This window comes from Mytilus trossulus, chromosome 14 (genome assembly GCF_036588685.1).
Source record: "Mytilus trossulus isolate FHL-02 chromosome 14, PNRI_Mtr1.1.1.hap1, whole genome shotgun sequence".
In the NCBI taxonomy this organism is placed as follows: Eukaryota; Metazoa; Mollusca; class Bivalvia; order Mytilida; family Mytilidae; genus Mytilus; species Mytilus trossulus.
The window spans coordinates 70859416-70931504 of NC_086386.1; the positions used below are offsets into that span (position 1 = coordinate 70859416).

The window sequence follows — 72089 nt, forward strand, 5'->3', positions numbered from 1 at the left end:
AGAGTTTCACAGCAGTAGCTAATCTCTTGTTTGCAAACTTGCTACACAGATACTCTTGAAATGAACATTATCTACAAATTGTTATGGTAATTTCATCTAGGATCAAAGATTGACCTCCTGAGGTAAAGTAACAAGATTATCGATGTCCTCCCGTGGACATTGGTCACTCTTCGGCCATGGTCTGATCAAAGCATGGCCACCTAAGGACCCGTAACAAGATTTACTTCTTTCGATGCAAATGCATCAGTATCATCATCTAAAATGGCCACCTAAGGTCCTGAATTTAGTGGACACTGGTCAGTCTTTAAAGAATATCGGCACTGACCAGCGGGATGCACTCGCTACCTCTGCGGATAACGTTAGAAATGCAACGATGCTGAAAAATTGTTAAGTATTCTGAACCTTTGAACAGTTTGTTCATCATTGAAATATGAAAACGTTTTGTATTAAGTTATCTTTCATGTTCTTTGGGGTAAAAATGACAGCTTTATAATAAACTCCTCACAGAAATCATGATAATGTCGAAACTTTTGAAATACGGCTTTCAAATACTTAAACTTCTTAGATTTTAATATTGATTTGTATATATCATAATTGAAATATGGTGAAATATTCGAAAGAACTGTATTATGATAAAGACCAGTCTCCATCGCTCAAAATGAATAGTTATTGCTGAAAATTAATATCCTCTCCTTCTCAAGTCTTTTCTCTTTGAGGTTTCAAATATTATATTTACTACAATTTGTGATGAATTTTCATTTTATAAGCACAATCTTCACTCAAAAAGAAATCAACTCATGGCTACTATTTTTAACTAATATAAATATGAATCAAAATAAGAAATACTCTTTTCAACAACAAAAAAGTTGGAATCAAGACCTTCTTCGACCATTTAATTTATCTTGTTGGTTGCAAATTTTTTTCCTGTGATATTTGGTAAAGTTTGTTAATACATCGAAAAGTTTGTATTATTTTATCTGCTACCAATCATTTTACCTAATAAAAAGAAATGAGATTCGTCATCAATAACGTAATATATATCGTTTAGGTATATACAATTTCAAGTTTCTAAGGACATTTATTTTACCTATAACCTATTTCAAATTTAGATAATAATTTTCTTATATTAAAACCAACAGTTTTATCGAAATTCGAATATTAAACAACAATATTTTGATATTGAGATATTGATTCCTTAAGACTAGGAACTTTTTTAAAAGTTAATTCCTTTGTCACAATTATTGTTTTTAAAGCTCCTCTGAATAATTCTATCATATTTAAGCCAAACTTAAATTGTCACGATGCTGAAAATATCATTTCTTAGAAGAAAATAAGCTCTAACACAAAATCCTAGATATTTTTTTCAATATCGTTCATTTCTTTTTTTTCATACTCATTTATTTTCTTTCTCTCAGATTTTAATTCCAAATCCAAGACCATTCCTTGGCCACAAACGCGCCTTTTGTCGAAATGAAGAAAAATAGAAATTTGTCAAAATTGACCACTTTGCACGTGTTCGTTTTCAAAATAAACAATTAAGCGTGTCATATATACTAATCTGTAATTATTAGTTGTCCCTGGAGAAACTTACATTTATTATTCACGAAAAGTACAAATTAATGACGCGTATAACGAGAAAATTACGAAAGTTGACATCTCAAATTTTTACTGCCTCTGTTTCACTGGGAGCTATGGACTCTATCGAAATCAACGTAGCATGTAGATTTGTTGAAATAATTTCCCAGAAGAGTATTCGTTATGAAGATTTATTGTAAAGTTACTAACGAGTAAAGAAAAACTTAGATATCGCAAAAATGGTTATGAAGATAAGGTTTTATATATTGTTTCATAATAAAAAGTTTTAAATATTGAAAATATAATTTTTAAACACATTTATTGTTGATAGAATTTTACCAAGGATTTGTATAGTAAATATAAAAGGAAGATGTGGTATGAATGCCAATGAGACAACTCTCAACAAGAGACCAAAATGACTCAGAAATTAACAACTATGGGTCACCGTACGGCCTTCAACAATGAATGAAGCCCAAACCGCATAGTAAGCTATAAAAGGACCCGAAATGACAATGTTCAACAGTTCATCGCGAAAACTAACGGCTTAATTTTTGTAATACACGTAACATGTATACATATTTTTTTTATATAAATCTTAGTTTTCTTTTTTTTCATCGTGATTCCTTTTCGCGTTCATTTCAAATTCTTGATCCCAAGACAATATTTTGCATAAATGATTATGTGTAATATATATCATTCTATATACACTGGCAATTAATACACATTAGAAGAAAAAATACACAGAAAATCGCTATATATGAAATTGAAATGATTTAATTATATTTGACAAGTTGATGGCAGGATATATTACACTGAAACTGACAAATAAACAACAGTAGCCATTTTACACGTGCCAGAACAATTTCCGGTGCTACTAATGACACGAGTGTTAATTGAATTATTCATTGCAATACACAACAATATTCTTATCGTCAAAACGATAGTGTCATATATTTGAATTTAGCCTCGTTCCTGTTTGTCTACCTAGATCTACCTAGGTCGGGTTTAACTTTTTGCGGAATATGATGTTCTAAAATATAAAACTATATGTTTAAAGGATATATAGAATAACGCATAGTCCTGTCATATCTATATCATATTTGATTTAATTTTGCATCTTATTCTAAATCATTTATTCAATTATACTGGTCAATTTAATATCAAAAAAGATTTTAAAAAGAGCTTTAATAGGAAAATAGTGGATGGCAAACCAAATATATACTTTATTAAATGAAAAGGGAAAATTACGAGCAAAAATTAAAATTGAAAATTGAATATGAAAGACTTTGTTCTGTATTAGATATAAGAATCATACTGCACGTGGATTTTTGTTGTTGTTGAAAAGTTTAAAAGGAGTAGAATTTGTTGATTTTTGCATGTAACTTTTGAATAGAGTTTTTCTGAACTATTTGAGGCTTTGAAAAATTCTACTAGAGTTCGACATTAGTATAATTGTTTACCTATGTTTGTTTATTCTTTCTCGTTATCTTTGAAAATGAGCACTTGTTACAATGATGTGTACCGCCTGCTTTTTTATTATCTGATTGATCGCTGGAATAGTGGAATTTTCTAAATATTGAAATTAAAATTGGATTTGGCGGGAAGACATTTTTTATATTTAACAAAAAAAGATATCAACAATATGCGGTCATTATAAATTACACTTGAGAACCTTGTTGTTATTATTTTTTTTAGAAAAAAAAAGTCTAATGATTGCTCTTTTTTACGCATTTGATTCTAAACATTGATGACAATTTGGCATTAAATATTTTGCGTTTATTTGGTAAAGGCATCCCTAAATGTTCAAATTGTACCGTAAAAAAATAAGACAGAGATTTTCATTCTCTTACTTAACTTTCATCCCCCTTTTTGTGCTCAGTCCGGAGACAACTGCCCTCTTTTGTATATTAATTAATTATCTTTTCATACACAATTACTTTTACTTTAATATGAAAATTTCCATTGTTTTATATTTTTCCATATTTACTTTCGGAGATGTTTTTTTTTTCGTAAGGCTTGATGAAACTAAAATATTAAAAGTGTGTGTATTTGTTGTTTTTATATATGAGCTTATATTCGTTTGATACATTTATTCATATTTTAGAGAAAACTTAAAATCTCCTTTATTGTAATTTATTGCACTCGGTAAAAGCAGAACAGAGAAATAAAAAAAGAAGCATAAAATGAAGCAGTAAATTTGTCATAATTATCAAAAGTGATTATCTCAACATGCGATCATTATGTAGGCGTGGCTAACGGTGCAACTAGGCGGAGCTTTACAACTGCCTGGAGCGATAACGGAATCTGATTGGTTTTGATTAGTTTTGCGTAAACTTAAGAAAAACGTGTAAATAAAAGATGCTTTGGCATTCTGTGATTATACGTTGTACCTTAACTGATATTAGAGAATCGAAAAAAGACATCTGTTAATATTTGACAAACTCAAGATCACACAATTAGCAACCAGCCTCTGTCGATTGTTTCTGTAAATTAAGACTGAACAGTGACAGTTGGGAGAAAATTTGTATACTTGCAACTATTGTGGATTATTTGACACGAAACAGGATGAGTTTGGGTGTGGCCGGGTATCACCATCAAGGATACCACCACCCGGGACCAATGACACACGATTTTTACCAAGCATACCAGCACATGCCACGATACTCAGACCATTGCACGGATGCCGCTTATTTTCAGAACTGGGTTTTGAATGGCCACCATACAGATATTCCTATGCCGCCCGATATTTACGCAATGGGTGGCACTCCGTCGTCGCCCGAGACGTACACCTTAGGTGGGGTACAGTACGAACACTACATTGATAAAAATGGGGACAGAATTGTGAAACGAAGGGTGACCGCTAACAAAAAAGAAAGAAGAAGGACACAAAGTATTAACACGGCTTTTGCTCAGCTTAGGGGATGTATACCAAACGTTCCATCCGATACTAAATTATCCAAAATTAAAACATTAAGACTTGCTACAAGTTATATTACTTATCTCATGGATGTACTAGCCAAAGACGATCCCACGTTGACGGAAAATGGTTTTAAAGCGGAGTTAACGAAGCCGAAAAGTGACAAAAAGGAAGAGAAAAAGACAGCCATCAAATCCGAACCAGTAAGTAGGTTACTTTATTAATTATTTTGGAAATATTGAAATTGCTTATATTGTACTCATCAATATATATACTTACATGCGAGATGGTTATAAGTATAAGGTTCTAATAGACATTTGCTTTTGTCAGAAATCTTATAATCTCTCGGACGGGTAAATTCAAAATTTCTGCTTGAGAAAATTCCGTGCATGGTATATACAAAACTTTTGAAATAAAATATTTCGAAAAATATGCGCTTTATATTTTCCTGTCATACAAGTCCAATTTTTTTTTTTTTTTTGCATAGTCATGTGTTAAATTTAAGTAGCATTTTTCTACACTTAATTTACAATATATACAATTATATAAGAAAATCTAACGATTGGAAATTTAATTTTCGACTAACAGTCCAACAATAAACTTTCAGAATTAAAGAATGTTTTTGATTTATATGATTGAAAAGCAGTACTCTTGGACAATACCATCTTTATGCTTATAGATAGTACAAAATTTTTCCAAACAAATTTGTTTGATAAAAAAAAGTATATATACTTATGATTGCCAATAAGACAATTCTCCACAAGAGACCAAATGTCGTAAAAATTGCGTTCTCTCTTAATTGGTAAAGACATCCAAACATTCAACAGACTTTTAGATTTTTACGATAAACATTATCAAAAAATGTTAAAGACAACATTTTGAAATAGATATTTTAACCAAGACAGGAAACTAATAGACCCACTTCAGAAGCACTGTGTTTTTATCATGCAATACATTTTAGCGAGGTACCAATTTATCAAAAATTTCATAATCTCAAATTATCTTATAATGCATAAGAAACTCCTACTTAACGTAATGAATTCCACTTATCTTTTATGACATTTTAAATTAATATCCATATTTATTAATCGTCCATTTTAAATGGAAATAAAATTTAGGGAGTATGATTCAAATACAAAATTGATTATCAAAAGTAGTTCACGAAGTGCTCATGGACGAAGAAAATTTTAGGGAGAATGATATTTATGATTAAATTGGTTCACGAAGTGTTCATGGACGAAGAAAGTTTTAGGGAGATTCTCAGAATGATATTTATGATAAAATTGGTTTACGAAGTGCAAACGGTACATTTCAATACCTACTAGTTTCTTTTCAATTATTTTTTCTCATCTTTATTTACTTCTGACCGGGTTCAGATCTAAATAGATTGTTAAGGCATCAGTCCTGTCTATATTTGAAAACCTCTTTCGGTTTTGTATGTCTAAGATTGCTGTCTCATTAGAATTCACCCATATTAGTTCTATTACTCATATGTGGATGCAGTATCATTTTGTACTTGAACTTTTATTGTCATCTTTCAATATTATATATCTGATTAAATTTCAAATATACATACACTGGTCGTGCAAATGTAGTACCGTATGTCCGTAAAATAAACCCATACAAACCTAAAAGGTTATTTGCAGAAAAGTATAATAAAACATTTGTTTTCGCATTTTTCATTGATCTTCAAGTTCATTTTGAAAATCACATTGAAAGTATTTATAACCGTTAGAAAAATGAATTTGTAAAAAATCACAACTATATAATTCGTTTGCAAATTAAACTTTCATTTATGAATTAAATTCTTGAAAAATCCTCAAGTATGTTTGAAATTTGTTTACACTCCTAAACGCAAAACTTTTGAAATGCCTGGTGCGACCCCTCACGTATATTTGCCCTGACCCCTTTTAACCGAAGTAAGATTTTATAAGTAGTTAATAACAGGGGCTTATCAGACATTCGTATGCATGATGTAGCAAGATTAGCGATGTAGATAGTTGTATTTACTACAACCCGAGGTGTTTACTTACAAATATTTCTTATTAATGTGTAAATAGATACAAATAATCACCAAAAACAAAGAATTTACAATGGTATGATATAACGGACTATAAATGCTGTTCTTGCACTTTTACTTCGTATTGTTTTTCGCTTTGAAGAGAAATGTTTTTCTGAGATCACTTGAAAACCAACACAAAAAATTGATATAAAAAAAAAGTTTGACTGTTATTCGGACATAAGGTTCACGGATTCTATGATTTTATAGATTGATAATAAATATAAACAGAAACAAACAAACAAACACACATTTATTTCTCTATCTATCTAAAGAAGTAGAACACAAAACAAGTTGTTCTCGTATCTGATTTAGACTATAATATATAACAGAAATTAAATTCAAAACATTCATACAAGTTATACATGTATCGACAATATTATAGTTATTGATAATATAAACAGTATTATAAAAGAAATGTAGTGACAACAAAAGCAAGTGTAGTTCAGAATTGTTCAATGGTATCAAAATTATCTTTAATGCAACATTTTATAATTGCTTTCTGTGGAATGCACCAGAGACCAAAGAGCCGTTCAATTTTATTTCTTATTTATTTGTGACATACTTAAAAGATTAAACAAAAGTAATAAAAATAAAAACGAATTGAGATATTCTTTTAAATTCTCTCACATTATTTACTCTTCCGTTTTAATGTGAACTGTCATCGTTTTATAAGAGCATTTTAACATTCCAATGCCCAGTAATGGCCGTCAAAAACCAGCTTCGAATCGCTCGTCCTGCTGAGGTTAAACCAACAACCGGCGACAGAAATTAGATGTATAATCGACAAATCCATTCAGTTATTTGTTTCTGAATATCTTTTATCAAAATGTTTTCATTAAGAAAAATACTTCTGAGCTCGTTAAACTCTATGTGGCCATGTTAACCCTATGATCCCGCGAGTTTTGAAATGAAGCACCGTGATTAAAAACATAAAAATGATATCAATCATAAACTCTGAATTCGTTATATCAAAAACATTACAAAGCTTAAAAACTCCGTTGTTTTAAATAACAGCACCAGCATTGTTTCAATTATTTTATTTTAATAAACGTAAGAATGGATAGGAATGAAAACTTATACATTTGATCTCAGGTTAATGACGACTGCTTTCTGTATAAATTTATAATACATTCTAATTTATAATACATTATATTCTGTTTTTACTGATTGTTCTCTTTGGGTTCTGTTTTAAAATAATTTCGAATATTGTTCGTATACCCTTCTGACTCTATAAATGGAAATAAAAATCTTTGAATATTCACATTGCATTTTCTGAAAATTCAAATATTGTTAATTAGACAGACTTTCAAAAGTACACCATTATAGTTTGATTTAAATAAAATAAAACATTATTAATATAAATACATTATGAGAAAACAAATTGAAAACTATTATATCACTTCTTGTGAAAAGGAAAATGAGTATACTTGAAGAGCAACATATTCTCTAAATTTTATAATCTCTAAACAGACAAACTCGGAAGCATTTCTCAGGAATACTAATATGCAAATGAGAAAAGAGACATACGATACAAATTTGAAGATGAAGACAATTGACTAGCTTTCATAATGAGAGGTTAATCTATTATATAAACACTATGAAAATAAGTGTACTTTAAGAACTAAATATTCTCTAAATTTTATAATCTCTAAACTGCAACAAACAAACTCGGAAGCATTTCGTCGGAATCTGCAGCAGAAAAGAGACATAAGGTACACATTTAAAGATGAAGACACTTGACTAGCTTTCATACCGAGAGGTTAATCGTCTAAATGACAAGTGATGTCTTATTTCATTTCAAAAATTAGGTGTAGATTTCACCATTTGAAATCAATTTGCTGTTTTTATGTGTAGACGGCTCCACTTTACATGTTCTGCTATATGAATGTGCTTAGCTGCTGTGAAAAATCTATAACTTCACAAATAAAATTAACGGAGGGCATTTCGTATATATTTCATTCTAAAGCAGATGTATTTCTGAGTGAAATATACAATGAAATAGACATCGTTAATAATTTGAAATAGACAACGAAAAAGCTCATACATTGAAAAGCTAACCGAGACAACGAAACTTATTTGAAAACAATTCAACTAATTTAAACTAAAAAGTGAAATCATATTCGAAAATAAGTTAAAATAGACAATAAAAATAAGCTTAAATAGATGATGAAATTCAGTTATATTGCAATGAAGCTAACCCATACTATAGACAGTATAATAAGTCAAAATAGTTTATGGAAATAAGCCGAAATATCCATCGGTAATCATTTGAAAAAGACAACGAAAATAAGCTGAAATATACATCGATAAGAAATTGAAATAGACAGTAGAAAAGGCTGAACTAGCCATCGAAAAATATATTCAAAAACTGAAATACACAACGGAACTTGTTTGAAAGGCAATGCAACTAATTTTTAACAAGAAAGTGAAATTATTTGAAAATAAGCTAAAATAGATTACAAAAATAAGATTAATAAAGTCAATGAAATTAAGTTGAAATAGACAAAGGAAATGGGCAAAGAAAACTCAATAAACATGATTAAAAATAATAAAATTTGGTTGAAACGATTGAATATAAAATATAAAAAATCGTCCAATAATGTACAGTTTACTGGTGTTTAATCTAGAATAACATATATAATTTCATTTCATGCTGACTTCAATGTTTTCATAAGTGACTGAAAAACATTCTAGTGTACCTGATACGCCACCTATGACTTTCCAGATTACAACTCATGACAAACATGTACTTTTTGAAATCATCGTTTTGTAATGAGAGAAAGTATAACTGCGCCATAATTTGGCATTCAAGTATACAAGTATAACTGCAGATACTATCCATTGATGTTGACATTTTAGAGAGAAATTTTAAAAAATATACAAAAAATCATCACTATTAAAAATTACGATTTTTTTTATCCCTATTAACATTCACACGTTTAGCAAAAATAACTAAAAAAGTACTACATCTTTTGCCGTGTTTTTTAATAGCATCTCAAATTACAAAATATATACGATCAAAACAAAATGCAAATTATATTATATATACTTTTGACCCAACTGAAGCTCACAACAATATTATATTTACAATAATTCGCAAAAGTGCTTTTATAATAGGAAGATAATTTATAAGATCTGATACACAAGTAGTAGCTTACACGTTTTCCTCTTTAACATCCTCAAGGAAATTATGTCCCACTTAACACCGTTTTAACTGCATTTACCTCTTCTTCAGCAGTGTTGTTGAGTGTTATCATTTGGAGTGCATATTTTATTTCATTCAGACATGCAAGGAAGTTTATGGTTTTATAAGGCCAGTTTTGCCACGGTTTATATTTCGTAGTAGAACTCATCTAGAAAAATAAAACTTTAGAGGGAGAAATAAATTTCAAGTTATGATGAGGCTTCATGTTTCTCAGTTTTAAATTATCTGTGAAGCGGTTTTTTTTTAGGACGAACTTGTTTTTCTTTTTGGCTTTAGGTCATGCTGGTTGCCTGTCAGATTTATTTGTCTGAAGAAATCTGTTTGGGTCATCAATATTTATTTAGCAAATCAAAGCCAAAAAAAAGTAGTTTAGAATCTTTTTAATCTGGCTGTTTGTCCAGTGTTTGCATGATCAAAAACAACAAATATTCTACTAAAAGCAATTTATTCCCTTTTCTCAATATACCCCCCCCCCCCCCCCCGAAAAAAACCAACCCCAACCCCAACCTGTAACTGTATGAAAGAAACATGTTTACAGAGAAGACTTCAAGTACTCGTTTCATTCATCCGAATAATCCAGTCGCTACAGTCCTACATGTACTGGGCGTAAGAGGACGCAGAATCATTTGAATAACGCTTTATCTGATATGTCAACGTTTGAAAATTTTACAGTTACCGGGTCAATATTTCCCGCCAAAAATATAGCGATTGAGAAATTAAGAAAATACAAAAGGCAAAATATATTTTAAGTGTGTTTACATTTCGTTAAAAAAAATATATAAAAGTTTTAGTTGTAACGTTTTAGAGACCGGTAATTTTTGCTTTGTATAATTAAAAGAACATTATGCAGTAAATGTCCGACGGGCAAAAAAATAAGACCGCGTCATAGATAAAGTTTACATAAGGCGCGTGGATAATTTGTTTACTAAACATTTGATTGGTATCTTCATCATCAAAGACATTTGTAACGGGGACTTGGGATATGCATCTGTAAAGCCGTAAAAATGTCAGTACATATTTTTCATAACCGGAATATTTCAGGTCTTCTCCGTAATCGAACTATTCTATTTGTGAGTATGCAGCCATCCAAGATCGAAAGAAACGAAACATTCTGACTGCAACTTTTATGAAAAAGATTAAAATGAGTTCTGTATGAATTTTAAATTATTTACATGTTTTTTCCTATTTTTTATTACAATAACAAAATTTCCGTTCATCGTAAATTTCTATAAAAAAAAATTATTGAAGGAAAAAAACCGGCACGATTTTAATTATGCAAAATCGTTAGGACCTAGTGGACATCTCAGACTCATAAGTATATATGATGCTTACTAAATACTGAAAATATTCGACAAAATAGGAATGTTATATATTTCGTATGTTAACGAACTTTGCTAAAATACTGTCTATCATGAAACTTATTTTGCCAGTTATAGTATATCTTCGATTTGATAAAAGTAACATCAATTAAGATTTGTAAAGAAGTCAATAAATATTTACAGAGGCGACAAATTGCTCTGTTATAATATATTATCATAATAACGAATTAGAGTTTGTTGTTTTCTAAAGAAAACTTGAAATTGTGTAAGAAAATACAAATAATGTGCTATTGAAACTGTAAAATATAGCACCAAATTTAGAAATTAAAACAAATAACAATCATGTTTTCTCCAGAACAGGTGCGAAGGGACGACTCTCGGTTTTTATAAACACTTCTTTTACACATATTGTGGAAACTAGATACTACATCTTGTCGCGGAAAGTTCGCCGAGGGAGTTAACATCACGTCCATGTAAACGATCGGCGGAATTATTCATAATTACAATCCAACGCCCATCAAATTAAAATGGCTATACATCATTGAATGATATCGGAATAATCTCCGAGGCTATAATTCCCTAATTCGATTTGTGTTTGATTCTTCATCTTGTTCAATTTTTGATCAATTTTCTTTCATGTTACGAAAACCTCCGCAGGAATTAAGCCGGTTTAATTTAATATAGCTAATTGATGAAGTACCCATAAAAAGGCAGTTGGGTATTCTATTCAATATAGTAAAATTAACATTGATACGGTAATTATCGGTGGTTGATCATCATTTGACGTGCACAAACTTAAAATGGTTTCTTTATTAGTCCCTTGTGCGCAAGGTTAGTTTGTTGTGATACACAGCACTCCATCTGTTTACAGAAGAAATGAACCACAGAAAAATGTAAGAAAAACAAATTGGTTAAACCAGTTTGTGGCAAGAAAAATTAAACATTAATTAACTCTTTTTCGTAAATGGGCACATTTATACAGCGTTTGATTCCAAACTATATATATTAGGGTAGGACTGGGGTACCAAACTACATGACGAATACCGGTAAAATATTCAGCTACAAAAGGAGATTTGACAAATGACGACAAAAATAAGGGTTTGATTTGACGCTAACGGTAGCGAAAACCGACGTTTGACGCTTGACAATAAAAGGCATTTCTATACCGTTGTATAAAGTTGTCGACTGTAGGCTCCGCTTCAAGGGGCAAGGGATTTTGACAGGAGCGGTCGAAAAACTTTCTTTTTGTAATTAGAAACGTTACTTTTTACGTTAAAGAAATACTTATTTCGTGTTATTGTTTGAATAACATTCGGTAAAAAAATCCATCAAAAAAGATAAATTACACAGATACTTTAAGCAAATGTTGAAGGGTTACACATGAAACCTAAATACGAAACTAAATGTGACCAACTGTCTGAGAAATGATATTATAATATATTCCATTCTTTATCATGCCTACATACAAAAATAGTTTGTATATACATGTAGATAACAAAGTTAATCACGCTTAAATGTTTTGTTTGTAAATTATACATATACAAACTATAAATATTTACAGATAAATAATTGTCTCTATGAATGAAGTCTTTGAGATGAGAAAAACTACATGCTATCTCAATTATTACGTTCATGCGCTATCTGTCGTCTGCCCAAACTTTTTTAATTTTCATTTCTACATTTCACGTGCACGTGCCTTGTAAAAGATAAGTGCAAACGATGCTTCTGATTGTCGTTAAGTTTATTTCTGAATGTAAATCATTTTTTAAATGATTTTTCTTGAATCTGGCATGGCAGTTCTTTACGACGAAAACGATAAGAACATGCCAAAACTGCACTTAAATGAACTCTGAAAAAATTCCACTAATTATGTACATGTTGATAACTTTTTATGTTGAAAATAAGACATAATTAATGGTTATATTACTAAAAGCTGATAAGAGTATCTTTCTTAATTTTGTTAAGGGTTTCTGTGGATTTCTGTTTTTAAGGCGGATTCAAAGTTGGAACAAATCGGTCAGTTTGGATACGCGAATCTGATTAGCCGCAATATGTCTAAAATGATTTAAAACACGTACAGAAGTAAGATTTTTAAAGGGAAAATCAAGTAAACGCAAACTACTGAAAACAAAAATGGGTGCAATATATGTTCACTGCATGTGTTTGTATCTTGGTTAGAATAACTCATCAGCTATGGTATTTCTATTCCGAAAATAATGCAAATAGTTTCATTTGTTCCTACGGAAACTCAATGTGGAAAAAGTAGTTCACATTGACTTTGAATTAAGAATTTGGACGGGTTTCGGTGAATACCCTCTGACTAAATTCTATATAATTCTTGAGAAGAAATATCAATGTCAAATTAAAACAAATCGAACCCTGAAACATTCAAAGTAAAACGTTTATTCGAATCAAATATTAAGAAAACGGGAAATCGATTCCTACACTTGTCGTCTGCGGAGAAATTTTCGAAGGCAGAAGGTCCGTAATAATCATCAGATCAAACTCAATTGAATTTGAAATAATTGTGTTATTGTAAACGATTGGTTGTTGTTAATTATCAAATAAAATGATTATCCCAACAATGAAAAAGATGTATCAATGGCAATTTAATTTCATTACAAAATACCATAACGAAGAGCTATGGAAAGATCGGGACTAGATTACTGATAAAATTTATCGCATTTTGTTTATTTATAGTCAATATTTCCTGTTTGTTTTTATTAAAACACGTTGCTTAAATATATTCTGTATGTTTAAAACACGTTGTTAAAAAAAAATCTTAACTGTTTTTGAAACACGTTTCTTATGAAATTCCGATTGTTTTTAAAACTCTTTTGTTGAAATATCCTCGAAGAAGGTCCCGAATGTATCAAGTACTATGTCACTGTTCGCAGAGTGCCACGCTCACGACACTCGGCATCAAACACATTTTTTAAAGTAGGTTCACATGTATAAGAGGGGACCTGGAGGATTAATTAAGAAATTTTGCTCAATTTTCATGTATTTCCATCTTCCGGGTCTCATCTCATTTCATGTTGAATACTGAAAAATTGCTGCGAAAAAGGTTTCGAAATGTGACATACTTATTGGTTTGTTAACCCAGCAAACTAATAAAAAGAAAAATCCGGATTGTATAGTATTCTTTTGCGTCAGCAGAATCGGCTTCCTGTCGTAGCTCGAACTGTTTCCCAAGTCAGATGTTGCATTCAACAACATTTTGACATTTTCAGTAAAGATTTGTGTTTAAAAAAATGAACTTAAGCATTTTATGCAAAAAAGTGAGAGGAAAAAACTCAATTTATTTGCAAAGATTTTAAAGTCATGTATTTTTTTTATATTATTTACGAGAATGAAAACTGACGTTTGATATGAATACGTTATGTAATTTATTTTCATAATTTTTATGAATGGAATAATTTTAAAACATTTTTTGCTGAAGATATCAATGTAATCGAAACCCCTGCGGCGAACCACTAGTTACCCGCCATGTCTTATGCAAACTTATCAAATATTTGATTATATGTTCGCTTATCTTATGCAAAAAATATTTAAAAACTACAAGATGTAAATGTATTTACCAAAAAAATTAAACCGGAGAGGAAATGATATATGTACGTTATTTTGACGTAGTTTTGACTGATACGACTTTAAACAACGGAAACGCATTTTTCACGCTTTATAATTTATTTTATTGTTTTGAATTAAAGAAGCTAAGTTACACATTAAAGCCATTATATTTCTTGTTTTTTAAAACATTTTAAGAGAGGAAATAATTAAATCCGTAGTTGTGTAAGTTGATTTAATCACGATTTGTAGAACTGAATGTTGGCGTCTTCTAGTCGAAGAATCATTTTAAGCAAGCCCACCCATAATCCGCTGTCTAAAATTTGAAATCTCAAACGTCGGAAATGGGTTTCGAATTCTACTATTTTATGTGAGAACTGACCATGCCAGTTAAAGTATATGTGCACTTTACTGTATCTGGAATATGGGTATAATTTAAGTTAAGTCAATTCTTTTAACTTAAGTTGAAATTGATGTGTTAAGGGGCAAATTCTTTATTTAACTCTAACATCTCTTTAATACAAATTATGAGGCGAGAATAAGTCATTTCATTACTACATCTTTTTCTGTCTGTTTGCAGATTATTGTGAAAGATACCCTAACTTTAATTTAAATTAAAAAGGGGTCAGTTCATTGAATTTCGTAATTTAAACAATTCCATTATAGCTATGCTTACTCTTTGACTGACCGGAAATACCTGAAGGAGTCACATCTTGACCATTGGTTAGTTTGTATTATTTTCAAGTTCAAGTCGCGATAATTGATGCCCTCTTAGAAGAATTAAGCAAGACTGAGACACTGTGTCCTTACACGACATATAAAGACGTTGAAAATTTAGGACAATGATACTACTATTTTTATTGTATGAAAACTGAGACACGATTTGAAGTCGGAGATAGCATTTTATGTTTACGTTCGGTGGTCGCTTTCTTTACTTTTATTATCAACAAATTTGTCTCCGTATACCATTTATTCTGCTGAAAGATATTTTAATTAGCGAAGATTAAATGGACGTATGACAGACACTTGATAAAGCTGCGGTTACAAGGTCAAAAGGTTGCATGGGATCACCCAAGTGTTTTACGGTTTATTCGGAACTCCCCTATCTTGATCTATGCTTTCTTAGATATCATGACATGTTTTACCAACCTGTAAATGACATCATTTGTAAACAAAATATTTTCTTAAGTAAACATATCTTAAATTTTCTTCTTAAGTATTTCGGGTCAAAGAGAACACAGTATATAAAAAACAAGGAGATGTGGGATGGTAGTCAATGAGACAGATCTACTGCACGAACCTAATAACGAGTATGGTTGTCGTTTGTTGCTGTGTTACATATTTGTTTTTCGTTCATTATTTTGTACATAAATTAGGCCATTTGTTTTCTCACTTGAGGTGTTTCACATTTATCATTCGGGGTCTTAAATAGCTGATTCTGTGGTATGGGCTTTGCTCATTGCTGAAGGCTGTACTGTGAACTATTGTTGTTAATTTCACTTAAATCAATGTACAGGGTCTAACCAGGGTTTGACAATGCACAAAAGCCATACCGTATAATAACATATAGAATTTCAAACATGACAAATAGTGTACTATATTAATGATGTTATATTTGATCGTTGATATTGTATAAAAAGATTTATTAAATTTCTTTTCATTTTTTTCAGATGGACATTCTGGAGAGTGACTCAGGTAGTGACAAAAGTGACAAAAGTAAGGGACGAGGACGAACTGGCTGGCCTCAACATGTCTGGGCCTCCGAGTTAAAACCGTGAATTATCATTAGATTTAGTGACAATCAATAGCAATTGAATTCCAATGAGGATACGTGAATTCCACAGGACATCCGGGTCTTATGACATGAAATTCCGAAAAACCAAATTAGACAGACAGGAAGTACTGCAAACGGAACTATACGAATGCTTTCGCTGGACAAAACAGGATATCCGGTTGAATTGAAAGACATTTCCGGTAACCATTTACTTTCCAATTTGTGTTTTGCAGCATTTCTTTAATTTTATGAATGATTGTAGAACGAACTATTTATCTGAATATATGTGTGTGTGTGAGAATTTGAGCAATTATCTAATAGACTTTTGTGATACGGAATTTATTGCAATACTTGAGGTTATCGAATTTTTACGATAAATCAAGTGGCAGTCGTCCAAGGTCAACTATGACACGATACCGAAATCCGAACACAACTTTATATTCGTGCCAAATTAATGATTGTTATGTTGTTTTTTCTTAATTATTCAGAGATGTTATAATTAAATATGAGATACTCAAATACATGTTTTATTGAAATTATTTGTTTTGTTTCAATGCATAACTTATTTTTGAAAGTTTATATTGGAGACCATTAAACAAATTAATGAAATCTGACTGAAATACACATTTTGCTTTGATGATCGGAAAATGCTTAGTTTTACTTATTGTCACGTCTGGTATCTATTATACTAGCCAATGGAATGTCAGCCTTCAGATAAACCAGACAAAACCAGAGGATCCGTAAAAGGGATTTGAAATGGAAGGTAAAACGTACAAAGCTTAGACATGCATAATCTGTATTTTAGAGAGATTGATCTAAAAATTAACTAAACTAGAAGACTAAACACGAAACAGGGACAAACACTTGAAAACTTTGAAAAGATGCAAGGTGTTGGGCATACATCAACGGAACCGCAACAGAACAATACAAACATGACTTAAAAAATTCCAATTGTACATTTCACACTCTTATCGGCATGATTTGATTGAAGAAAAATCATGAAATAGAATAAATAAGGCCTATGAGATATCTGCTCGGATTTCAACAAAATTCAAAACACGAAGAAAACCATACACAGTCACAAAAAATCAAACTGATAGATAAAACCATCGACATGAGTGATAAACAAATCAAAACATGATAAAAAAAACACCTGAAACAAACAAAAAGAAACCCTAAAACTTAAAACTAAAAAAAACACACACACAACAGATGCATTGGGATAAAGGACCTGACTCGGTTAATGCATTTGATAATACGAAGGAGTTAAAACTAATTTATTTATGATACTCACAAATCTACCTTTACCCTACCATTGTTACAGACTAAACAAAAACATGAATGTGTCCTTTTACCTGAACTATAGTATATTATATTTTTGTTGTGGGGTCAGTTGAAACCTGACTCCGGGTGCATGGTTGTTTCGCTACTTTTAATATATCCATTAGGGGGCGTCGGCTGTGTTCTGCTCTTTTGTCGGGTTGTTGTCTCTTTGACACATACCAAGTTTCCATAATTTACTCTATAATATCAAAAACAATATGTGGTGTGATAGCCAATGAGACAAGAGACCAAATAACAAAAAAATTAACAACTATATATATATATATATAGGTCACCGTACGGTCTTCAGCAAAGAGCAAGGTCCATATTGCATAGTCAGCTATAAAAGGTCCCGGCCGAAATGACAAATGTAAAACAATGTAAGCGAGAAAACTTACAGACTGATTAATGTAGGAAAATATGAACGAAAAACAAACGCAACCGCTATCTTACAGACTCTAGACTTGGGTCAGACACAAACATACAGTATGTAGCGGAGAAGAACTTGATGGCGGGAGAGATCCTAACCCTCCTCTAACAATACAACTTAAGAACGAACTATAGAAATCAGTTGAAAAAGGCTTAAGTCTGCCAAAGACCAAAATGGCGTAGAAGTTAACAACTATAGAGAATGAACTGCTACTGGAAAAAAATATATACAGAAAAGGGCCAGATAATTTGCCCATCAACAGACCAACAATTGACCCTCGAATAAACAAAAGGGGACCGACACGAGTATGCGTGTATTTGGAGAAAACTTTCTTTTAAATTTAATACAGGCATATCTCTGAGTCTCGTTTGGTCTATTTTTCCTTCGATTTATCTGACTGTCTCGCCACAAATAGTTTATTGCATCTTTCGGCAGATACCACAGTGCTTTGCACTTATATTTTCCACATAGCCATAGGTAGCATGCTGTCATTTATTACCCCTTTGTACGACCCATCTATCCAATAAACTATCATGCAATTCCCTTGTTTCTCGATGAATTCAGTCATTATATTGATTTGTCAATTCTGATATTAAATTAATACGCATATGGTTATCGTTAGACGCCAGTATAAGCAAATTAGCATTGACGTTTGCTAAAGTGCTGATCAATTGGCGGAGCAAGTTAACCCTTTTCTCAGTGATATAATGGGCATTTGCAGACCGCTTAAGATACTGTTGTTATGTCAAGAACAGAAGAACAATGCAAAGTACTTTTCTACAAACAGTATAAGCACACCGTTGAAAGTTATGAACGACTTCTTATATAATGATAGTCTCGGTGACGCAGACTAATATTATGGAAGTTTCATAAACCGTCTGCGATTCTCATACTATATACTAGTATGTTATGAAATGCTTTTTGTCGCTATTAAACAAAATTGTTTAAAGACCGCATGAGTGCAGGGGGCAAAGTTTTTTTGGGTAAATTTGAAGATGATACACATGAGAAAATGTGTTTCTTACTCAGCTCCTCCTGGTTCGTTTATCAAAAATATTTTACATGGTTTTTTTTACACAATTATCAAAAACATTCGCTTGAAAAATACGGACAACATCCAAAATTTGAAGTGAAAACATCGCTCTAGTATTGCTTCATTTTTTAGGCGACAAAATTTCAAGGGCATATTTAAACTCAATGTAAATATTATAATTTTCAGTAAAACGTATAAAGGATTTACTCCAAAAGTATCGGACATGTTCATGCCAATGACATATAAGCGTATGGTAACTTAAATATTTGTCAACATAAAATGATGTTCAACACTTCTCTTCACCGTTTTTTTTGGAGTCTAGAGCCTACTTTTTCTTTCTTAAACCTGGACCACTTCATTATTTCTATTATCAAAACCCAAATTCAATCTACCTAAACGCGCAAATATTTGTGGAATCACCATTTTTCACTGCAAAGTTTTCAAATATACAATGTAAGTAAAAAAAAAATCGGTAAATAGGATATTTTTTTCTCCAGTTGTATGCAAGATGTTATAAACTTTTGTAAAATTCACACTTAACTGCCAGACCGTAAAAGCAGATAACGCAATGAAAAATAAATCAAATATTGATTACTGATGACATAGGACAATTGCATGCAAATGCAGCAGATTTGAACGTTAAAACAGGCGCCAACCTTCACCCTAACACGAAACAGTGGTGTAACAATACAACATAAAATACACACTATATGTTTATAACAGCAAGGTCTTTGATCGAAAATCATTCAACATCAGTTTTATAAGAGTTATGCCAGTATAAGCATCTATAGTATAAAAAAAACGTCATATTTCACGAATACTAAAATCAGTGTATGGGATTATTGTTTTATTTCAATTTTCGGTTGGAGTTTAACATGTCAAAAGCTGTATGTAAAATGTTATAAACTTCTGTAAAATTCCTTTTTAAGCTGCAGTTTAAATAAATCTCAATGTGGTACCAAACACCAGAACTAAAATTGACACTTTAGCGGAAAGTTTGTCACAGTGACTTTAGCAGAAATTTGTTGTGGACTTTAGCGGTGCTGTGGACATTAGAGGAATTATGGACTTTAGCGGTGACACAAACAGAACTCTTAAAATTTCATAAAAATTGAACCACACACTTGATCAGAAAAAAAATCATTGAATATATCACTAATTATGATCATTAAGAAGCTAAATATTTTCTTAAAACGTTCAGCTGATTTTACAGAGTTATCTCCCTGCAGTGTTGGCAATATTTTTTACACCTTTTTCTCTGTAAAAAAGTTTTTTACCCAGTAAAGAAAAAAATAACTAGATGTCAATATTACATATCTATATTTGATAAGTGTAATTGACAGGCGCAAAATATTCCATCATATTTTTGTAGATTTAATTCACAAACCAGCATGTCGGCGCCAATCGAAGTCTGATAACGGCCGAAACTTGACGAAACTGTCATTTCTACACTGGTTTTGTTGTATATTCATAGTTTTTGCGAGTATATCTAAAAGTGCTAACTGTTTTATAATGAAATAATGGACTATGATAATTTTTAATGCGGTAAGTACGTACTAATAAAAGTAAAAAAACATATTCAGGAGTTTCTTTATTTGATTAAAAATCGGCGTGGACTTTGGATAGCCTTTCATTGTCGGAAAGTAAAACAGAAAAGACGTCGTACAGAAATTGGCCATGAAGTTATTTATGTTGAAAGTTGCTGTCTCATTGACGTTTCACAGTTTATTCAATTCATACAGAAAAGAGAAGCCAATATGAAAAAAAGTATTTTCGCATTTGTTTGTTTTCTTTGCAACCTTATATTTTCCAGAATGCCGAGCCTTATAATTGAGTTCAAATTATCATAATATATCGTAAATGTTTTATGATGCGTAATTTTAACCATATCGTTCCATTTTCTCCTGTTTCGGACCGTTTGTCATAAGGTTGGGACTAACGCTCTTCATTATTGGAGGAAATAAAGAAATATATATAAAGATATATAATAGCTGAAATGAAACAAATAGATAAGTTTGCGGGGTTAAAAAAATATTTATTTTAGAACAAAATTGAACAGAGCATTTTTTTTTTATAAAAATGAACAACTTTTCAGGAAACTTCTCAGAGATCAATCTTGTATATGAACATTCAGGTATCCTGAAATACATTGCTAACCAAAATTTCTCGACTTTATATTCAACGATTTGTACTTTAAAAGTACCACTTTATTCCAAAATAATGCGAATTATACAGTACATTTATATCCCCTCAGGCTGACGTCCTAACTGGGTTTTCTTTTCCTTCTTTTCTTTTGTTTATAACCTTTTTCAAGTCGTACTACAATTGCAATTGGTACAGACAAATGCTATATTTTCATCTTGAAAACGATATTTCATGATAACAATCTTAACATTTCATCATGCAGATTTGTAAATATTTTATAGCATATTTTTAACCTTGCAAAACTTTTCATATACATTCTTCTTCGTGACATTTATATATATTTACTTTTTTATGGGGTAACAGCGGTGTTCCAGTTATGATCGAGATGATATGCAATCAACGTTGATTCTACACGCAGTAGTTTAATAATCGCCCGCTGCTCGTTCGTACATCAAATCTTAATTCAAAAATACTTTACTTACGTTGAATTGGCAGTGTGTAATTCGGATACCGCCTCCTCTGTTGATAACGGTCTGCTCGATTAAGTGTACGCGGGTTAATGCGCTTTTCCCCATTAGCGCCGTTGGTCTTTTCTGATGACGTACCATAAGACATTAATCAACGTCAAGTCTTGGAAATTAGTTTTTGATAAGGGATAGTATGGGGCAATACTCGAAATAAAATAGCAGCATATATGATACTGAGCGTAACAAGCACTCGTATATCTGCCACTCCCCGTCATAGTATCTGTTTCCAACGGCGTTTGTAGCAGATACTATGAGTTGGAATAATAGACAAAGACTTAGAGTGATTTGGAAGAAGATATTGGTACTATGCTAAGGAGTGGTAGGCATACGGGACCTTTAGAAGAAGGTAATATGACTGTGAGTGGTAGGCATACGGGACCTTTAGAAGAATATACTATGACTGTGAGTGGTAGAGATACGAGTGCTGTCCCCTGGCTTGACATCTGTGCTCAAATATCTACTAGTATTAATCAGTCTATAGAAAGCAGTCTAGCGAATATGGTAACATTAGGAAGGGGTTCAACGGGTTATTTTACCTTGGTAAAATGTTTCAGTCTTATTTTAGCTTACTCTTGTCTGATTAAAGATGGAGAAAGAGTTTTAAGTGAAGATATATCTACGGTAATATTCAAAGGTTGCGGGTTGGTTATTCTAAATCTCAGACTCTAACAATTTTCAAACTTGATGCTATTTATATAAAACAACGAGATGAGTTATGATTTCCAAACCGACCGTACAAGACCCTCTTGGGTAGTCAAGGTCGTCAAGTGGAAACCATTTCGTCGTGATTTTTTAATCCACCACATTAAGTGGATATATATTATAGATATATGCCTTTGTTATTCCCGTTTGAATGGTTTGACAATAGTAATCTTTGGGGCCCTTTATAGCTTGCTGTTCGGTGTGAGCCAATGCTCCGTGTTGAAGGCCGTCCCTTGATCTATAATAGTTTACTTTTATAAATGGTTAATTAGATGGAGAGTTGTCTCATTGGCACTCATACCACATCTTCCTGTATCTATATAGCCTTTTACGGGGGGGGGGGGGGGGGGGGGCGTAAAGAAACCACAAAAAATACTTTAAAAAAGTACTGACCAACTGCATGCTAAAAAGAGAAAAGTGTCAGTACAACCCATAAGAGGTACAATAGCACAACCTTCCTCAAACCAAATAACCCTAAATTTATATAAACACACACACACACACACACATACACATCCCTTCCCCCAAAATGTATAAGAAACAGAAAATAATTACAACACAACGGAAGTACTCTAACAGAAAAAGAAAACAAAGGTTTGATATACACATTCGTACAGCGATAATGCGGCGAAACTTATGCCCTAAACAATTAAATTTTAATGTTAAGGATTATTATCAAAAAGTGACAAAATCATCACCTGAAGTAAAGTAAATGGTAGTAAGTAATAAACATGAGATTGGATTACACGATAGGGGAAATATATTCTGTAATCAGCTGATCAAGGAAATTAGTTAAATACTTTTGATCTTAATTTCAAGATAGTATACACCTAAGGTTATATATACAAAAACCCATTACAAAAAATCAAAAGGATAGAAATCTGTGATTTACAAAACAAACGAATAAATGTTTTCATTTTAAGCTTCTTTTAAATTGAGTTTTACTGTTCGTATTGCTACATATATGTGTTTGTTTATTTTACATTGGCGAGAGGTGTAGGGGGAGGGTTGGGATATCACAAAACACATTTAACCCCGCCACATTTTTGCGAACCTCTGGAATTTGTTTGTTTTATATTTTCTTTTTTGGGTCATCTTTATGTTTCGGAGTTTTAATAGTGTGAAGTGTGACTTCAATTTTCTCTGAACTAGTACACTTTTTTTGATTTGGGGACAGTTAAGAGTCCGCCATCTGGGTGCGAAATTTTCGCGATGGACTGAAGACCCATTGACGGCCTTGGGTTGTGTTCTGCTCTTTGGTAAGTTTGTTACCTCTTTGACATATTTCATGCTTCCATTCTGGTGTCAAAAGGTTGCATTGTTTTAGTTATAAAGATATGTAATTATATAGTTATTTCAAGGATTTTTATAGTCTTACTACACAAATCCTTGGTTATTTTAAAGACACAAGAAATTCATTTATCATCTTTATTCTTTGGTTGTTGATTTTTTTTTGGGAGGGAGGGGCATGGGTGTTTCTGAGATCCCGCCATGTGTTATTTTCCTTAGCTTCTTTAAACAAATAAAACTGTAAGAAAAGTGAAATACAAAATCATGAACTTTTTTTAAAAAGTAAAGTCATTTACATTTAAGCATGACAGTGTTGACGAGGTCTGCCTATTAAACTTTCTACTGAATACCACCATCAGTTTAACTGGTTCAGCAGCGGAGAACGATGTCTGTCAAATGTATTACACATGCGCCTTGATTGTATAATTTCATTATCAAATTGCAGCATGTAAGAACACTGAAATATTTTAATGACGAGATTACCATTTTTACGAAGTTAATAAATAATTGATTAAGGGCCATGTTTTGTAACTACCAGACTAACCCTCCCTGTGAAAGTTATGAATTTTTATTACCAAGCATATACAGATAATTATCTTTAAATAACAATAATTTAAGCGGACATTGGTAACTGTAGGAGCGAGAGCACATAATTATTAACCATGCTTCCGCATATCTCCAAGTTCATTCTATTTAGGCAAACAACAGGTTTGGCGTCAGATATTCCACAATTGCTGTTGGCTAATAAGATAATGAATTTCATACCACAGAAAATGCAAGACATATATTATCCAGACTGTCTTTATACTATAACAAAGGCAAACGAAAGGTTCTCATTCCGAAATCAATAAAAAAAAAGTTCAATTATAACAACGAACTTCGACTTGTTGCGATTCACAGTTTATGACTTTTAAAACTCAACTTAAATACCGGTCGAAATTGCATCTAATTGATAAATTCAACAATACTTACCGTTATCTTGATGATATTTTCCCGTTAAATAATAAAAAAAAATCTCAATATATTGCTGAAATTTACCCTAAGGAACTTACTTCAAATAAATCAAATTTATTCGTTAAACTGTCCTTTCCTGAATTTAGATATTTCGGTTTTAAACGGGAAACTCCACTGACACTAAAATTTACGACAAAAGAGACGATTTTTGTTCCCTATTGTTAATTTTCCATTTTTAGATGGTGATGTTTCTTATCTTTAATACGGTGTTTATATTATTTCACAGCTCGTTCGCTATGCCCGTGTCTGTTGTGACGTTTTTGATTTTAACGAACGCAATCTATGTATTACTGGTACATTAATAAACCAGAGATATCGTTACCATAAATTACTTAAAACCTTTACTAAATTTTTCCATAGATATACATATTTGGTTTTTGAAGTTTGGTTGTTCCTGCATAAAACTTATTTCAAACGGGATAGCACATCTTCATTTTTACGTAGATGTTGTTAACCGTGCCCGGAAATTTAGAAATGATCCATGTAAATTTGTCGCTCCTTTAAATAAACTTAAAGGTTACCTTTTCAACACTGTATTACGATCATTGAATATTGTTTTAATTTTGAACTTGTTGCCTTTTGTTGGCTGTTGTTCGTGTGATTCTTTGTCAATTGTGTTCTCCAATTTATTTATATTGTAGTCCTGTGGTGTTGTGTTGTCATTTTGATGTTATATTTCACATGGCCATAAAAGTGCGAGGTTTGGCATGCCACAAAACCAGGTTCAACCCACCATTTTTTCTTTTAAAAATGCCCTGTACCAAGTCAGGAATATGGCAATTGTTATATTATAGTTCGTTTCTGTGTGTATTACTTTTTAACGTTGTGTCGTTTGTTTTCTCTTATTTTTGAGTGTAAATTCATTGCGATAAGACGTGGCACGGTACTTGTCTATCCCAAATTCATGTATTTGGTTTTGATGTTATATTTGTTATTCTCGTGTGATTTTGTCTGATGTTCGGTCCGTTTCTGTGTGTGTTACATTTTAGTGTTATGTCGTTGTTCTCCTCTTATATTTAATGCGTTTCCCTCGATTTTAGTTTGTTACCCCGATTTTGTTTTTTGTCCATGGATTTATGAGTTTTGAACAGCGGTATACTACTGTTGCCTTTATTTATTGGTATACATATTGATTTTATTATCAGTAAATTAAAAGCTAACTAAATATTACTAGTATTTTATATACATATACACATTCATGGATCTACAATCGGTCGATACCTGTAACTTGGCATTGCAAAAGGTCATGTTTTCTCTGGGTGTTTATGACATCTTAACACTAAATCCATTGGATGTTGGATGTGTACGGATTGATAATTTAGTCTTAGATGCATGATTTTTTAATTAGTTTGTTAGTGGCTTTGAACTAGCTGTCAGATAACTGCGAGTACTCTCAGATCTGTTCATTTTGTCTTTTGTGTCGGGATGTTTAAGTACCCGGCCACGTCCACTTGTATTTTTTGTCCATCTGATGAGTTAAAGAAGCCTTTTTCAACTGACTTTTATAGTTCGTTCTTATGTTGTACTGTTATACCACTGTCCCAGGTTAAGAAAGGGATCCCACTAACATGTTTAACCCCGCCACATTATTTATGAATGTGCTTGTCCCAAGTCAGGAGCCTGTAATTCAGTGGTTGTCGTTTGTTTATGTGTTACATATTTGTTTTTCGTTCATTTTTTTATGTAAATAAGGCCGTTAGTTTTCTCGTTTGAATTGTTTTACATTGTCTTATCGGGTTCTTTTATAGCTGACTATAAGGTATGGGCTTTGTTCATTGTTGAAGGCCGTACGGTGACCTATAGTTGTTAATGTCTGTGTCATTTTGGTCTCTTGTGGACAGTTACCTCATTGGCAAGCATACCAAATCTTCTTTTTTATATTCGAGGAAAGTTCTAGAAGGAAAGTCCCTAATCAAAAGCTCAAACACATAAGATGAATGGATAACAACTGTCATATTCATAACTTGGTATGCAGGCATTTTCTTGTGTAAAAAATCATCGGTGGATTAAACCTGGTTTTATAGTTAGCTAAACCTCACACTTGCATGACAGTCGCATAACATTCCATTATATTGACAAACATACATAATAGGTAAACATGTCAAAAATAGGGATATAGTAGTTAACTTTTTGGTACAAAACATTTTTAATCCCGAAATCCCAGTCTGTCACAATAAAATACAGATTACCGAATATAAAAATGTCCATGTCATTAAGAGAAGAATTTCAACAAAGATTGTTTTAAAGAACACTTGCGTTTCGTCTACATAAAACTTGCCAGTGGCGCTCGAATCTAAACACGTGAAACCTCAAATTAATAACGTATAGCGGGTTATTTTCGCTTATTTTCGCGGATAGAACAAAATCGCCAATTAAAAAGTGTACATGCAAAGGTTTTGATAAACGTTTTTAATCCGCCAAAATAATAACCGCCAAAATATTTCGAGTATACCTTTTTCTATGAAAATCGCGAAATTTTACACACGCGAAAATAACCCGTTAGAACACATATAACTTCCTAATGTTGGTCTCGATCTGGCATTGGCAATATATAACTTGATTAGAAAAACCTTGCTGTTTCAAATTATATTATCAATTTTGCAAAATTAATTTACAGAAAATTAATGAATCAATGATATTTTAACTATACTGGACTGGTCATGCTGCGATAGACAAAATTTCCACCAAAAGTAGCATGGACCCAGTGTAGTCCTATAATACATGACTTTGGAGTTTGATATTCCAAAGTAATATATTTTAGGACTAGTGTATCGCTTGAAAATTAAAATCCAAACCCGTCCCTGAAAATAATTGCGTCTTAGTTTCAATTAGACATATAGTTACGAGTTGTTGAAAGAATATAATGACTGATGCATCCGGTTGTTTCTAAAACGATCCGCAGAGTTACGTCATATAAAATACACGATCAATTGGCATCCCCGCTTTCGTGACGTAATGAATGGCAGGTTACAACAGTCTAAAACCGTACGTTACCGTCTAGGATAGAATGATATAAACATGTTTAAATTAGAAATGACATTTACGCTCGTTTTACAGTTTTTAATCTTAAGTTTTGAGATAAGTAAATATACGTAATAATAAACGATGTAGATGTCAAAATTGTGTAATATCTATTTTTTTACGTCTAGATAATTGTTCAATGAGACTGCAACATTGTCGCTTGGATGATAACGTCTAAAAAAAAAAAGATTTACAAGCATAGACAAATCGTGCATATAATTAGATATTTATGAAGATGTGGTATACGTATATGAGTGCCCCATCCAAGTCACAAGAAAAAAACATTTTAGGTCCAATAGATATAGGAAGATGTGGTGTGAGTGCCAATGAGACAACTCTCCATCCAAATAACAATTTAAAAATTAAACCATTATAGGTTAAAGTACGGCCTTCAACACGGAGCCTTGGCTCACACCGAACAAGCTATAAAGGGCCCCAAAATTACTAGTGTAAAACCATTCAAACGGGAAAACCAACGGTCTAATCTATATAAACAAAACGAGAAACGAGAAACACGTATATATTACATAAACAAACGACAACTACTGTACATCAGATTCCTGACTTAGGACAGGTGCAAACATTTGCAGCGGGATTAAACGTTTTAATGGGCCCAAACCTTCTCCCTTTTTCTGAAACAATAGCATAACATCACAACATAGAAAAACATACGATAAAATATCAATTTGCAGACTTAACTCAATCAAAAAACGTATGATTACACAATGAACGAATAAATTTGATCTGCGATATCTGAATACAAATGCACAGTTAATTAAATATTAGAGACAAACATTCATGACCAAAAGGCTAACAAACAAATTCAAACACACTGAGAAATATTTAACCAATCAATGTTCACTTTAGAAAAAAAACCGTTTTTTTATTATCTTGAAGTTTATACAAATGTTGTAAGAATAAGTGAAAAATTGAAGATATTACAAATAATCCAAGCTGGTATACAGACAAGATCCATATAAATAAAAAATGACAAAAAAGCATTATAAACAGTATCAACAGGTCGAATTAACAAGAAAATAAGATTTGAGGGTACTCGCAGTTACTGCCAGCTAGTTAAAAGCCAAAACCAATTAATAGTAAAAAATCATGCATCAGAGACTAAAATCGACTAAAACACATCACAGGGATTTAGTATTTTAACGTCATTAATAGTCAAAGAAGACATGACTTGTGCAATGCCAAAAATAAATGTATCGACAGGTAGTAGTATAGTGAAGAGCGACTTCTAAAGAAATAAAAGTTAACGTGGCTGTGTCCCCTGTACATCTCGCCTTAAAAGATATTGAAATTTAGTTGTTTTAATTTGCTAATGACAAAATCAATATTAGTGCCAATGTGAACTATATTCAGAGATCTAATTACAATATTGGTACGATAACCCTTACTTATAAGTTTGTTTAAAGGTTCGATGAGTTTACAAGGATCACAAAGTAATTTCCTCGCTTTAAGTACAATATTACCATAAAATTTAGGATGAGAAATACCATTTTTAATAAGCTTTCTACAGGTATAGCCAAATTTACTAATCAAATCTTTGTATCTATGAAAGAATTTAGTAAAAGTTTTAAGTAATTTATGGTATCGAAATCCCTGACACAACAATTTACCAGTGATGCATTGATTACGTTCGTTAAAATCTATGACATCAGAACACACACGGGCAAACCGAACGAGTTGCGATATATAAACACCGTATGATGGAGCCAAAGGCACATCGCCGTCTAAAAAAGGAAAATTAACAATAGGAAATGAAAAATCGTCTCTTTTGTCGTAAATTTTAGTGTGAAGTTTCCCGTTTGAAATTGAAATGTCTAAATCTAGAAAAGGACAACTGCTGCTGTTTATGTTAGATTTAGTTAAAGTAAGTTCGTTTGGGTAAATTTCTGAAGTATATTTAGAGAACTCTGGATTATTCAACGAAAAAATATCATCCAGATAACGGTAGGTATTTTTGAATGTATCAACCAAATGTAACAATAATGCAGTCTTCATCACGGAGACTTCTTAAGATGGTTATTTTTCTCGTTTGAAGTGTCATTTCATGGCCTTTTATAGCTGACTATGTGGTATGGGGTATGTTCATTGTTGAACGCCGTACTGACTTATATAGTTGGTTTAAATTTCTGTGTCATTTAGACTCTCGAGGAGAGTTGTCGCATTGACAATCAAAAAACATTTTCTTTTTATATATATATAAGAATTTGTTGAAATCGAAGTCTTTTCTAAACCTTGATTAAAGATTTTTGAATGTCCTTTCACATGTTTTTCTTGATAAAGAGTAAAATTATAAGGACGGAAAATATGGACTGCAACCCTAAGGGTTAAAGTCTAACATGTTAACATAAAGAAAAAGGTTACATAACTATAAAAAGTAACTAAAAACTGACTAACACCAATATTTGTCGGAGTGGAGATAAGCTTTACTCAAATTGTATCTTATTCCAGTCTGGAATATAATTGAAATTTATACAAGATAAAATATGAAAAAGTGTTCTTTTGCATGATAGAAAACATTGGTATTCTATTTTTAGCTAAATTAGTGAATTTACTCATTTTGGGTAGCAGTCCAGTACCTCCCCTGCATTGTTCATATGTTGCGTAATCACATGGATGCTCATGGATATGTGAGCTTAGTTTAGAATAGCGAGAAATACATTGGTTATTAACATTTTACTTAAATCTCAACTCTATAAGAAACCGCAGTAAATCGTAAGAGGGTGAATTATGCAAAAGGCGGGAATGTTGAAATGAGAACTTCTAATCCTTATCTTTTTACAAGAACTGTAATCTTCTTAAATTTTACCACTGATTAAACGTAAATTTACCAATTTAGATCTACAAGCAAGAAATCCTCAGGGATTGGTAACTTACTTACTTTTATCTAAAGCTATTATCAGAAATAAATTAACAATCAGTACCAAAACGATAATCCTCTCTATGAAAGCTTAATCAAATTGTTAGGGGTGACAAGAAGTGCCAAAAACATTACATACACAAACGGAAGGGACCATGAGACTGTTAGAATTTCAGTGGTTTTTTAAATTCAAGCTTCGAACTACCGATAAAACAGACATCGAATTTTCGATCTCATATTTACTCATTGGACGCATTATCCCCTACTTCCAATTTGCTCAAGCATTACATTTAAAATACAAGAGAGTGTACAACGTCCGGGTACTCCCTCTCCTCACCTCCTCTACATGTCACTAATACATCCAAATTGTCTGTGGGAAGGTTAACGCGAAAAATCCATTTCGTTTGTGTATTGCTTTAATTTCCTGCAGACACGTGACACAAATGCCATTTTTCGTGGAATGTCAACGGGCACACTTGAGTAAATGCTTGATATATACAACTTTTATTAAAGAAGTATTAAACGTAGTACGTAAATCAATGAATTACTTATATACATCTGAATGAAATAAAAACCAGACCGCCCAAGTGATCATCTTTCTCGTAGTTAGAAATTCGATCATGGCAGACTGACGGTCGCCGAAAAACGTTTAATGCATTCAGATTCTCACTGAAAATAAAACCAAAAAGAATCAATGTTTTTTTCTTCAGACAACATGTTTATAGATATATCATTCATTAATGGGGTAATATAGGAAATTACCGATTGATAAAAGAAGATAAACAAATGGAAGGTTATGATTCAATTGGGCGAAAGCATAATTTTGCATGGCACTTGAAGATAAGTTAACAATATTGCAATTTATTTACTGCTGAACTGCACTGAAATCTCGTCCACTCTCGTGTCATCTCGTCACGATTGAATGTAATCTATGAACTTGAATAGATGTAATGTTTAAAATACAAATAACTATATACACTTGTTTCTATCTAACTTTTAAAATTCAATGTGGCATGTATTTCATGATTAAGTCAAGACGTCAATTTTGAATTATAGTATGATAAGCATCATACCACATGATGTCATCTCTTTTATATAAAAAAAAATCGTCTCAAATTGTCATGAAAACTTCAATATGTAGCAGGAACATTTACCTTAAGCGCATTCATAAGATACTAAATTGCGCATAGTAAAAAAATCTCTAAGAAACAAAAATGAAATCTAGTGAGAAGGAACAACTATATATACGTTGACAATTCGACAGGCAGCTTTAATAACAATATCATGGTGAAAAAGGTTAAAATCATTCCTCACAACTCGGTCGATTCCGTACCTTCATGTAGAAGGACCGGATTCGACCGAGGATTGCCGATTGGACAAGTAAGTTCTCAATTCTCCGACAACTTGTATTCGTCATCACTCAATCGATTCCGTACCTTCGTGTAGAAGGACCGGATTAGACCGAAGATTGCCGATTGGACAAGTTAGTTCTCAAGTCTCCGACAACTTGTATTCGTCACAACTCGGCCGATTCCGTACATTCATCTAGAAGGAGAGTGGCAGATTCACCCGAGGATTAATGATTGAGGTTTAAACAATATTATTACCCAACTTTAGAAAGAAAAACAAATCCCTTTTTAGACACGCATTCTGAGAACATTGCATGGCAATACAAAGTCCCTTTCCAGTAAAAAAATCACTGTACTGGAACAAAATACTTCTTTGATATAAATCTTATCATGGTTTCAATACCTTCAAGTATGATGAAAACAGTTTGGAGAACTGGTTATTTGAGTGTATCAAAGACAATAACTTTGCGCAAAATCATCAGAATGGAACAAGATAAAACGTTAATACACTAAATAGCAAATCAATATCTTCAAGCAGTAAGAAAAGTGTGGAAAACTGACTTGCCAGACTGACTGACTGACGAACGGACCGAATGCAAACCAAAAGCCACCTCCGTTTCGTTGGAAGGGAACTATTAGGCCTATATTCTCTCTGGTAAAAATTTGAAAATTGATATTCATCTGTTCCTTTAAACAAAATTACGAAGACCATCCTGTCAAAATAAAAAGGTCGATCCTTTAAAAAGATATTTACAAAACAAAAAGAAGAAAAAAAAAGAAAAAAAAAGGATTATACAGTTATCAGTGTTTTGGAAAGATTTGTTTACGTCTTACGATAATTTGTATCTAATCTGATAATGATAATCCCAATTAAAAAATTAAACCAAGATTAAAAGTACTTTTTTTACAATCCTGCATAAAACACATGGCCATCTTTTATTTCTTTGAGGGCGAAAGGGGACGCTTCCTTGATATATTAAATTGTGTTGAACGTCAATCATAATATACCTCCCTCAAAGAGTATATAGGATTAGGTGAAAAACGTCACTGGAAAATGATAAGAATTGTCATTTATCTGTATAAAACATGTTAATTTCTGAATGCATATTTTAATAACCTCTTATTTGAACATTTGGAAAACTATGCAAAAAGTTCGCAGACTACAATTTGAATTCGAAAATAGGATTTATATCTAGATTCGCTTGGAGTGCCAAAGTTCTGTGTTAAATCTTAGAAGACTTTAAATAAAACAAAACTCAAAAAACATTTTTTTCAATAACATAAAAGAATAAGAAATATATTTAAAGGAGCAAGTTTGACCCCCCCCCCCCCCCCCCAAACCTAATTCTTATTTGAAACATTTTTTTTTATCACTTTCCTTCTGATTTTCTCTCTCAAAAGTTCTGAATCAAACCATGCCCCCTCCCCCTCACAAAGAATGAGTTGTGGTAGATAACTAGTATGTAGTTATCAATGACAAAAACACAAATACAAGTAAATTGATAATAAATGATACCGCTTAAAAACACACCCAAAGTTTGTTGAATATGCTACATCTGTTGATATATGACTCATGCGCTCTTAAACTCTAATATCTGCCGCTGTATTTAAAAAAATAATGATAAACTCACACTCTATTTGGTGAAGATACATTATGGTGAGATTTTTTAGTTGCTGTTATTTTACCGCTTTAACCATACCCTCGAACAAAAAAGCAAGTGATTTGATATCAACGAGATTTTTGCTGATTGGCTTAAAAATATTTTTTGTAGTAAAATATATGTGACTTAAATTATTCTTTAAGGTGGCGGAAGGGGGCGAGGGGTAGGGTAACTACATATGGTCCTTTGGGCATTGTTTCTTATCATCTTTTTTTGATGGAGAATTACAATTATAGATTCATGTGTGAGTTCAAAGTTTAATTGCAATCGAAGGCAGATAAAGGGGGGGGGGGGTGGGGGGCTATAGTCACTTTTTATCTTTTTTTGTAAGGTAGGTTTTAGTGGTTGTAAAAGAAATTTGACAAAGAAGAAAAGAAAACTATTCTGAATAAGTCAGTTATTGGTTGTTTACAGCAGTGGTGCATATTTAATGTTACCATTGGCATACCATACCACATCTTCTAATTTTAATATGAGGTATAAATCGAATTAATTTTTTTTTTCAACTTCCCTAACTTTTCTTCACATCTTCAAATCTTCTTTTTAAAATAGCTACTAGATATATTCAGACACTTGAGTGCGATCTAATTTTTCGTCACAGTATTTTAATCTAACAAATCTTTTTACTACGAAGTTGGTGTCAGATGTGGTTAAATCTTCACGGTATCTTAACAATGTAATGGTTCGTTAAGATCAAGTCCTGTGGGAGGATATTCGTCTTTCGTTCCGTCGACACTACAAGTTTTCGTTGACATAAGCGACATGTTATTCTGTAATTCAATAAAAAGTGTCGGAACTAAGAATTATTCTCGCATAAAGTGGCTGAATTTTTAATGAACCATTTAAATTATAGTAGTACTTAATCAGTGCGTTTGTCTTATCTTACAAAAGTGAACTTGAAAATACATAATCGCTCTATGGTGCTAATAACTTAATTTTAATTTTTGGTGAAATTTATATTTTAACGTTGATTTAATAAAAACAAAATTAAGTGAACTTAAAGTTATTTTTTTATATATATAGAATCGACATTTTCAAAGATATACTTTCTAAAAATTAAACAGAACAAATACTGTTAACTAAATAGTCTCTTAAATTTTGCTAGCGGCTGTTTTTTCCTCAATCTAATTGAAATTAAATCTCTCACTCGCTATTTTTTTTATTCTTGGTCGCTGCGTCTCTCACTCGCTATTTTTTTTATTCTTGGTCGCTGCGTGCCCACGCAGCGACCAAGAATAAAAAAAATAGCGAGTGAGAGATTTAATTTCAATTAGATTGTTTTTTCCTATACAAATAAGAATAAGGGTGAATAAAAATATGAAAGACATATAAAACCTTATAAACAAAATAAAAGTGTTCAGTTTTGTTGCTGTTGATTGTCTCAATGCCTTACTATACAGCGAGACTAAAACGTCATCTAATCGATTGTATGTCAGTATACGTAGTCTTTTTGTCGGTGGTATGCTGTCTCATGGACGTAAACCGACACAGTCTCTTTTTTTGTTCAAATTCGTGACATACTTATAATTTCGCTACGCACATGAATAAAACAAAAGCAAATGAAACCGTGCTTTAATTTTAAACATGGAATTTCAGAGGAACAGGACCTGGTCAGGATAATAGTGATATGTCTTAAGGCAGCAACCATTTAATTTTCGGGGGGGGGGGGGGGGGGGGGTGCTATGGTTTTTTTTGGGAACTATTTATAGTAGTCTCAAGAACAATTCATCAGTTTGGTACCAATGACTATATACATGCATCAAAACACATGACATTTGATCTGTAATAAAGAAAAAGAAAAAAGAAAGATACAATTGTATATCAATAAATGTTAAAACTATCTTTGTAGAGCTGCCTTTATATGACTCTAGTATCATTTAATACATTTAAAGCAACTGGATTTCTTGATTTTCCGAGTTGGACTCTCTACCAGAAGCAAATGGAAGAGAGGTTATCTTTTAACTTTTTTGAGATTTAATACTTGATATAACTTTTTGTCACACAATTTGGAATTTTGAAAAAAATTCTTGAAATGCGACAAATATTATTTAATCAAATAACCAACAAATCAACCAATCAATCAATCAATCATCTAATCAATTAATCAATGATAATGATAATTCGAACGAGACATCGCTACACTTATTTTAATGTTTTCTTCAAAAGAATGAGAAGAAATTCTTCAATAAATTATTTTTTAAGTAGCGGGCGAGGAAGGAAGCCATCTTGTTTGAGATTTACCAGATGTAGTATTAACCCATGTTCAGTCGTCATTATAAGTAATTAGAATGATTTTAGTAAACATCTATACATTAATGATGGAATCATGTGAATATAACTTTCCCTGTTATAATTTGACCACGTGCCCTAATTATTGTTCTGGGGAAAAACGCGTGTACCTTTATGATAATCCTTGAGAAAGTTATATAGGGTTTCATGCACTCTGGGTGAATCTTTCAACATATAGAAAGCCTCAGTAGAATACCAAAAACCCATTGGGACGCGGTTGAACAAGCGTTTTGTATGCAAATATTTAACATCTATTACGCTGACTTTTTTCATATTTATTTTTAAAAAAAGAGCTTGACAACCAGACACATATAAAACAATTTTGTAACTCCTTCTCATGTACACCCAACCTCAAGAAGTTCCTTATTTAAAAAAAACAAATCTAAGTAAGAAATTGATGAGACAGTCAAATAAACGAATGATAAGTATTTCTTGAAAAATATGTATATACTATTTAGTTTTTGAAAAGCAAGTAAATCACGCATAAATTAAACTGTTCAATAAATAACAAAATCAAAACAAAAGCGCATAAACTATAGTAGCTACAATTCAAAATTATCACGCTTTTTGGTCGTTTCTGACGTATAACATTTTTTTTTATAATAATGATCTCCCCTGCGCCCAAAGCCCTCCTTCTCACAGAGACAAACTGAAGTCCTTACGGCGACATATAGATGTTAGCATCATCGCCCGTTGTTTTATGGTGAAAATTTGTCTTTTATTGAATCAGGTAAATCCCTTTTTTTTTAATACCATTCCAATATACGAAAAGTAATGGTATTTCTCGAACTCTAAACGGTAAAAGTGACCCCAGTCAATTCTAAACTCGATTATTTTGTGGTAATAAATATTGTGTATACGTGTCATAACATTTGATACAGGCAAACAAAAGTAAGAGAACAGAAACTGATGTTTTTGACGGACGGACGAACGGACGTTGGATATCAAAGATCAATCTGAGCAACTTGTCGTCCATACAGTGTGTTTTTGTTGAACAGTTGAAAACTTCGTTAGATTCGCTACAGAATAGAGTTTGACATGTTTATGCAGACAATGAAAACACAGAGATTCTGAATTGATTGACTAATTTCAATAAGAGTTTTCTCATCATAAATGTTTATGATAAAGGAAAGATCTTGAACTTGTCTGTCACTTTATACAATTAACATGTATGTTATCAGCAAATTCGATGATCTATTAAATCAATGTACAATCTTGCCTTTATTCTATACCATCAACGATAAATAATAATTCAGATAATTCGGACTTTTTCTTTTTTTTTAATATCATGATAACTCGATAAATAAAGGCAGGTACACAATTCGGATTAATGATAAACGACTGGTATTATTAAATTCGAATGTAAATATTTCAGGTTTTTAATATTTACGAGATTGTAAATAGTCACATATACTGTGGATTCATTTATTTTTCGTGGGTACTAATTTTTGTTGATCACAGAAAACTTACATGTCTGTGGATATTTAATTTCGTGGTTCTCCTAGATCCTTGAAATCCCCAAAAATTGATATCCAATGAATCATAATGAATCCACAGTATCCATTGCTCGTGCTACCTTTGTGCCAACAAGACTAGAGCACGTTTTTTCTATTCAGTGTATAAAGAAATTATTTCGGAAATTTTGCACAAAATCAACAATCATGCCTTACTGTTGAATGGTAGGTCACGTAACTAAACAAGAGGCTCTCGAGAGCCTGAATCGCTCACCTTAATTCTTTTGGTTAAATCTCTCATCAATGATTATTTTGGCTTTTCAATTTATTTAAATGTTTTTTGGATCGTCCTATTTTCTTCAAAAGCAAAAAAAAATCATTTTCTGCTATGTTCTATTTTAGCCATAGAAGCTATGTTTCTTGACATACAAGGAAATAAAATATAAAAATTATACTAGATACTATGAAACTTATTTAGCCTAAGTTTGGCTGAAATTGATACAGCAGTTTCAAAGGAGAAGATTTTTTAAAGTAAGTCAACATGATGAACAAATTGTGAAAAAAGTCTTTAAAGGGCAATAACTCCTTAAGGGGTCAATTGACAATTTTGGTCAGATAGACTTATCTGTAGATCTTACTTTGCTGAACATTATTGCTCACTTTACAATTTATCTCTATCTATAATAATATTCAAGATAATAACCAAAAACAGCAAAATTTCCTTAAAATTATCAATTCCGGGGCAGCAACCCAACAACAGGTTGTCTGATTCATCTGAAAATTTCAGGGCAGATAGACAATGTAACCCCATGTCAGATTTTTTCTAAATGCTTTGGTTTTTGAGTTATAAGCCAAAAACTGCATTTGACCCCTATGTTCTATTTTTAGCAATGGCGACCATGTGTGTTGATAGATCAAAACCTCGGATACAATTTATAAACTAGATACCCTAAGGAACATTCAGTTAAAGTTTGAAAGTATTTGGCCCAGTAGTTTCAGAGGAGAAGATTCTTGAAATAGTTTACGACGACAGACGACGACGACAGACGACAGACGACGGACGACGACGGACGCCAAGTGATGGCATAAGCTCACTTGGCCCTTCGGGCCAGGTGAGCTAAAAAATGATTTTTTTCTTCTTATATCTTAAAGTTTCACACGAAGAAGCAGTACACACGTAGTTAAAATTTGAATTATATTTCAAGTTTTGTAATGCAAATGTTATCGTGTTTCTTTCCATTAACAATCCGAACTTTTCTGATTGGATTCCATTAATATACCCACCAGAACTAGAAATTAAAGAGACCACAGACACGGCTTCCTCCGCCTCATTTTTAGACTTATACCTCGAATTTGACATACACAGTCATCTCAGTACCAGAATCTATGACAAACGAGACGATTTTAATTTTGAAATTATCAATTTCCCCCACCTTAGTAGTAATATACCAACTTCACCTGCATATGGAATATACATTTCCCAACTTATAAGGTATTCAAGAGCTTGCAGCTCCTATTCAGACTTTGTAAAACGTCACCAGTGTCTGAGCAGAAAGTTGATGAACCAGGGGTATGTCAAAGAACGTCTCGTCCTTTTTCTAAAAAAGTTCATCGGAAGATACCCAGAACTTGTTGATAAATATTCCGTATCAACTTCACAAATAATACAAGATGGTCTTGAAGGGTAGATTTTGCGTACTGAAGTTTGTTATCATCTTAATTACGTATTATAGAATTCTTTTATAAGTCTTTTTTAGATAATCATTTGAAGTGACTCAGTGGTTATGTAAAACCACATACTTTGAACGGCAAAATTATTTCATTGATTGATATTACTTTTACTTAAGGATCTTGAATACTATGAATGACAAAACTATTTTATTCAATAATACTACTTTTTCTGTTTAGTCTGTTTTTCATGATATACATTTGACGTGAAACTGTACTTATGTATCCCGTCATACTTTGAACCACACCATTATTTTATTTATTATTACTACTTTTACTGTTAAGTCTGGTTTTTGGTATATCTACTTTACGTGAGTCTGTATTTATGTATGCCGACATACGACAAAATTATTTTTATGTCTACCTGTGCGAATTTCAAACGCGCTATTTTACACCAGTAATGAAAACCTTCTATCATTTATGGGTAGACTTTACATAGATAAATTCAGCGTATTTGACGTGAAACTGTACTTATGTATCCCGTCATACTTTAAAGCACACCATTATTTTATTTATTATTATTACTTTTACTGTTAAGTCTGTTTTTGTTATATAAACTTTACGTAAGTCTTCATTTATGTATGCCGTCATACGACAAAATTATTTTTATGTCTACCTGTGCGAATTTCATACGCTCATTTTTAAACCAGTAATGAAACCTTCTATCATTATGGGTAGACTTTACATAGATAAATTCAGCCGTATAAGAAAAGCAAAATGAGAATGTTAAATTAATGTATGCCATTTTTGTGCTTCTTTGTTACATTTGTTGTTTATGTAGAGATATTAAGATGATAACACAATATTGACTGTTGTACCCCTATTTTTGACATTTTTACTCTGTGAGTATGTTTGTTTTGTTCATGCATCGTTGACAATTTAATGGAATTTGATGCGACTGTCATATAAGTGAGAGGTTTAGCTAGCTATAAAACCAGGTTCAATCCACCATTTTCTACATTAGAAAATGCCTGTACCAAGTCAGGAATATGACAGTTGTTACCCATTCGTTTGATGTGTTTGGACTTTTGATTTTGACTTTTGATTTTTGATTTTCCTTTTTGAATTTTCCTCGGAGTTCGGTATTTTTGTGTTTTTACTTTTTACCCCCGCCCCTTTTATTTAGTTGCAATGATCAGAATAAAACGTCTTTATTTTTCGAGTAACTTTATATTCACATGTAGGTTTTTTTTAATTAAAAGCAACCACCTTATATGATATAAATAAGTATACCAATGACACGACAACTAAAAAAAAGAACATTTACGGATGATTACATTGTCATGTGTCTGTATGAAAAAGACAGGCGACTATACAAAACTTCGAGTTACATATTCAAAACAATTTGGGTAGGTAGGGATCCGATTTTTTTATTTTATGTTTTTTTCAGTATACATTAAGTCTATGGGAGCAATATTCTGACTTTAACAGTGCCTAATAAAAAATGACAAAAAAATCTTTAGGGTAGGCTATTATAAGACTTAAAAGGAGGGTAGGGAGGGTAATTGGAACCACACATTTATTGTTATTTGGCCTTTTCGACACAAAATCCCTAAATGAAAAATAAAATAGTAAGATAAATATATAAAAAAGACAACCACGGAGGTGTCTGACCAGAAACAGGGTCACGAACATGTGGCAAAGTTTTTTTTTTTTAATTTATTTCTTAAAACTGCTTCTTTATTGTCGATCAGTAGAAAACAAACTGCATTATATGAAACTAGTACACGTACCTTTATCATGGCTATGCAATACGATTTCACAGAACAAGAACATTTGAAATAAAAGGGTAAGGAGGCAAGGATTTACATGAAAATCTCGGTTGCGTCTACAACCCCCCCCCCCCCCCCCCCCCCCATTAAGAAAAAAATATATATACAAACTCCAGATAAAAAAAAAATATATATATAAAAGTTGCACACCACACTACAGAAAATGCACGGGTTTATAATAATGTGACTAATCTTCGGCAACAATTTTGGATTGAACAGTCATAGAATAAAAAAAACATCCCTTCCTGTGGCACCGTTTGGAGTATTATTACTTGAAATATTTGATAACTATGTTTGAATTGGACCAAAAGAACTCTTGTTGTAAAAATTGCGTTGTAATGATTTATAAACATATTCCAAATTTAGGATACTTTTAAAAAAAAATCGATAAACATTTTAGAAATGATTTGTGAGGAAAGGCAGACAACTGAGACCGGTTGTAAAATATTTATGGGAGGTAACTCTGTGTGGATTAAAACTTCGGTGGACCCAAAGACCTATCAATGAAATAAACTTGAAATTCCCAACAGCTTTAAAAAATCAAACTTGTATGAGATGAAGAGAGTAAGTACAATTTAACTAACGGGTTTAACCGATTATTTTTTCTGAATTAGATTTTATAGGAAAATGTTGGAAAAATAAGAGGAAGTAAAATTCAAAACCAAAAGTAGGCTTTGAAAAAACTATATTTATTGTGATAACAATTGCAAGCAAAAAAATGAATAGTTCATATTTATACTTTTAAAAGGGCAAGCCCGTAGTATACACTGTAAAAGTTTGAACTTTTTGAACTTTCAGTTATATGATTATCTGCTTTCCCTCTATGTCGTATTTTTTTTTATATTTACTACCAGGGAAATAAAACACACGGACACTTTTACCTTTCGGCCTAGCCAAGATGTGCATTTCATATTGGGTCTATGTTATAGGCTTGTAAAGAAAAGAAGATAAACTTAACATATGAGTAATATTATACATCTTTGAACTGACGAAGAGAATGTAGGGTTTCACAAAGAATATCAAATCGGACGGCAAACGATTTAATGGCTTCTAAGGTCAAGACATTGGTCACGTGATAAAAGGTCAGAGTTTACTATACCTTGGTAAACGTGCATGCCTCGTGGTTTTTGGACTCGTATCGTCTTATTTGTACTCGTACATTAATAAAAACCAAAATGTTCAATTCTTGATTGAGTTAGCTTCCTTATTTTATACAATTATTATAAAAAATTGTTGTAAAAATGTTATAAACGCACGAGTGAAGTGAAACTTTTTTTCTGAAAATTTGCGTAGGTCCACGGAAAATCCTTAATAATTCCTTAAATAGGTTTGGTAACGTGTTGAGGGGTGTACAATATAAAGTAAAACCATTTTTTGGTTCTTAATCTACTCTATCAGATTACAAAAACCCCGGATACGCAATTGTGTCAGCTTATTCGTTGCGAAGCGGAGATCAAAGGGAGATAACTCGGTACGCGCATCGTAGGATATTGCAAGTTCACAACAGTAAATTCGAGTAAAATTAATGATTGCAGATATACTTCGACGATTTCTTGAATAACTTTTCAATATTCCATGTTCCTCTACTGTTGTAACATTAACATAGTCATGGAAAGGTTGAATATGACATTTCTTTCAAGTACTTACAGGTTATTGAACATACTTCCAAAAGAAGAAAATTATACAAATAACCTGAGACTACTATAACACATGTGTTATAGTAGTCTCAGAAATAACTGACTTTTCTCTGAACTTGAAAATTTCACGTTATGTTGTTTCATTTAAAATTTCGCCGTTTTTATCAATTGATAGTTAATTAGTGAACTTAATTTGAACTACATTATTGGTTCATTGTTATAGACAATTTATTCATCTTTCTTTTACTGGTTGTTGCAACAAAAAATATTCAGTGGTTACAAAGTTTTACTGATATGATAAAAAGTCGGATACTATGCGTTTGTTATGAATTTTGTACTTTTGTTTTTAGCTTCCTCAGTGTAGTGATAAAAGAGAAAAATAAATCAAATTTATTGCTATTATGTTTTTTCTGTTTTCTCTTCTAGTATATATGTTACAGTGAATTTGTATAATCAGTGATTATGTAGAATCCCCGAAATTTTCAGGGATTATGTAGAATCACTGGCTATAGTTTAGTGATTATGTAGAATCCCTGGCTATAGTTTAGTGATTATGTAGAATCCCTGAAATTTTCAGAGATTATATATAATCACTATAAAAAACGTCAGGGATTCTACATAATAACTGAAATGAAGAAATAGTTGACGTATTTATAAAGAGAGTTAATAAAAAATAAAATAATTTATTCTATAAAATCACATAAAAACATCATAATAAAGTAACAAAAATTGTAACAATATATCAAAATGATAAACCTATTTTTTTTTTAAAGTTAGGCACTCTATATTAAAATATTAAACACAATATATTAAAACAATATGCTTTTTCCGCAATATCCACATTTCAAAAATCCTTTTCCAGCACATATCGAATCAGATTTTAACAACACGCCTAAGAGAAATAAAAAGTTCAGTAAAAACATACAAAGATACACCCCCTCCCACAAAAAAAAATAAAAAAAAATAAATAAATGGAAATTTGCAACCTTGAACTGGTTCGAAAAGAAAGATAAAGATACCATTGTTTTGTGGTCAGGCATTATCTTTTTTTATACCTCTTTTTAAGAATTTCCATTATGTTTTTTTGAGTTTCCCTTTTCTTTTTTATCCTGTCGAATTGCTATGAGAATATGCAAGCTTCCTCTTAAAGTTTGTTCTATTTTTCAATCCCCTGTTCTGCCTGTTTTTCTATAAATTCAGATGCCTCAGTTCTCACAGTTTGAATTTTTGCAAATTGTTCTTTGAACAAAAAAACACACAAAACAGTTGTTCCGTAATCTACTTCACCATTTGCTTTACATGTATCACAAATAACATGCTTGTGGATTTACAAATAGAGCATGCATATCCATTTGACGATGGCTTTTTTAATATAAAACAAACAATAAATGTAAAGCTATCGTTATAAAGGGAAAAGTAATAGTTTAATTTTGAAGTCTTCAACTATATCTCGAAACCTTGTGTTGGTTATATCTTTTAGATCATCCTCTGTGTTTAAAAGCAAAATTATTTATCTGGCAAGGAAAATGAAAAAAACTCAAAATTATAATTTGTCTATATTAATTTTGTTTATCAAACAAAGGACCAGTAAATTATTCATTATCCCTGAAATCATATTAGGGAATTTGTAGAATAATTATCAAATGTTCAGTGATTATGTAAAATCACTGGTCATTTTCAGGGATTATATATAATTACTAATGATTTTAGTGATTCTACATATTCCCTGAAAAATCAGGAATTCTACATAGTCCCTGATTATACAAATTCACTGTAACATATACATTATCAAAAACTACCTCATTTACACAGGCACTTGTCTCAGAAAAAAAAAAATCCTTTATAAGGTATATAGGAAAAAAAATTCTGAGACAAGTGCCTGTGCTCATTTATCAAAATTGCAGTACCCTAGCTGGAGATATATGCCATCAAAGTTGGATATACAAATAAAGTGAAAAATGTCTTGTCCGTAGACATGCATTCCCTAGTAAATTGGAAGCATAATAACATTTATGTTGCATTGCTAAGTTCCTGTTCTTTTGTAACACTAACATTTTTTTCTACCATCTATTAATAGAGGAAAAATTTTAAAAATAGGTCAAAATGTCTTGTCCGTAGACACATGTCTTGTCCGTAGACATGTCCTTTTATCAATATTGCTTGGCTTTAGGGGTCTAAATTAGTCCTATGTGTTGTTCAAACTTAGAAATATCTTATTTTTAATTGATAAATTTTAATTAAAGTGTTCTCAATTTTTGTAAAATTACTTAACAGGAGTGGATTTTAAAAAGTGGCAGATTATCAGTCATAAAAAGCATACCTTATTTTACTCGAATATTGTTTATTCCAGTTGCTGCATACCTTTAAAGATTAACTAAATCAAATGAAGAAAAAGTCTTTCTCTCCCAGTCTCTAACTTTATCTTTTGCATTTCAGTATTAAAAGCAGACGAGGAAGTGTCTACGGACAAGACACTTGTTGTACATAACAAGTATTAAATTCAATTATATGTCTTCTTTGGAACTTAAATCTTATTTATAGGTGATGAAAGTTATATATCTAAATCAAAACTCAGTATGTTCATCATAAATATAGTCACAATTAATTCTAACATATTTTTTTTAACTGAAGTAGACATTACCACAATATATTTGTATCCAATTTCCTTGAGTTCAGCCTAATTTGATAGATAAAATGTATGTTATTTTTTTTCAAGAGAACACATTCAACTATGTCAAAATTGAGTTTTAATAACAGTTTGATTGTTTTAAACATTCAGATATTATAATATAGATTTCATTTAAAAGAATGTGTCTTCATTGTGGCTTAATTTATAAAATATTGTAAAGAATGCAAAGAATTATGGGTACATTTTTATATTTTCCAAAATTTAAAAAACACAGCTTAAAATTTAATTGTTTACTTTTTATCTTAACTTTAATAATCATCTTTGAAAGCATTTAATTGAATATCAATACAATGTTTGGTCCGTAGACATTATCAAAATGTATTTGTTTCCATTTTCCTCGAAGTTAAGCATCATTTGATAGATAAACCTGATAAAATGTATGGTCTTTTTTCGAAGAGAACACTTTCAGCTACTAGTATATCAAAATTAGGTTTTAATAATGCATTTCATTAAATACGAATACTATGTCTTGTCCATAGACAAAACATATAAATTGTATTGCTAAGTTTAATTGTTTATTGTATGAATATGCATCAAGTTATTTTAATGTTCTATACCCCAAAAGAAAGGTTTTTTTTGGAAGTTTTGTTATTTATAGATAAGTTTAGATATAGTTTCATCAGATAAGATAAATGATCAAAGAACGCTACTGTTGTTTGAAATAACTGTGAGTTAAACATGTTCTTGTCATTTTTATTTATTTAAAATGTTTGATATTCAATAATTCTAAACATATTTTGTTGTCTATGTCATTGACCAAAAATCTGACACTGGTGATCATGTCTTGAAGGCAACAATTAAAGAAAATTATACAGTTTTTAAACAGCATTTATCTAATAAAAATATTAAATATTTCTTCGAAAAACTGCATATACTATATAAATGCTTCCAGTACTAGCCTAACGATGGCAATTTTTCACAATTTAAACCATTTCTGTACCAAAATATCAAAAGAGTTTTTTCCTGATGTGATATTCATTTTTGACTTCATGTGAAACACAATATGTACATCTGATTGTGGCTAGGCCGACTATAAGACATGTTTTGAGGACACATAGTATTTGGGGTGGATACCTTCATGACGGATAACGGTTACAATCTTCCTCTGACGAAACACGATAAGGATATTTTTTACGAATCACGGTAAAAATTTAACCAATTTGACGCTAACGGTAGCCTTTATGTTCGGTAATTGTATAGGTAATGTTATCTGAAACAAGTTCCTGACAAAAACTGACATCTGTTCATGATACTCAGAGAAGTGATGCTTATGCAGTGCATATTATGTTACATTGGTTTGTTTAGTTATATCTTCTTATATGGGTGTCTATTAGTTTAATGTTTATACATTTATTGTATTCGTTTGTTATTGCAATACTGATATGCAATACTGTATTGAATGTCTATGCTTATATAGAAGTAATATAATTCAATATATAGTATAATAATATATATTTATGAATGATTATAATATATGAATGAATGAATGATTTATTATAGTGCAACCTGTATATATACAATAGATACATATCAATACAATATTACATTACAGCCAACCAGATAGGCTTACATATATGGGTGTTTTTCAATAGAAACGTATTTTTTGTCCCAGCCACTTTACAAAAATAAGTTTGATCTTTGCAAGTAATTTTTTGTGCAGTCAGTACATTGAATAGATTTAACATTTTTAGGCAAAGAAACAGTTTATTTTTAGAGGCATTGATAATATATTGACTCATGAATGGTCCAAAACAACCAAAATGGCATGTCCCTAGACCGGCTGTTCAACATTCATACTCTAAAATATAGTAAAAAAATGAAGAAATAAATGTTATTTTTACTTTACATAAGTTCTTTAATAATTCAAAAGTATGTTCAGAGCCAGAGCCAACATATTTTAATAAACAGCTTTTAATATAGGATTTTTAATTTCAGTAGGTGTGTCCCTCATAAAATGTCCACTACGAAACGAAGTCATTAAAATTTGCCAATAAACAGTTTTATAAAATCAATGTAATTTTTGTTTGCAAGAGATATAAACATTCGGGTCTTACAAAAGAAGTGATGCTTTTATAACGGCAATTAAATTGTTGGTAAGAAAAATTAAGCACATCAAATGGACCAGAGTGAAACCATATTTTTGTTAATGTCCACTACGAAACGGGTCAAATCTCCTTCAGTATCTGGTTTTAAAATTATGAAAAAAATATCAGTGTACAGCTTAATAAATGCTTTGATGAATACAATCAGTCTTGTTACTATTGCAATATAGGGATTGTGGGGAAAAAAATAAAACATGCGAATGTCCCCCCTACGAAACGGTCCCCTACGAAACAAGTATGGGAGAAAAACGTTTCGTAGTGGACACTTCCACTGCCATGCAGTCTTTTTTAAATCTTTTTTTCAATTATATTCGTGCAAAACAAATAACAAGAGTTAGTTTCATGTACTTTTTATTATGTTTTTATTAGCATATAATAGGGTTGATGTCAACTACAAAACTTTTTGTCCACTACGAAACGGTTTTGTCCACTTCGTAACGCATCAAAATGTCCACTACGTAACATGAGTTGTACCTTCATATGTGAAGTACTGTCTAATCTTTAACGATAAAAATGGTTTTCCAATTCAGAAAAAAATTAGATTTTTCTAGTATTTAAAGTAAACAAACTGGAGTGTCTATAGGAAACATTTAAAATTGCAAAAAATATGTGTGTTTAGAAGAAGTTTCGTAGGGGACAAAAGTCCCCTACGAAACAGTACACAAATTATGAAATTAATATCATTTTAAAGAATATTTAAGATTGCACTTTTTGTTTACAAACATGTCTATAATAGAGGTATTCAAAATAACTCTTGAAATTGAATTGGAGACAAGTTGATTTTCCATTTTTTTTAGGTCTGCAAGTTACGCTATTTTTGAAAAACGCCCATATAATACGTCCATGATTTTCTGTCACTACAAGCTGGTTTTTACCTAATTTCTGAAAGAAATATCGGTTGTTGATTTGGGAATATACGGCAGGCGGGCGGACTGGCAGACGGCTCCCAAACAGTGTTTCTTCAATTACATGAAAACCATATGACGATTTTTTTTCAAATTTAGATATGTTGGTGTCCTGCTGAGGTCAAGTTCAATTTTCACGAGTTTAGCTTACCTCGTGGTTGAGTTGTCGCCCTTTTTAATATCCAAAAGTGGTATTTATAATGTAATTGAGTTATTTCTCTTGTTCAGAAATGATTTATAAAATTAATTAAATACATAAAGTTTGATTTCATTAAGCCTTTATAAATGATTTCAACTGTTACCTTATCTGACAATTATTATTAGAGTGACAGATTTATTGGAAATTTTTCTGTTTTCAGTGTTTTTTTAAGTGTTGATGATTAAAAGCTATATAGGAGTTGTACACATATATTTAGAAATTTACTGTTCATTTTAAGACATTTTGAAGACAATTACAGATAAGTTTTATTTTTATTATCTTTGAGAAAAATTATTCAAATAATTTTGTGGTAGGTTTGTTATTCTGTATTATTTCCTGGTTAAGTTTGTTTCCTAGATGTGCAAGAGACATTTCCAGTTTGGTTTAACTGAATTCATCTCATTTTCTAAGATCATGTTTTAAAAGATTTTATGATCATAGTAAGTTGTAGTAGTAAAGCTTTATATTTAGGACTATCAACATAATATCAATGGTAAGTAAAGAAGGCGAGACATTTCAGCGTGTGCACTATTATTTTATTTTACAAAGTATGAATTATCAATTCCTAAAACGGGATACTTGTTACAATGTAGGCCATTTCTTTTTTATGAAACGTTGTTCGCCAATTATTATAAGGTCTATTTAAGTTTGTTTATTTGTATAAAAGGAAAAGTCTTTCTATGTTGTGATGTTACGTGCACTGTTGATTGAGATAAGGGTCAAGGTTTGGTACCATTAAAACGTTTAAACCCGCTGCAATTGTTTGCACCTTGTTTGCACCTGTCCTAAGTCAGGAATCTGATGTTCAGGAGTTGTCGTTTGTTAATGTGGTTCATAAGTGTTTATCGTTTCTCTTTTTTTATATAGATTAGACCGTTGGTTTTCCCGTTTGAATGGTTTTACACTAGAAATTTTTTGAGGCCTTTTATAGCTTGTTGTTCTGTGTCTGCCAATGACCGTACCTTCACCTTGAATGGTTTACTTTGTTAAATTGTGACTTGGATGGAGAGTTGTCTCATTTGCACTCATACCACATCTTCCTATATCTATAGATAAGTCAAATAGTATACTATACTATTGCAAGAGGAAAGAGATTTAGAGTGTCACAAGTACAAACCTAAAGTAGATGTTTCCCATTGGCAAATGATCATAGAATACCAGAATACAGGAGCTAATGATCTGTCTCTGTGCACGAAGGAAGCCCAGAATGACATTGGCAAAATTGCTCACAAGATTAGGTCAGAACCCCCCCCCCCCCAATAAAAAAAAAAAAAAAAAAAAAAAGCGTTATTGCCATTCAGGAGTCACTGTGATCTTCGAAACACGCAATAGTTCATGAGACCAGTTTCAAGTTCAAAAGGAATTGAATTCGTTACTGTTAACTTGTATAGCATCTTCTAGTACTCCGTCACATACTGTTTTACGTTAACCGTCTCAGCTATAAGTTACTTCATATATCTGCTGTTGGTTACAATACACCATTAGATTTTATGGGCGCAGCCATTTTATGATCATAACATGGTATTCAGAATTAAGAGTATGGCTAATTCTGATTGGTCGATATTTGCGCCCGTAATTTTTAATTTTTAGAGACTTCGTGCACTCTGCTTTATACAAAAGGCAAAATAAAAATTATTCCGTAGCCCTAAAGGCACTGAGATGACTTTTCAACGCCAGGACAAGACACGTATTTTAAGCGCAAAATTGATAGGCATGGGAGATAAGTACAAAATACGCTAAGAAAAGCAACGCGAACCTATATTTTTGGGACCAAAAAATACTGTCCTAATAACTTTTCTTTGATTCTATCAAGGTTTCGTTTAAAAAATCAACTTTCTAAAGTCTGTATCTCGAAAAAGGCTACCATTGTCGCCTATGGGAAAATTAATTGTTTATTTCAATCTGTTTGTCCCTAGTAAAATACATATAATGCTATGTCTATAGATTTGTACATATTAACTATTATCTGATGTATTTACTATCTTCTTATACATTTTAGAATAAGCCAATGAGTGTAAGTATATGTATGTTGAATTGTTCATACATGTGCTTTTATGTACTTTTTGTGCGAGCCTGTGTGTTGAATACAACTTATACAACCAAACATACAGAAAATCTCTGTTATATAACTTCTAAATTAACTAATTAAAACTTAATGAATCAATGAAAAATAATTTGAAAATGATTTTTTTTTAAATTTGTTTCTTATTTTTAGCTCACCTGGCCCGAAGGGCCGAGTGAGCTTTTCTCATCACTTGGCGTCCGTCGTCCGTCGTCTTCGTCCGTCGTCGTTAACTTTTACAAAAATCTTCCTCCCTGAAACTATTAAGCCAAATTTAACCAAACTTGGCCAGAATCATGTTTGGAGTATCTAGTTTAAAAATGTGTGGCGTGACCCAGCCAACCAAATAAGATGGCCGCCATGGCTAAAAATAGAACATAGGGGTAAAAGTAGATTTTGGCTTATAACTCTGAGGCCAAAGTATTAAGAGCATTCGGACATGGGATTAAATTGTTTTGCAAGTCAAGATCTATCTGCCCTGAAATTTTCAGATGAATCGGACAACCGGTTGTTAGGTTGCTGCCCCTGAATTGGAAATTTTTAAGGAAATTTTGCTGTTTGTGGTTATAATCTTGAATATTATTATAGATAGAGATAAACTGTAAACCTCAATAATGTTAAGCAAAGTAAGATCCACAAATAAGTCAACATGACGAAAATTGTCAGTTGACCCCTTAAGGAGTTATTGCCCTTTATAGTAAATTTGTAATAATTTTAATAGATTGTAAATCATTTTCATAAATTTTGTTAATTTTTGTAAATTTTAACAAACTATTTTCCTCTGTAACTAATGGGCCAAGTTCATTATAAATAGAGATAATTGTAAGAAGCAAGCATGTTCAGGAAAGTAAGTTCTACAAACATATAAGCATCACCAAAACACAATTTTGTCATAAATCCATCTAATTAATCTGTGTCCTTTGTTTAATATGCACATAGACCAAGGTGAGCGACACAGGCTCTTAAGAGCCTCTAGTTTAGACAACCTGCCGTATATACATGTATATATCTATTTTTTATGCTGTGATATTATCACACGCTGAAATGTTACTGTCTAATTAATAAATTACTATTGATAGAATAGTTTTAGGTTTTAGGTTGAACCCAAGATGTATTTATTTCTTATGGCCTATTAATATGCTTTAGGCTTAGGATGCTGAACTGCTGAAACATGTTTGCATTGCTTGTATGTATATAAATATGCATATGTATATATGCATTGTATTCATGTGTATGAAAGTGCATGCGACTTAAGTTACTAAATTGATTTTCTTGTTGATTAGTTTATTTGGTTCAATTTTTATTTTGTTATTGTAGTACATGTAGTTTGTTTTCCCCATGTTAACCTACATGTATAAAGAAAACATTTTGAAGTGTCAAAATATATGTCCATTTTTAGGTAGTGAGTCTAATAAAATTGAGAATGGAATTGGGGAATATGTCTTTCTTTGAACAATAAGAAATAACATATTTAAAGATGTAAAACAGCTAGGACTTACTACTGCAATTATTTAAAATTCAAAATAAAACTGGAAAAATAAGCATTAAAATGCTACGAAACATATATTCATACTATAGATACGTGTGCAATAATAAAGGAATCAAGTAAAAAGCGAAAAAGTGGACTTTTATACAATGACAGTCACATCTCTAGCTATTAAAATTAATAAGACATACATATAAAATAAAGGCAGCACTATTCCCTTAACTTAACAGTCATCTTATAGTTATTTGTCTAATGAACGAAACTCTGTTTTTGCTTATATATAATATATATATATATATATAGGTTTGAACGCAGTTTTCAATTTAGACTTGTTTATATTTTATTATTTGGGCTTGTGTCATATTTTCCCTTCGGTTTATATGATCCGTTCATCCTATTTTGACTATTTAAAATCAAGACTACATCTTAAATTGAGGTAAATTATATGGCTTTCTGAATACCTTTTCGATCCCTAACATCACTGAAGAGACATATATATTGTGAAATCCGGTGTACACATTTGTTGCACCTTATGTTTGTGGTATAACATCTTTGCCGCAAGTTTATTGTTTTCTGTTTAGTATTAAATTAATATTAAGATCCATTTTGTAACATCTTGTGATTAATTTATTTGGCAATCGCCAATGGTAGTCAGCAGGGTTTAAGAACATCAGTTGTTGGACCTGTTTGTCAAATGCGTTTTGTTAAATATACCTTTTCACTTTTGTGGTCTTTTGGAAAATGTTGTTTGTCCTGTATTTTGACCTTCTACAACGAAAATTGGTTTACATGCACACGTATCCATTGCAATCATAGGTTTGAACGTAGTTTTCAATTTAGACTTGTTTATATTTTATTGTTTGGGCTTGTATCGTATTTTCCCTCCGGTTTATATGATCCGTTCATCCTATTTTGAATCTTTAAATTCAAGAGTTTATCCTAAATAGAGGTAATTTATATGGCCTTCCAAATACCTTTTGATCTCTCACATCTCTGAAGAGATATATATTGTCGAAATCCGGATCTGGTGTATAAAGTTTGTGCACCTTATGTTTGTGGTACATGTATAACATCTTAACCGCAGGTTTATTGTTTTCTGTTAAGTATTAAATCAGTTTTAAGATCCATTTTTTACATCTTGTTATCAATTTATTTGACAATCGCCAATGGCAATCAGCCGGGTTTAAGAACATCAGTTGTTCGACCTGTTTGTCAAATGCGTTTTGTTAAACTATACTTTTTCACTTTCTTGGTCCATACTTGCCCAAACCGTTCAGGGTTCAACCTCTGCGGTCGTATAAAGCTGCGCCCTGCGGAACATCTGGTTTTTATCTATTACAATTCATATGTTTGCACAATGTTTTACCAAGGTTTATGAAGGTAGATTTATATATCATCCTATTTATACAGATACAATATTACAGCTTTGTTTTTGATAGACAGTTGTATGAGTGAAATTGTAATCATCAGAATGAAATTAATAAATGAAATGTTTATTTTTATTATGACTAAGGATACCTACTCATACAACTGTCAACGTTTGAATTCTAGAGAGAAACGGAAAGATGTGTTCGAATACTTGACATCAAAACTCTGTCATATTTACTGTCTGCAAGACACACACTTTATTGAAAAAGATGAATAATTTATTAGAAACCAATGGGGCGTAGAATGCATTTTAATTATTTTGCCTCCAATCAAAGAGGATTTGCCATTTTATTTTCAAATAATCTTGAATATAAAATAAAGAAAACAAAGAAAAATGAAAATTGAAATTGTTGACATTACAATTGAAGGTAAAAATCTAACACATGTTAATTGAAATGGACCAAAGAATGACTCGCCTTCTTTTTATAAGAAAGTAAATGAAATGTTTTTGAAATACTAAGGCTTTTCTACCTCAGGAATAGATTACCTTAGCTGGATTTGGCAAAACCTTTAGGAATTTAAGTCCTCAATGCTCTTCAATTTCGTACTTTATTTGGCCTTTTTAATTTCTTTGGATTCGAGCGTCACTGATGAGTCTTTTGTAGACGAAACACGCGTCTGGCGTATGTACAAAATTTGGTCCTGGTATCAATGATGAGTTTATTTGTCTGTTAGAAAGAACCTCTTGAGCTCATCCTCAGTGGCGCTTGTATACGTCAGGAAATTTATACTAGCCAAGAACAACCAAGTTGAGACGAACTGTTCTAAAATCGTCAATATCAGCAGAGACATAATTGTATTATATGTCTCTGATATCAGTAATAACTTACTTATTTAAAGGCTATGCCATTAATAACTCTAGTACTACTATATTAGTTATTTGGAGTAATGACGATTATCAGCATTGCACAAAATAATCATTAAATATATAAAAATAAACTTGTTATAAAAATCCTCACACAAAATAAATAATTTATTTATTAGCTTAGATTTGTAATGAATGTGGATCAATTAATGAAATAAATGATAATGGGCATTTTCACAAATAATAAGTGATTGCCAGATGAATTTAATTATGTAAATATGAAGAATGAAATGTTAAAAAGAAAATTAAATAAATCATGCATGTTATACTCTTGTATTTTTTCAATTAAAAACTTTAACATTGTTTTTAAAAAACATTTTTATGATTGTTAGCATTACTACATCGCCAAATTTAAGTACAAGTAAAAGAATTCCGGTAAAGTAAATTAAATAGATTATGCAATTATTATTAATTGGGATAAAATAACATTTATTTTTTAAGATTAAAAGTACTATTCTTTTAACTTCATATATTTCTTTATATTAACAAATTATTTGAAAAAGCTTTGAAAAAAATTGCTATATTGGAAATGACAAATGAGAAGAATAATTATAAAGGCAAAACAGCAATCGTAGAATATAGGGAGTTATAAATAAAAAGAGCATATTGAAATAAGCAGCTCAAAATACCACAAGAGCGTATCTTTTTTTTAAATTGGTCAGAATGAAGTAGTACCATTTTTATAATTTCAGGGATACTTGGGGCGTCCAGGCTTATTTCTACGTGGAGATGAAATTGCTGATGACAAGACATCAATGGTAAGATCAACACGTCTTACGTTTTCTATTTTGTAGACATTTTTTGGTCATATTGATACCCCAACTAGCACCCAATCGCTATTCATATGAACTAAAGGAAATAAGGAGCACAGTCATGTTCGGGTCACAAAATTAAAACCTAAAATAAAATTGTGTACTTGTTCAGTGGAAATGGGCGTCACACTAAACTCCAAAACATATAAATGAACTTAAATTAAAAAAAAATCCACCTAAGACTTACAAAGAAAGAGCCAGAGTCTCCTGACTTTGGACAAGCGCTAAAATAACAATAAGTTCGTTTCGTCAGATTGTCTGCACATTCCGTAAGTTTTGTGCGAATGAATTTTAAATTGGATTTCGAAGCCAAAATCGGTAATTGATATGGGAATGTACGGCACCAGTGCGGGCGGCTGGCTACCAAACAGTGTTCTTCATATTTGGATATGTTGATTCCTGTGACTAAATGTAGATCAACTTCCATTGTCATGATTTAACGTTTGTCATTGTTAAATTATAGCCCAAGAATACAATATTTGATGCATTAATCCATTTCTGTACAAATGGAAATACCTCATTTTTAAAAAGATTTTTAAAAGACATAGTATTAATGATAAATGATAAAATGTTCATCCGTAAATACACATGACTTTGGTGTTCATTGATCATGTTGATATTATATAGAATTTTGAAAAAAAAATTAACAGGAACATATGTTTATTATAAAATTTCAATTCATTTTTTTTTTATGTTTTAAACTTGTAACATGTATGGTACGACATGGCTAGTCTATCTATGGATACCGTTTTGAAAGTTGTATTCACTGTGTTGACCATCTATCCTACATATTTTGATTCATTCACATAAAAGATCTCATTTCAAACGCACACTATCGGTTTGCGTTCTTAACTGCAGCAATATGGCAGATTATCAACATGAGAGAAGCAGGAATGTCGCTGTGACAACTGCACGCATTGTTTTTATCACCATTCCACTGTATGTAATTTGGAGAAAAAAAATCATGCAATAAACGATGTTAAAGACCTCCCGAGATCAAGAAGACCCCTATACCATCTGTTAGGGAAAATCAAGCAAAATGATGATGGGTAAGAAGGAAACCCATTGCGTACAATACAATAATAAAAATAGAGTGGTGGGCATACAGGAGCCTTTAAACAAAAACTGTTCGAGATCGACTCATCGCTACTGGTTATCGTGCGATAAGACACTTTTGGGGTAAAAATTTAACCAATTTGACGCTAACGGTAGCCGAAAATTACCGTTTGACGCCTGAAGGTAAAGGGTATTCCTACAGATATGCAATAATGTATATGGTTATATAGAAGTAATATAAAACAATATGTAGTATCAAAATAATGTATACGACTAATTATGATATATAACACGTCCATGATCTTCTGTCACTACGTGCTGTTTTTAACCGGATTTTCGAAGAAAAATCGGTTATTGATTTGGGGATATACGGCGACCGGGCAGCTGCCAAACAGTGTCTCTTCAATAACATGAACACCCTTTGACGAAACTTTTTCAAACTTAGATATGTTGAATCGTAAGTCAAGATCAATTTTCACGAGTTAACTTCTTCTCGTTGTTGAGTTATCGCCCTTATTGATACCCAAAAGTGGTATTTATTATAGCAAGCCGTTCTCGTCAAAACTATGTTTAAACCTTTTTATCAAACACATTTCAATTCAATATTTTATTGGAAAGAGCACAAGAGGCGTGATCCAAGTACAGACAATTATTATATTAAAACAACATATAAATGAAATAAAGATCCATGTAACAAGTCATGATCCAATTCTATGTATACAAATACATTATAGACTGATATTGATACCATAGACTTATATTTCAGTATTATTATAGATTTTTGTATATTTACTTAAAACACACAATACAAGATATTTATATAAAGACACTGAGATTTATAAACCTGATATAACACACTGAGAAATCAAAATAACACTTAGATTTAAAAAAGACACACTGAGATGAAATAAATTGAAACACACACTGAGAATAGTAACAAACTGATATTTGAAAACTACACATGTAGACTGTTACCCTGATTTCGCAAGATAATCTTTACTATTTTTTTTGCGTTTATATGCTATAATAGACACTTGAGTAAACATTTCACTGCTTTCTGTGACTTTTTGCCGATTTTTCCAAGTTTCTTATAACTTTAATAAAGTTTTTCACCTTTTGGTTATACTTTGTAATTAGTGTAAGTAGGTATTTTTCTTGTTCTTTCATTTCTAAATTTTTAAAAGTAATTTAAAACCAAATCAAAGGACAAATGAGTTATGTACCCTAGTTGGTTTAAGCTTGTAATACATTCAGATTAAATATGCTAATAAGATTTGTGCGCATAAAAGTGCGCACAAATTTCAGTGTTCAATGAAAAATTCTCATTGTATGTTTTTCAGTTTATTTATTCTCAGTGTATCTTTTTGAAATCTCAGCGTTTAATTTTTAATTCAGAGTGTTGATTTTTCAATTCTCAGTCTGGATTTTTCATTTTTTGTAATCTCAGTGCGTCTTTATAAAATATCAGGGTGTAATTTTTAATTCAAAGTGTGTGTTTTGAAGTTTTAAAATCTCAGTGTGTTTTGTTTTAATTGTCAGTGTGTAAATTGTTCGGAAATAGTTTAAACATAGTTTTGACGAGAACGGCTTACCATAATTAATAATGTGATTGAGTGATTTCTTTTTGTTCAGAAATGGTTAATCATATACATAAAGTTTGATTACATTAAGCCTTTATAAATGATTTTCACCTGTTATCTAATCCTTGGAACAGTATATCTAACAATTATTATTAGAGTGACAGATTTCTTTGAAAATTGTCTGTTTTCTGTTTTTGTTTTAAAGTGTTGATGATTAAAAGCTATATAGGAGTTGTATAAATATAGTTAGAAATTTTCTGTTTATTGTAAGACATTTATGAAGACAATCACAGAATAGTTTTCTTTTTTTCTTTTCTTTGAGTAAATGTGTTTATTATTTCGTGGTAGGTGTGTTATTCTGTATAAATTAATTTTCTGAGTGTTAATTATACTTTTTGTTGTTGTGTGTGTTAAGTGTTATTTCTACTTGATCCTGTTTGGGGTTCAAGATTTGTAAATTCATTTGACGATATTTTTTTTATAAGTTTTTATCAAGATAACATACCGTCTGTCAATTGCCAAAAAAAAAAAGAGTGACAGATTTAGAAAACTATTAACTATATTTGATTATAATTTAGCATTAAATATAACATCATATCTAATTACATCTTAGGCCGTGTTCACATTGACCTAAATTCGGTGTTGTGTTAGTGTAACTCACACGTAAACTAAACACAATTGCATTCCCATTGATAAAACTCAATGTTTACATGTAGTTTAAATCATGTTTTATCTACACACAGTCGATAGTCAATGTAGGCCTTGTGTAGGTTAAGTGTACACAAAACTAGGCATTTAGGACATTAGTTTTATATGTTTAAGGAGGAAACTTTTTGTGAGTAAAATTGATATTTTTGATAATTATTAGTATAGTTCTATACAGAAATTGTTGTCTAAAATTTACAGATTTTTTTTTGTTAAAAAATATATTTAACGTACTTTATTAACCCCTGATCAAGACTCAAAGCAGCATCATTGCCGAACCCATAAGGCAGCAACCAATTGATTTTCGGGAGGAGGGAGGCTATTATAGTTGAGTATAAAACATAAAGGCAAGGGGGTGGGGTTGGTGAGCTATGGATTTTGTTTTGGAAACAAAAAATGTTTCCAGTTTTTTAGCCTGAAAAAAAAATTGTTTGTTTCACCCTCAGCTGCCACTATATGTAATGCTTAAATTGATTTTGACTTGTCACCAAAATTTGTCCTGAAAAAAATCAGTAGTCCACGCGACCTACTGCAGCTAACGTTTTCTAATGCGTAATCGAGACATCTCTAGTATATTCAAACTACTGCAATTATAAAAATGGCTTTCAGAAAGTAGCAACCACTTAACTAAAAAAAGGGGGAGCGTTATTTTTTTTATCTGAGTCAGATTTTGTTTTCGCGCGTACGTTTTTATTCCTTTTTTTTCGATTCTGGTGATCAAATACTTTTTTTTCAATATTTAACACTATAATGTATGGGGAAACTCTTGATTCAGAATATTTTATTTATTATCTGTATGACCATATTTTTTTTTTTTATCAAATTGGGGATCGGAATATTTCCATTCCCACCCCACCCCCCTTTTGGAGTCAAATGGTTGTTTCCTTACCGCTAGAAAAATTGTCCAAAAATTTTGAATTCAGTTCTACGTAGTGAACATTTAAATGACATATAGTTTACAAGTGGGAACAAATCGTATGTACAGGTAGCTTAACAAGGTGTATAGATGTGAACAAATGTAATGTGAAACCAGTGTACACTACTCTAAACTAATTGTAAACATGTTTACTCTACACGGCGTTTGGTGTGAACACGGCCTTAGTGTATGAAAATAATTAGCAATGTCAATGTCAATCTTGCAGGTTTTATTTGACATTGACCTCATTTTCATAGTTCATTGCCGAGTGTTTTAGTTTTTATGTTTTGGTCTGTTTCTTAAAAAAACTATTAGCATTAAGTCAACTGTATTTGGTGTATGGAATGATTGTTTGGTATTAATGTCTGTCTGTCAGATATCATCTGACTTTGACATCATTTTCATGGTTCATTGATCAATATTAAGTTTTACTGGTTAAGTTTGTTTCCTAGATGTGATTGAAGCATTTCCAGATTAGTTTATCTGAACTTGACCTCATTAAATGGATCATGTTGAGATTTTATGATAGTAAGTTGTAGTAGTAAAGATTTTTATGAAGGACTATCAACATGATTTCAATAGTTTGTAAAGTAATGTGAATCATTTCAGTGTGTGCACTATTATTTAAAAAAAATAATCCTAAAACGAGATACTTGTAACAAGGTTGGCCATTATTTTTGATGAAACATTGTTCACCAATTATTTTAAACTGTTTTTAATTTTGTTTATTTGTATATAAAGGTATAGTCTTGTTATATTGTAATGTTACGTGCACTGTTGTTTCTGATAAGGGTGAAGGTTTGGTACCATTAAAAAGTTTAAACCCGCTGTAATTGTTTGCGCCTGTCCTAATTAAGGAATTTGATGTTTAGGATTTGTCGTTTGTTGATGTGATTCATGGTTCATAAGTGTGTCTCGTTTCGCTTTTTCTATATACTAGTTAGTAGATTAGACGGTTGGTTTTCCCGTTTGAATGGTTTTACACTAGTATTTTTAGGGGCCTTTCTAGCTTGTTGTTCGGTGTGAGCCAGGGTTCCGTGTTGAAGACCCTATCTTGACAACTAATGGTTTACTTTTATAAACTGTGACTTGGATGGAGAGTTGTCTCATTAGAACTCATACCAAATCTTCATATATCTATAGATAATATAAATAATATACTATACTGTTGCAAGATGAAGGAGATTTAGATTGTAAGTACTCTACGATATCTTTGAATGTGGTTAGCATCCACATCGGTTCACAACGCCCGTAGAGAACGTAGTTTTACAATGCTTCTAATGATTAATTATTTAAAAATAGATGAACCGTAAGTAGATAGTTTACCATTGGCAAATGCTCATAGAATACCAAAGTAAAGGAGAAAGAAAACGCCAAAATCCCATTATAGTTCGATTTATGCATTATTCTGATAAACAGTTCCTATTATCCCATGCGTCAAAGAAGTAGGTCCAGCAAGACCCCTTTTTGGCCCCGTAATAAAGCAGTTAAAATGTAAACTTTTAGTTCTTTTTTGAACAGTAGATTGCTTCTGCTACATAAATATGGGCTGTTCTTGACAATACAATTCACATATATCGGGTACTTACACAATTAAGTCATGCTAAATTAATGAAATCTTCACAATTCTAGCATTTGAGTTAAATTTGAGACAGTTTTCGTGTAAAACGAAAGTGGCCACATTCGTGTTCATCCTTAATATTGAAATGTAAGTTGTATTTTATGATAAAACATAACATATATAAATGTTGAGGATGGACATGGATGCGGCCACTTCATTTTTGACAAAAACCATCTGAAAAGTGATATTTTTTGGCATATTTGGTAGATTTTTTCATATTTGAGCTTGAATTGGATCGTTTTTAATGACTTAATCAGTTAAAATCTTTCACATAAACTAATTGATTCAAATAAAATAGACATTTAAGTGTTTGAAAAGTGGTCAAAATCTTTCGTCGGATGAACCTGCAATTGAGTTCAAAATCGGTCCCTACCGGACCTACTCCATTAGCAGGAAAGAATGCCCGCATGGTTGATGATATGCCTCCGTGCATGAAGGAAGCCCGCAATGAACTTGGAAAAAGTGCTTACTGGGATCCAGTGGATTGAATCCGTTGCTGATAACGTGTATAACATCTTCTTGTACTCCGTCACATACTATAATACGTTTACTGACTCAGCTATTATATACTTCATATATTTGCTTTTTGTCCCTAGTAAAATACATATAACATGTATAATGCTATCTATATAAGTTGTACATTTGAACTATTTTCTGATGTATTTACTCTCTTCTTATACATTTTAGATCAGTCCTTTGTGTGTAAGTATATGTATATTGAATTGTTATTACATGTGCTATTATGTGATTTTTTCCGAGCTTTTATTTTATAACAAAACTGCAAATGAGCAATGGATAAAAGCTTAAAACTATCTGCGTAACTCTTACTTATGCAATCAAACATACTGAAAATCTCTTTTATATAACTTCTAAATTATTTAATTAGATATTAATGAATCAATATAAAATAATTTGACAATGAAAAAAATATCAAATTATTTTCTTATTATTTACAATTTGCCGTATATACATGTTTCTCTAATTCTATGGAAATATATCCATTTTCAACCCAATTGTATACAACAAATTAATCAACGTGTTGTTGCTGGTGATCTCAGAAGATGATTGGCTAAGTCAAATTGGGTCATAACCTTTCTCAGCTTCCTGAATTGATCAAATTGTTCTAACAGGTGGTAATGAAATTGACAAATTCGAGGAAAGCGGAAGGCACTCGAAGGGCATTTGGGTTTAGAAAAGAATGAAATTTATCTGTTAATCATTTTAGAAACAGATTATTACATAGTAACGCGTGGATTATTGGATTCATCCTATCTTGATAGTTGAATTATAAATTTAAAAGTCCTCACCGATAATCCACATGCATCAATTTAATAATAATATATATATATATATATATATACAACTCGTCTAAACATCAACCCAACAATGTTAGATCTGTAAATTTGCTTTCGCAAATTTTTGGTTCTTCCCTCGCCGGGATTCGAACCCATGCTACTGTGATATCGTGACACCAAATCGCCTGCACTGCAGCCGTCCCGCTAGACCACACGACCACCTGGGCTCTCAAAAAAGAGCTTTCGGTGGCCATGTGTTACCTTTCCACGTCAGTTTTAAACTAGCGGCGTACTACAGTACATGATATATAAGGCATGAAGATGTTATTGTTACAGATCAGCTAAATTATCTATAGTAAAGGATCCTATATATTTTATGCTGTGTGTATTATCACATGCTGAAATGTGACTTTCTAATTGATAACTTTAGAGAGGATAGTTTTAGGTTTTGGGTTGAACCCAAGATGTATTTATTCCTTATGGCCTATTTATTTGCTTTAGGCTTAGGATGCTTAACTGTTGAAACATGTTTGCATTGCTTATATGTTTGTAAATATACATATGTATATAATCATTGTATTCATCTGTATGAAAGTGCATGCGATTTTATTGATGCTTAGTTTATTTGGTTCAATTTTTATTTAGATATTGTAGTACATGTAGTTTGTTTTCCTCATGTTAACCTACATGTGTTAAGGAAACATTATGAAGTGTCAAAATATATGTCCATGTTTAGGTAGTGAGACTATTGTCTTTCTGTGAACAATAGGGAAAAAAGTAAAAGATGTACAGCTAGGACTTACTACTGCATGTATATAAAATATAAAACAAAACTAGGAAAATAAGCATAAAAATGCTACAAAACACATATTCGAACCATATATATGTGTGCGAAAGTAAAGGAATCAAATTGAAAGCGAAAAAAAGTACATTTATACAATAACAGTCGCATCTATTAAGATTGATTAAACAAACATAAAATAAAAGCAGCACTATTCCCTTAATTTTACAGTCATCTTATAGTTTTTTGTCTAATGAACGAAACTCTGTATTTGTATATATTTATAGGTAGTGCATATACAATAAATCACAAAGGAAAGGATAACATTTAAAGTAAATTTATATTTGTTCAGTTAATTTGTACAATAAAAAATAAGAAACATAAGCAATAAAATAACCTCAGTATGACAAATTGGACAGTAAAATATTGAACAAAACAAAACTGACATATTTTATCAGTTTCATTACTACATAGAAGGTCATATTAATCATATGTAAAGATGCTATACTGACTAAATCTAATGTTCTGCAAACTTACAACAAAGGGGAATTAACATATTTGGATTTGGATTATATCCCTTTGATTGTTAACATTAAGTTGAGTGGGTATAAATTTGTTGTGTGTTTCCCCCTAACCCTTTTCTTAGAAAGACGTTATTTAAAATTTTTTTTTAGTTGTAAACCAAACCCAGAAAACTTATCAAACTATGTCAATCATGACTTTTGATACGCTTGGTTTTATCTTTAACAATTTATATGTTTGCACAACGTTTTATAAAGGTTTATTTATGCATGAAGGTAGATTTATATATCATTCTGTTTAAACAGATACACTATTACAGCTTTTTTATAGACAGTTATATGAGTCGAATTGTGATCAGAACAATGAAATTAAGTAATGGAATGTTATGTTCCCGTTGTGTCGTTTGTTTTTGTCTTATATTTGAGTGTGAATTCACATTACTATACTACGTGTCACGGTACTTCTCTATCCCAAATTCATGTATTTGTTTTTTTATGTTATATTTGTTATTCTTATCGGATTTTGTCTTATGCTTAGTCTGTTTCTGTGTGTGTTATATTTCAATGTTGTGTCGTTGTTCTCCTCTTATATCTAATGCGTTTCCCACAGTTTTAGGTTGTTATCCCAATTTTGTTTTTTTGTCCATAGATTTACGAGTTTTGAACAGCGGTATACTACTGTTGCCTTTATTTATTCTTATCTTTGGTATCTAAAGTTACTAAGGCCACATCAATTTAATTTCTTGTTGTACGGATTTTTTGACTCCAAAAATTGGGGCGAGCAAGCGATTTGAAAATTTTAATAAAAAATATTTAATTTTTCGAATTTTGGAGGCGAAGCTTAAAAAGTAAAGGCGAGTGATTATAATTTTTTTTTGTAACATAAAATAGTAGGTTTTGACTATATTAAAACTTGATTTAACACTTGTACTTGGACATTTTTTAACTTACGAAGTCTTTTTGCCTGTTCAACAAGAACTAATTGAATAATCAAAGCTAGTCTATGTAAGTGTGACTGACAATGAGACAATTCTCCATTCAAGTCATAATCAGGGTCAGAACAACCCCTTAATGTTATGAATACACCTTTTATTAGGGGTCAATATAAGTTATTATATATTTTTTTTGGTAAAAACAGTAAGTACAAAAGGGCTAATATTTTCCAAAAGAACTATAATATCTATATGGTATTAAATGGTCAAAATATGTCCAAGAATTTTGTAATATTCCTGGACTTTAACCTTGTAAACTTATTTTCTTTAACAGTATTATTGATATTGGTCAAAATAAGTGGACCCCTCTCATATTTAGAAAAGTTGTTTAACATATAATGTATTTCTCCTCTTTTTGAGTAAAAAATTCTAAGTTTTCAAAGGTTTTGTATAGTAGCACTATACACATCCTTAATGTTTCTATTTTCTTTTTTACAAAAGTAAACAGTGTAAAATGACCCCTTCAAGGCCATTGTCTGAGGGAGTATTGTTCCCAACCTGATATAACAAACATAGGTCAAAGTAAGGCCTTTTACACAGAGCTTTGATCCAGACCAAACAGCAAACTTTAAGGGACCACAACTTAGTATTGTACACAATTCGAACAGAAAAACTAATTAATTTAATTTATATTTCCAAACGGGAAAATACCAATGAACCACATCAACAAACGATAACTGCTGATTGACAGGTCGCTGAATCAAACAGGACAGGTGCACAAATTTGCAGCGGGTATGACCGTCAGCATACATTATACTTGCAGTTGAAGGCAAATTCTTCAGAAGTTATTTGTACTTTATTATCTACTTCAAGAGAAAAAATCAAAATCACTAAAACTGAACTTCCTACTCACAATTGACACCAGGGGTTCTTCACTTTTAATGCTAGAATAGTGCTTTCTGATTGGAGAGTATTTTGAGCTTCATATTATTAATGGTTTTAAATAAAGTAACATAAGGCATTTCCCAAAAAGAATAACTTATCAAAGAGAGGTAACTCTTGCTTATTTTTTACTACTTACTGTCAATCATTAATCAAAATACACTACAGTCTGTTTTAAAAAACAATTTCTTAAAATTGAAAAAAAAAGAAAAAAGTTTGTTACTTCATAAGAACAGAAAAGAGGATAAACAAATAACCAAAACAAATTATTGAATTTTTTTTTAAGATTGATTGTTGAAATTATTTAACTTGATTCTTGAAATAATTCAATTTGATTCTTAAAATAATTCAATTTAATTCTTAAAATTATTTAATTTTGTTATACTTACATTATCTTAAGGGTGCATTCATTGATATCCTGTTTCAGTTCTTTGTATGTCAAATCGTATCTTTCTAATGTTGTAGTCTCTTTCTGACCCTCAGATTCATTCCAATATATAACCTGAAAATAATGTATATACATTTTATTTAAGCTGTCTTTAAAAGTTTGATTTATTTTCAGTCTAAAGAAAGTGTTATTAGTATGCAAACATTTTTTTAATCATGCTGTAAAAACAATATATAAAGCAAAAAAATCAAATTGTCGCACAAGAAGAAAAGTTACACTAATAAGCAAAGCAACATATGGTATCATAAAGCAACACAAAGCAACATAAAGTAACACTAATAAGCAAAGCAACATATAGTATCATTAAGCAACACAAAGCAACATAAAGTAACACTTATAAGCAAAGCAACATATAGTATCATAAAGCAACACATAGCAACACAAAGCAACACAAAGCAACATTAAGTTACACTAATAAGCAAAGCAGCATATAGTATCATAAAGCAACACATAGCAACACAAAGCAACACAAAGCAACATAAAGTTACACTAATAAGCAAAGCAACACATAGCAACATAAAGCAACACAAAGCAACATAAAGTAACACTTATAAGCAAAGCAACATATAGTATCATAAAGCAACACATAGCAACACAAAGCAACATAAAGTAACACTAATTAGCAAAGCAGCATATAGTATCATAAAGCAACACAAAGCAACATAAAGTAACACTAATAAGCAAAACAACATATAGTATCATAAAGCAACACAAAGCAACATAAAGTAACACTTATTAGCAAAGCAACATATAGTAACATAAAGCAACACAAAGCAACATAAAGTAACACTTATAAGCAAAGCAACATATAGTATCATAAAGCAACACATAGCAACACAAAGCAACACAAAGCAACATTAAGTTACACTAATAAGCAAAGCAGCATATAGTATCATAAAGCAACACATAGCAACACAAAGCAACACAAAGCAACATAAAGTAACACTAATTAGCAAAGCAGCATATAGTATCATAAAGCAACACAAAGCAACATAAAGTAACACTAATAAGCAAAACAACATATAGTATCATAAAGCAACACAAAGCAACATAAAGTAACACTTATTAGCAAAGCAACATATAGTAACATAAAGCAACACAAAGCAACATAAAGTAACACTAATAAGCAAAACAACATATAGTATCATAAAGCAACACAAAGCAACATAAAGTAACACTTATTAGCAAAGCAGCATATAGTAACATAAAGCAACACAAAGCAACATAAAGTAACACTAATAAGCAAAGCAGCATATAGTATCATAAAGCAACACATAGCAACACAAAGCAACACAAAGTAACATAAAGTAACACTAATAAGCAAAGCAACATATAGTATCATTAAGCAACACAAAGCAACATAAAGTAACACTAATAAGCAAAGCAGCATATAGTATCATAAAGCAACACATAGCAACACAAAGCAACATAAAGTTACATAAAGTAACACTAATAAGCAAAGCAGCATATAGTATCACAAAGCAACACATAGCAACACAAAGCAACATAAAGTAACACTAATAAGCAAAGCAGCATATAGTATCATAAAGCAACACATAGCAACACAAAGCAACACAAAGTAACATAAAGTAACATAAAGTAACACAAAGCAACACAAAGTAACATAAAGTAACACTAATAAGCAAAGCAGCATATAGTATCATAAAGCAACACATAGCAACACAAAGCAACATAAAGTAACATAAAGTAACACTAATAAGCAAAGCAGCATATAGTATCATAAAGCAACACATAGCAACACAAAGCAACACAAAGTAACATAAAGTAACACTAATAAGCAAAGCAACATATAGTATCATTAAGCAACACAAAGCAACATAAAGTAACACTAATAAGCAAAGCAGCATATAGTATCACAAAGCAACACATAGCAACACAAAGCAACATAAAGTAACACTAATAAGCAAAGCAGCATATAGTATCATAAAGCAACACATAGCAACACAAAGCAACATAAAGTTACATAAAGTAACACTAATAAGCAAAGCAGCATATAGTATCACAAAGCAACACATAGCAACACAAAGCAACATAAAGTAACACTAATAAGCAAAGCAGCATATAGTATCATAAAGCAACACATAGCAACACAAAGCAACACAAAGTAACATATAGTATCATAAAGCAACACAAAGCAACACAAAGTAACATAAAGTAACACTAATAAGCAAAGCAGCATATAGTATCATAAAGCAACACATAGCAACACAAAGCAACATAAAGTAACATAAAGTAACACTAATAAGCAAAGCAGCATATAGTATCATAAAGCAACACATAGCAACACAAAGCAACATAAAGTAACACTTATAAGCAAAGCAGCATATAGTATCATAAAGCAACACATAGCAACACAAAGCAACATAAAGTAACATAAAGTAACACTAATAAGCAAAGCAGCATATAGTATCACAAAGCAACACATAGCAACACAAAGCAACATAAAGTAACACTTATAAGCAAAGCAGCATATAGTATCATAAAGCAACACATAGCAACACAAAGCAACATAAAGTAACATAAAGTAACACTAATAAGCAAAGCAGCATATAGTATCATAAAGCAACATAAAGCAACACAAAGCAACATAAAGTAACACTAATAAGCAAAGCAGCATATAGTATCATAAAGCAACACAAAGCAACATAAAGCAACACAAAGCAACATAAAGTAACACTAATAAGCAAAGCAGCATATAGTATCACAAAGCAACACATAGCAACACAAAGCAACATAAAGTAACACTAATAAGCAAAGCAGCATATAGTATCATAAAGCAACACATAGCAACACAAAGCAACACAAAGTAACATAAAGTAACACTAATAAGCAAAGCAGCATATAGTATCATAAAGCAACACATAGCAACATAAAGTAACACTTATAAGCAAAGCAACATATAGTATCATAAAGCAACACATAGCAACACAAAGCAACATAAAGTAACATAAAGTAACACTAATAAGCAAAGCAGCATATAGTATCATAAAGCAACACATAGCAACACAAAGCAACACAAAGCAACACAAAGCAACATAAAGTAACACTTATAAGCAAAGCAACATATAGTATCATAAAGCAACACAAAGCAACACAAAGCAACATAAAGTAACACTAATAAGCAAAGCAGCATATAGTATCACAAAGCAACACATAGCAACATAAAGTAACACTTATAAGCAAAGCAACATATAGTATCATAAAGCAACACAAAGCAACATAAAGTAACACTTATAAGCAAAGCAACATATAGTATCATAAAGCAACACAAAGCAACACAAAGCAACATAAAGTAACACTAATAAGCAAAGCAGCATATAGTATCACAAAGCAACACATAGCAACACAAAGCAACATAAAGTAACATAAAGTAACACTTATAAGCAAAGCAACATATAGTATCATAAAGCAACACAAAGCAACACAAAGCAACATAAAGTAACACTAATAAGCAAAGCAGCATATAGTATCATAAAGCAACACATAGCAACACAAAGCAACATAAAGTTACACTAATAAGCAAAGCAACATATAGTATTATAAAGCAACACAAAGCAACATAAAGTAACACTAATTAGCAAAGCAACATATAGTATCATAAAGCAACACAAAGCAACATAAAGTAACACTTATAAGCAAAGCAGCATATAATATCATAAAGCAACACAAAGCAACATAAAGTAACACTAATTAGCAAAGCAACATAAAGTAACACTAATTAGCAAAGCAACATATAGTATCATAAAGCAACACAAAGCAACATAAAGTTACACTAATAAGCAAAGCAACATGTAGTATCATAAAGCAACAAAAAGCAACATAAAGTTAATTAGTCAAAGTATAAGCTATGATAGCATTATTAAACAAGGGAAATAGAAGTTTGTTTCATTTAACTGAAGTAGCCAATGCCTGCACCACACACTAAAATAGTCTGTATTTGTGGCAGCTATGTATTCATCTGACATTAATTGTTGAGGGATGCAGGTTATGATGTTGTGTGATCTATAACACCTTGCATGTGAACCGGTTATTGTATGTTAGCAAAAAGTAAAATTTGAGTTACTAGTTTTTAATTCCATTTTAAAGCATCAGAGGAAACCATTTTGTTGATGTAAAAAGGATAACAGGAATGAGATATTAACCACTCACCAAAACGTAATAATATCAATTTCCCAGTTTTTATTTTAAAGAGATGTGACAGTGAACCTTCATGCACACCCAAAATATCATGAAATCTTTTTTGCCCTAAAAGTTTTTCGCCTTGCCAGATAATTAACTATTTTCTCATTGTAAGTTGTTAATTTGTTTGACCCCTCATCCCACGTATGAAGAAGGTATTTGTTCTTAAACCAGCATGGTGGTTTTTCCAATAATTCATGTGGAGACACTGTCTTTGCTGGTGATGGTGATAAAGATGGTGAGGAATGACATTTAGCTTTGAAATTTGATGGTGAATGAGTCATGAGTGAGCTTACTGTTGTGGAAGATAAGACTGACGGTGACTTATGAATAGTTGAAGTTTAGACTGACGTTGACTGATGCATAGTTGAAACTGAAGGTAAGACTGTCTGTGACTTAGGAAAGGTTGAACGTGTACATGTACTTGATGATGTTTCAGTTGATAGTGACTCATGAATGTGTGGATCTATGGTTGATGAAAACGCTATTGATGGTGAATGAAGAGGTGCTGATGTTGAAGCTGGTAAAAATAGTGGAATGTCCTGCTCATGTGAATGCTCATTGTCATTTTAATTGATTTCCATTGGAACTGGTACGTTTTGGGAGTTTTCAAGTTGAATTAAATATATCAAATTTTGCTTTAACGAATAAATGTCCAAATTACGGCTCAATAGAGATTTGTCAGTTACTGATTGCATACATACATCTTTCCTATACATGATTTGATTTTTAATTGCATTGATTTTATCTTTCTTCAATTTCAAATTATCAATATATGATGTCATTTCTGGTTCACTTTTCCATTTACCTCCCATTACATCTATTTCATTTAATAATTCTTTGCGCTCTTGATTAATTTTTATACATTTAGCTTCTTTCTCATCAATTCTTTGCTGAAGTGTTGCTCTCCTCTCGTTATTTAGTTTAATTTCATCTGTTATTTCTTTGTCTTTTAGTATTTGGGACTTTTGTCTTGCTTTTGCCATAATTTGAATTTTGTCCTCTTCATTTTTCCCACCCAGCCATTCCATTGTATTGTTATTTTTCATCCTAAGTTTTGTATTTATTGTTGATGTGTTGATATTTGGTGATATTGTCTTTTGCCTGTCTAGTTGGTCCATCATTCGCTCTAGGGCAATGTTGTTTGATGGACAAGTCAAGGTATCTTTTTTTGTATTTTCGGATGGACAATGGTATTTACCTTCAGGTAGGTAATCCATAAATCTTTTTTGGCATTTCCCTTAAATACCAGATGCCATTTTCGAAATCCATTGCAAGACTATGCTATTTTCATCCAACGGTTTTAATACGCCTTTGCAGAAATCAGATATTTTAAGGTTATCAACTGTAAATATTTGATAATCATTGTCCAAAAGTATAGCTGTTTTTTTGACATTTTTTTCCAATTCCTCGACTTACGTGTTATAAACAGGCTTCGTTTGTAGAGCTGGTTTATTTTGAGACGCCAAAGAAAAAAAAGGAGCTGTAATTTTGATGTAAATAATTCCAATAGACTGACAGATTGATGTGACGATATCATTTTCAAATAGTTGAAGTATAGAAGTTTGAAGAAGATTTGGTTTATTTTTCGATGACTTTATATAGACGGAGAGAAGATCTTTTAGACAGAATGTACCACAAGCATTATAAAAAAGAGTGTTAAATCTATTTCCAACAAAGTCTTGGATTGGTATATTATCAATACTATTCGATTTTAAAAATGTTCGACAGTATGCAGGATCTCCAACTTTTTTCATTATAAAATAACTTTGAGATACATCTGATTAAATTATGAGTATACGATTCTCCTTTGTTTCGGAATAATGTATTAAAACTTACAGAATTTGTTTTTTTTCTATTTCTTTCGCTACTTTT

The 72089-nt window shown here is 31.5% G+C and overlaps 1 protein-coding gene across 2 annotated transcripts; it reads left to right on the forward strand.

Moving 5' to 3' along the window:
* The first annotated feature begins 3924 nt into the window (after positions 1-3924).
* Positions 3925-16938, forward strand: LOC134695850 (heart- and neural crest derivatives-expressed protein 2-like). 2 transcript variants are annotated; one of them, XM_063557294.1, is made up of 2 exons: positions 3925-4699; positions 16316-16938. In XM_063557294.1, the coding sequence occupies exons 1-2, from the start codon at positions 4141-4143 to the stop codon at positions 16333-16335; spliced, it is 579 nt and encodes a 192-aa protein (XP_063413364.1). In that variant the 5' UTR covers positions 3925-4140; the 3' UTR covers positions 16336-16938. The 2 variants fall into 2 exon arrangements, with proteins under 2 accessions (XP_063413364.1, XP_063413363.1); XM_063557293.1 differs by having other exon boundaries at positions 3927-4695.
* Positions 16939-72089: the final 55151 nt, after the last annotated feature.

Coding starts and splice junctions, on each gene's coding strand:
- LOC134695850 (XM_063557293.1), top strand. CDS start 4,141: ATGAGTTTGGGTGTGGCCGGGTATCACCATCAAGGATACCACCACCCG. Junction 4,696..16,315: donor CAGCCATCAAATCCGAACCA/GTAAGTAGGTTA, acceptor CATTTTTTTCAG/ATGGACATTCTGGAGAGTGA.